Raw genomic sequence first — 72,089 nt, forward strand, 5'->3', positions numbered from 1 at the left:
CACACAAGTGGCTCAGGTAGTGCAGCTCATCCAGGATGGCACATCAATACGAGCTGTGGCAAGAAGGTTTGCTGTGCCTGTCAGAGTAGTGTCCAGAGCATGGAGGCGCTACCAGGAGACAGGCCAGTACATCAGGAGACGTGGAGGAGGCCGTAGGAGGGCAACAACCCAGCAGCAGGACCGCTACCTCCGCCTTTGTGCAAGGAGGAGCAGGAGGAGCACTGCCAGAGCCCAGCAAAATGAACTCCAGCAGGCCACAAATGTGCATGTGTCTGCTCAAACGGTCAGAAACAGACTCCATGAGGGTGGTATGAGGACCCGACGTCCACAGGTGGGGGTTGTGCTTACAGCCCAACACCGTGCAGGACGTTTGGCATTTGACAGAGAACACCAAGATTGGCAAATATGCCACTGGCGCCCTGTGCTCTTCACAGATGAAAGCAGGTTCACACTGAGCACGTGACAGATGTGACAGAGTCTGGAGACGCCGTGGAGAACGTTTTGCTGCCTGCAACATCTTCCAGCATGACCGGTTTGGCGGTGGGTCAGTCATGGTGTGGGGTGGCATTTCTTTGGGGGGCCGCACAGCCCTCCATGTGCTTGCCAGAGGTAGCCTGACTGCCATTAGGTACCGAGATGAGATCCTCAGACCCCTTGTGAGACCATATGCTGGCGCGGTTGGCCCTGGGTTCCTCCTAATGCAAGACAATGCTAGACCTCATGTGGCTGGAGTGTGTCAGCAGTTCCTTCAAGAGGAAGGCATTGATGCTATGGACTGGCCCGCCCATTCCCCAGACCTGAATCCAATTGAGCACATCTGGGACATCATGTCTCGCTCCATCCACCAACGCCAAATTGCACCACAGACTGTCCAGGAGTTGGCAGATGCTTTAGTCCAGGTCAGGGAGGAGATCCCTCAGGAGACCATCCGCCACCTCATCAGGAGCATGCCCAGGCATTGTAGGGAGGTCATACAAGCACGTGGAGGCCACACACACTACTGAGCCTCATTTTGACTTGTTTTAAGGACATTACATCAAAGTTGGATCAGCATGTAGTGTGGTTTTCCACTTTAATTTTGAGTGTGACTCCAAATCCAGACCTCCATGGATTAATACATTATTTTCCATTGATAATTTTTGTGTGATTTTGTTGTCAGCACATTCAACTATGTAAAGAAAAAACTATTTAACAAGAATATTTCATTCATTCAGATCTAGGATGTGTTATTTTAGTGTTCCCTTAATTTTTTTGAGCAGTGTAGTTTAAAAGATGGTGGTGGCTGCATCATGTTATGGGTATGCTTGTCATTGGCAAGGGACTTTTCTTCTTAGGATAAAAAGAAACGGAATTAAGCTAAGCACAGGAAAATCCTAGAGGAAGACCTGGTTCAGTCTGCATTCCAACACACTGGGAGACAAAGTCACCTTTCAGCAGGACAATAACCTAAAACACAAGGCCAAATACACACTGGAGTTGCTTACCAAGATGACATTGAATGTTCCTGAGTGGCCTAGTTACAGTTGTGACTTAAATCAGCTCGAAAATATCTAGCAAGACTTCAAAATGGCTGTCTAGCTATGATCAACAACCAACTTGAATAAAAACAAAATGTTAACAATGTGCAAATATTGTACAATTCAGGTGTGCAAAAGTCTTAAAGACTTATCCAGAAAGACTCACAGCTGTAATCGCTGCCAAAGGTGATTTTAACATATATTGACTTGTGGGTGTGAATATTTATGTAAATTATATATTTATATATTATATATTTTCAATACATTTTCATTTTCATTCAATACATAAAAACACTGCATTAATTCAAGAGATATTAATATTTTATGAAGGCACCCATTCTTCAAATAATCAATAAATCAATATTATCCTCAGTAGAATTCATACCATTATCCTCAGGAAAATTCAGAGGCAGATCATATGGTTGAATTCAAATATACTGATGAATTTAAAAAAATTGGGAAATGTGTTTCTGGAAAGAAGATATATATTTTTTAATTATATCATTGATAGTAATGGGAATTTTACACTGTGCACAATTGTATTGGAAATGATTTACTATCAGGTACAGCAATTCCAACAGAATGGAAGAAAAAGTTAAGGGAAAGGAAAGAGAAACTGTTTGTAGATCTCATATTAAATCTCACAGATGGTTAACTAGAGATACAATCAATAAAGACAAGTACCATTTTCATTTGAAAAAAACAACAAATTAGATGCCTTCCCACACATTTAAACTCTTACTGGGGGAAGCATTTATAGAACATTAGACCCCACAATCTGAATGTTTCAGTTGAAGATATTGTAAATATTTTTGGCTACTAATAAGATGTTACAAATATTGGGCATCGAAGAACCCCCCTTTCTGCCGTTTTTGTCGTGTGGAAGTGGAGGATTTCTTACATATTTTCTGGTATTGCCACATAGGTGTTAACTTTTGGACAAAAGTACAAGAGTGGTTACTCCCTGTTTTACACGGTTTTGTTATTTTTCCACAAACAGTCAAATTGGCTGCTGCTGGGGTAGGTTTCCATTTTTAAAACTCAGAAAACAAATATGTTAGTATTGGAATCTTTCAACCTAATTGTCAAACACTATTATTCACTAGATTGCAAAAGAAAGTGTGAGGTCTCCAGATTTGACTGATAAGTGGGACCAAATAACACATCAAGAAGGATGGGCCTTGATTTCATATACAAAAGAAAGGTGCTCCTGATTGCCAGTAATATGACAATTCTATTTGTTTAGTTTTTGTTTGTTTGTTGAGTTGTATTTATTGTGGTTGTTTTGTATTTTTGTATGTGATTCCTGTGCATGTCCTTTTCTAGTTTAAGGTAATTACTTCTTTGTTTTTGTGTGTCCACCACACTGAGGTAGTGGACTGAAGAGGGTTGGGTGGTCTGGGGGAGATGTGGCTGGTAGTCTGGGTGACCATGAACATTTAGCTCCCATTTCCCTATTGTGGGATGGTTATTTGTAATATCTGTAAATGATATTACATGCCTACGATTGAAACAAATACAAGGAAAGAAAAACCCCCAAAAGAGAAAGGACGGCTCCTTGAAAAAAATAATATATATTTAGAATAATAAATAGTTGCATAATAAAAAATGGTTTAGTTCCCCAAATTGTGGGAATGTGGAGGTGGGTAAAACATTTTTTTTTTAAAATTAAGTCTAGTCCATCTCTAACACTGTGATTCAAGTACCTAATAATATGGAGCCATTGGAGTAAAAAAAGGTTTTCCATATGTGTTGATTCATGAATGAAGTATAATGTTTTGGTCAGAGTGAGATAAAGGAAACTCAGTCCTTAAAATGATACAAAAATAACCAAGTCAGTCAGCACAGAGTCAATTTTGAATTTAATTTCAACAAAATGGTCATACACTCACATAACATGAAGTACAGTACTTATATTGCACAAAATGATACGTGACAAGTAGAATAACTTGTCTCACTCTGGTACACTTTTCTGTGAATCTAGTACCCTCGCTTTGATACAATTCATTTGAAAAAACTTTGGAAAAGGTTCAACATTACCTTTCACATATTTTCAACACTTTATACCAGTGAAGAGTTTTTACAGACACCTTCACACCAACCATCACCATATCATCTACCCTGCCTCATCATACTCATTATTTCCTTGGTTCACTTCATCCAGTTCATTACTACATCCAAAACCAACAGAATTAACTACAAACTAACTAGTACTACATATTCATATACAAACTAACTAGTATTACATTTTCTGCTGGAATGACCTTACTGAAGAGCTCAGTGACTTTCAATGTGGCACCGTCACAGGATGCCACCTTTCCAACAAGTCAGTTTGTCAAAATTCTGCCCTGCTATAGCTGCCCCGGTCAACTGTAAATGCTGTTATTTTGAAGTGGAAACGTCTAGTAGGAACAATGCCTCAGCCACAAAGTGGTAGGCTGCACAACATCACAGAACTGGACCGCTGAAGCGCGTAAAAATCGTTGGTGGCAACACTCACTACCCAGTTCCAAGCTGCCTCTGGAAGCAACATCAGCACAAGAACTGTTCATCGGGAGCTTCATGAAATGGGTTTCTATGGCCATGCAGCCGCACACAAGCCTAAGAGCACCATGCGCAATGGCAAAGGTTGGCTGGAATGGTGTAAAGCTGCCCCCCATTGGACTCTGGAGCAGCGGAAACGCATTCTCTGGTGTGATGAATCACGCTTCACAATCTGGCAGTCTTAACGCTACAGCATGCAATGATATTCTAGACGATTCTGTGCATCCAAGTTTGTGACAACAGTTTGGGGAAGGCCCTTTCCTGTTTCAGCATGACAACGCCCCTGTGCACAAAGTGAGGTCCATACACAAATGGTTTGTTGAGATCGGTGTGGAAGAACTTGACTGGCCTGCACAGAGCCCTGACCTCAACTCCATCTTACACCTTTGGGATGAATTGGAATGCCGATTGCGAGCCAGGCCTAATTGCCCAACATCAGTGCCTGATCTCACGAATTATTTTGTGGTTGAATGGAAGGAAGTCCCAGCAGCAATGTTCCAACATGTGGTGGAAAGCCTTCCCAGAAGAGTGGAGGCTGTTATAGCAGCAAAGGGGATACCAATATTAACGCCCATGATTTTGGAATGAGATGTTCGATGAGTAGGTGTCCACATACTTTTGGTCATGTCAGTTCCCAGATATCCCCTGTGTAAAACTCAAGCCACACTGCTACAATTTCTCTCCTTTGTGGACACTCCTATGTCTGGTAAGGTTAGTCAGGAAGGAGAAGCTCTTGTGACATAGTTTGCACTTGAAGGGCCTCTCCTTGGTGTGAACGGTCTGGTGCTTCTTCACGTAGGTCGCCTCAGTAAAGCGCTTCCCACACGTGGGGCAGGCGTACGGCTTGTCTGCGTCTGTCCTAATGCTCAGCCTCCCATGTTGTGACCCAATGACACCAGAGGAGGTAGAAGCAGGAGCCACCGCCCTCAGGTGGTTAGTCTTTGAACTCCCTCCTTGACCTCTTGTCATTGTTTGGGTGTTGTTTGGATTGTGTGCTGTGTTATAAGCAAGGTAAATCTTGTGGTGAACGCCCATCCTTACCCTGTCTGTATTGGTGGGGTAACCATGAGGTAACTGAGGAAGGCTAGACCCAGGGTGACCTGCATTGTTCATCATGGATACTGTGGTGTTTGTATCATAGGAACAGGAGGGTCTGTCTCTATCATCCCCAGGTCCTGCTCCTTCCCTGCACTGAGACTGTGAAGAGAAGGGTCTGGGCTGCAGACTGGATCCCTGATTGGAGCCTCTGTCTCTCTGATGACCACCAGGACTGAGATTGTTCAGTCCCCCTGTCCACTGGTTGTGTTCTGTGTGGTGGTGGAGTCTCTGTCCCTCACGGTTGGGTGCTGGTTCTGACTTGGGAAGGAAGCATGACAGCTCCTGATCCATTGTCCTGATCTGAGGCCAGGGTTTGTGTCCATCCGCCTCAGAGGTCCAGTCTCTCCCGCCAGCAACACCTGATATCTGCAGGTCTTCATGGACTGCAGACTGTAAACACAAATTGTACAGAAGAGCATATAAAGGTTTATATGAGAAACAATTTGCTGTACACACATGTGCTCAGCTCAAATGTCATGTTTAGCAACAGAGGCCAGAACAAATGGATGCGTTTCACCGGCAGCCTTCATCAGCGGCACCCGCAGAACTTTTGTCACAATGAACATTTGAGCTGCGCACAACCATTTCTCTTTCTATGATTATAAAACATTAACCATTAGAACAAGCTCCCCAAGGAGCGAAAAGATGCAGAAACAAATCTATGGACATTTGATTTGGAATGTACTACAGTCTGTCGACAAGAAATGATCCATGCTAGAAGTTGTGTGCAAATGGACAGTGTTTCCTCCGACACATTGGTGCGGCTGGCTTCCGGGATAAGTGAGCAGTGTGTCAAGAAGCAGTTCAGCTTGGCAGGGTCGTGTTTCGGTAGACACATGTGTTACGGATGTGAAATGGCTAGCTAGTTAGCGGTGGTGCGCGCTAATAGCATTTCAATCGGTGACGTCACTCGCTTTGAGACCTGGAAGTAGTGGTTCCCCTTGCTCTGCAAGGGCCGCGGCTTTGGTGGAGCGATCGATAACGATGCTTCGGGGGTGACTGTGGATGTGTGCAGAGGGTCCCCGGTTCGCGTACGGGTAGGGGCGAGGGGACGGACGGAAGCTATACTGTTAAATATGGCTCTCGACCTTCGCCTCTCCCGAGTCTGTAGGAGAGTTGCAACGATGGGACAAGACTAACTACCAATTGGATATCACAAAATTGGGGAGAATAAGCGGTAAATGTGCAACAACAAAAATGTGTGCACAAATATCTCAGTGACCTAGCAGCCAGTCTGGAATTCAGCCAGCTCCAATTAAAATACCTGATCAAAGACAACCTACAGCTCAAAGGTAATGTCAAAACATTCACAACTACTGTTAATTCATTATCAAGTGACAAAATGCTCAAATAAATGTTATTTCTCTAGAGTTTAAGACTGGGGGGTTATTATTGTTCTAAGATGGTCATACCGTGGATTATTTAGCTATTTGATTTTGAATTTGTAGGTCTAAAATTAGATATACAGTACCAGTCAAGTTTGGACACACCTACTCATTCAAATATATATATATATATTTTGCTATTTTCTACATTGTAAAATAATAATGAAGACATCAAAACTATGAAATAACACATATGGAATCATGCAGTAACCAAAAAAGTGTTAAACAAATCAAAATATATTTTAGCTTCTTCAATGTAGCCAACCTTTGCCTTGATGACAGCTTTGCACACTCTTGGCATTCTCTCAACCAGCTTCACCTGGAATGCTTTTCATATACTGAGTACTTGTTGGCTGCTTTTTTTTCACTCTGAGGTTCAACTCATCCAATACCATCTCAATTGGGTTGAGGTTGGGTGATTATGGAGGCTAGGTAATCTGATGTAGCACTCCATCATTCTACTTCTTGGTCAAATAGCCCTTACACAGCCTAGAGGTGTGTTGGATCATTGTCCTGTTGAAAAACAAAAGATAGTCCCACGAAGCGCAAACCAGATGGAGTGGTGTATTGTTGCAGAATGCTGTGGTAGCCATGCTGTTTAAGTCTGCTTTGAATTCTAAATCACAGACACCTCCACCACTTCACGGTGGGAACCACACATGCGGAGATCATCCATTCACCTACTCTGTGTCTCACAAAGACACGGTGGTTGGAACCAAAAATATCTAATTTTGACTTATCAGATCAACTGACAGATTTCCACCAGTCTAATTTCCATTGATCATGTTTCTTGGCCCAAGCAAGTCTCTTCTTCTTATTGGTGTCCTTTAGTAGTGGTTTCTTTGCAGTAATTTGACCATGAAGGCCTGATTTCATGCAGTCTCCTCTGAACAGTTGATGTTGAGATGTGACTCTTACTTGAACTCTGTGAAGCATTTATTTGGGCTGCAATTTCTGAGACTCGTATCTCTAATGAACTTATCCTCTGCAGCAGAGAACTCTGGGTCTTCCATTCCTGTGGCGGTCCTCATGAACCAGTTTCATTATAGAGCTTGATGGTTTTTGCGACTGCACTTGAAGAAACTTTCAAAGTTCTTAATTCTCCAGATTGACGGACCTTCATGTCCTAAACTAATGATGGACTGTCATTTCTCTTTGCTTATTTGAGCTGTTCTTGCCATAATATGGACTTGGACTTTAACCAAATAGGGCTATCTTCTGTATACCACCCATAACTTGTCACAACACAACTGATTGGCTCAAATGCATTAAGAAGGAAATTAATTCCACAAATTAACTTCTTGGACTTTAACCAAATAGGGTTATCTTCTGTATACCACCCATAACTTGTCACAACACAACTGATTGGCTCAAATGCATTAAGAAGGAAATTAATTCCACAAATTAACTTTTAACAAGGCACAGCTGTTAATTGAAATGCATGACTACCTCATGAAGCTGGTTGAGAGAATGCCAAGTGTGCAAAGCTGTCATCAAGTAAAAGGGTGGCTACTTTGAAGAATCTCAAATATAAAATATATTTTGATTTGTTTAACACTTTTTTTGTTACTACATGATTCCATGTGTGTTATTTCATAGTTTTGATATCTTCACTATTATTCTACAATGTAGAAAATAGTAAAAATAAAGAAAAACCCTTGAATGAGTAGGTGTGTCAACTTTTGACTGGTACTGTATATATTTGATCAAATATAGACTTTGGCCTTTAGTACCAGATCCCATGAAAATGCATTGAATAACACATTCATAAATGGAAATAATAAATCAAAAGGAATCAAAAGGTTTTCAAGTGTACTTTGTTTTATTTGTGCTTTTCTTGTACACATATTTAACCCCTTTTTTGTGGTAGACACAAAACTATCTCCATACTTCCGTTAATTAAAAAAAAACTGGTACCAGTTACATTCAGACGGGTCCCGTGACACTTGTGGGGATCGTAGAGCAAAACGGATAGTTTTCGTGATAGTCTCATCTTTCCATATTCGCTTTGTAGGCCAAACCGTTCAGACACTACAGACGTTTTCATGAGAAGACCAATTTTCTGGATGTCTCATGGTCTGACAAACACCACTGTAGCTTGGCCACCTTCCACCGCAGATGCGGATGTGATGGATTGAGACTCAGCCTATGCCACAAAACAGATTTCTCTAGCTTAAACTGAAAGATTTTGATGGGAATTTTTAAGTGTTACTTATATTGACGCACTGGTGTATCAATAGACTCTAGGGGGATTTATTAGACCTACAGTCCCATTCGATGAGAGAGAACCTGGTTTTCACAGGTCTTTCTGAGGATAATGATGGAAATATACAAACAAAACCATATATCCTAGCAGATGAGGTATTGAAAATTGCCCAATCATGGCCAAATTCGGTCATTGGAGAAAAATAAAAAGTATAGACCATGGCTTTCTATGTGAATTTGGTCGGGTCACCCAAAAAGTTACATATTGCAGCTTAACAGAAATACAAATAGCATCCTGTGAGGGGTTGATCGCTGACGATGAACTAGTAATGGCAATTAACTCATTCCAAACTGGTAAATATCCTGGCTTTGACGGTATACCAATTGAGGTGTACAGGGTATTTTTACAGAAAACTAAGAACCTTTGCTCACCTGCTTACATTTTTCATTTGAACATGGGGAATGATCAACATCCCAAAGAGAGGGACTGATTACATTACTATTGAAGCAGAAAGCAAATGCCCATTATATAAACCCTGGGCACCTCAAACTGAAGACCCCTCAATTTGTGCTGTGATACCAATATTCTATCAAGATGTTTAGCACTTAGAATGAAGAAAGTAATAAGCAAAGTGAGCAATCTGGCTTTATTTAGGGTTGCTACATAGGTAGGTTGCTACATACATCTAAAGTTCATTTCTCTACCATAAGCCACCTCCAACGTTTGTTTAGAGAATTTGACAGTACAGGATCTCCAAATCTGTCTTCTTTACCTGCGGGATCACCGGAGACCAGCCGATGAAACTGAGGAGTATTTCTGTCTGTAATAAAGCCCTTTTGTGGGGGAAAAACTCATTCTGATTGGCTGCACCTGGGTCCCCAGTAGGTGGGCCTATGCCCTCCCAGGCCCACCCATGGCTGTGCCCCTGCCCAGTCATGTGAAATCCATAGCTTCGGCCATAATGAATTTATTTCAATTGACTGATGTTCTTATATGAACTGTAACTAAGTAAAATCATGAAGTTCTTGCGTTTATTTTTGTTTAGTATAGTAGGTCTGTGTATCAGTGGTATTACAACCAAAATGTCCTTATATGCAGATGAAAGGCATTTGCCTTTCAGCCTCAACAATCATCACCTGATGCTCTTTTTGAAGATTTGAATGACTTTTCTAATTTATCGGGTCTGAAACCAAATTATGAGAAATATACCTTTTTGAGAGTGGGTTCCTTAAGAAAGTCCAACTATCTTTTGCCCTGTTGTGTACCAATGAAGTGGAGCAATGGCCCAGTGGACATGCTTGGCATCCACATTCCAAAATAATGAAGGATCTTGTAAAGGAGAACTTAGATGTGAAACTAGCCAAAATTGACAACATACTATTGCTGTGGAAAGGTAAAGCTTTGTCTTTATATGGCAGAGTGACCTTGAAAAACACATTCATTACCTCTGTTTATCTACAGTGCCTTCAGAAAGTATTCACACCCCTTTACAGCCTGAATTTGTCGTCACTGGACTACACACATTAACCTATAATGTCAAAGTGGAATTATGTTTTTAGAAATGTTTACAAATAAATACAAAATAAAAACCTGAAATGTCTTGAGTCAATACAGTGGCAAGAAAAAGTATGTGAACCCTTTGGAATTACCTGGATTTATGCATAAATTGGTTATCAAATTTAATCTGATCTTCATCTAAGTCACAACATCAGACAAATATAGTGTGCTTAAACTAATAACACACAAATTATTGTATTTGTCTTGTCTATATTGAATACATAATTTAAACAATCACAGTGTAGGTTGGAAAAGTATGTGAATAGGCTAATGACTTCTCTAAAAGCTCATATAAGTCAGGAGTCAGCTAACCTGGAGTCCAATCAGTGAGACGATATTGGAGATGTTGGTTAGAGCTGCCTTGCCCTATAAAATAATAATCTATACACCCAGTCACTACAAAGATACAGATGTTCTTCCTAACTAGTTGCCGGAGAAGAAGGAAACTGCTCAGGATTTATCAGGATAAAAAAAATTAATGGAACGGAGCTAAGCACAGGCAAAGTCCTAGAGGAAAACCTGGTTCAGTCTGCTTTTCACCAGACACTGGGAGATGATTTCACCTTTCAGCAGGACAATAGCCTAAAACACAAGGCCAAATCTACACTGGAGTTGCTTATCAAAGAAGATAATGAATGTTCAGTGTGCAATAATAGTGTTTAGCATACTTTTTGAATGACTACCTCATCTCTGTACCCCACACATACAATTATATGTAAGGTCCCTCAGTTGAGCTGTGAATTTCAAACAAACACTGATTCAACCACAAAGACCACGGAGGTTTTACAATGCCTTGCAAATAAGGGCACCTATTGATAGATGGGTAAAAATGTAAAAAAACAGACATTGAATATCCCTTTGGACATGGTAAAGTTATTAATTAAACTTTGGAGGGTGTCTCAATACACCATCACTACAAAGACACAGGCATCCTTTCTAACTCAGTTGCCGGAGAGGAAGGAAACTGCTCCATGAGGCCAATGGTTGCCAATTTCACCATGAGGCCAATGGTGACTTTAAAACAATTACAAAGTTTAATGGCTGTGATAGGATAAAACGGAGGATGGATCAACAACATTGTAGTTTCTCCACAACACTAACCTAAATGACAGAGTGAAAATAATGAAGCCTGTACATAATAAATATATTCCAAAACATGTTTGCAATAAGGCACTAAAGTAAAACAGCAAAACATGTGGCAAAGAAATTAACTTTATTTACTGAATAGTAAGTGTTAGGTTTGAGGCAAATCCAACACAACACATCACTGAGTACCAGTCTTCATATTTTAAAACATGGTGGTGGCTGCATCATGTTATGGGTATGCTTGTCATCGGCAAGGGACTTTTTTTCTTAGGATAAAAAGAAACGGAATAAAGCTAAGCACAGGAAAATCCTAGAGGAAGACCTGGTTCAGTCTGCATTCCAACACACTGGGAGACAAATTCAGCTTTCAGCAGGACAATAACCTAAAACACAAGGCCAAATACACACTGGAGTTGCTTACCAAGATGATATTGAATGTTCCTGAGTGGCCTAGTTACAGTTGTGACTTAAATCAGCTTGAAAATATCTAGCAAGACTTCAAAATGGCTGTCTAGCTATGACCAACAACAAACTTGAATAAAAATTTTTTTAAACAATGTGCAAATATTGTACAATTCAGGTGTGCAAAAGTCTTAAAGACTTATCCAGAAAGACTCACAGCTGTAATCACTGCCAAAGGTGATTTGAACATATATTGACTTGTGGGTGTGAATATATATGTAAATTATATATTTCTGTATTTCATTTTTAATACATTTTCTAACATTTCTAAAAAACACTGCATTAAGTCAAGAGATATGAATATTTTATGAAGGCACCCATTCTTCAAATAATCAATAAAAGCTTTCTTGCATTTTCAATATTATCCTCAGGAGAATTCAGAGCCATTATCCTCAGGAAAATTCAGAGGCAGATCATATGGTTGAATTCAAATATACTGATAAACTATCAGGTACTGGGAGCAATTCCAACAGAATGGAAGACAAAAAGGGAAAGGAAATAGAAACTGTTTGTAGATCTCATATTAAATCTCACAGATGGTTAACTAGCGATACAATCAATAAAGACAAGTACCATTTTCATTTGAAAAACACAACAAATTAGATGCCTTCCCACACAATTTCAACTCTTACTGGGGGAAGCATTTATAGAACATTAGACTCCACAATCTGAATGTTTCAGTTGAAGATATTGTAAATATTTTTGGCTACTAATAAGATGTTACAAATATTGGGCATCGAAGAACCCCGTTTCTGCCGTTTTTGTCGTGTGGAAGTGGAGGAATTCTTACATATTTTCTGGTATTGCCACATAGGTGTTAACTTTTGGACAAAAGTACAAGAGTGGTTACTCCCTGTTTTACACGGTTTTGTTATTTTTCCACAAACAGTAAAATTGGCTGCTGCTGGGGTAGGTTTCCATTTTTAAAACTCAGAAAACAAATATGTTAGTATTGGAATCTTTCAACCTAATTGTCAAACACTATTATTCACTAGATTGCAAAAGAAAATGTGAGGTCTCCAGATTTTACTGATAAGTGGGACCAAATAACACATCAAGAAGGATGGGCCTTGATTTCATATACAAAAGAAAGGTGCTCCTGATTGCCAGTAATATGACAATTCTATTTGTTTCGTTTTTTTGTTTGTTGAGTTGTATTTATTGTGGTTGTTTTGTATTTTTGTATGTGATTCCTGTTTATGTCCTTTTCTAGTTTAAGGTAATTGCTTCTTTGTTTTTGTGTGTCCACCACACTGAGGTAGTGGACTGAAGAGGGTTGGGTGGTCTGGGGGAGATGTGGCTGGTAGTTTGAAACACGATTGAAACAAATACAAGGAAAGAAAAACCCCCAAAAGAAAAAGGACGGCTCCTTGAAAAAAAAAAATATTTAAAATATATATATTTAGAATAATAAATAGTTGTATAATAAAAAATAGTTTAGTTCCCCTAAATGTGGGAATGTGGAGGTGGGTAAAACTTTTTTTTTAAATTAAGTCTAGTCCATCTCTAACACTGTGATTCAAGTACCTAATAATATGGAGCCATTGGAGTAAAAAAAGGTTTTCCATATGTGTTGATTCATGAATGAAGTATAATGTTTTGGTCAGACTGAGATAAAGGAAACTCAGTCCCTAAAATGATACAAAAATAACCAAGTCAGTCAGCACAGAGTCAATATTGAATTTAATTTCAACAAAATGGTCATATACTCACATAACGTGAAGTACAGTACTTATATTGCACTAAACGATACGTGACAAGTTGAATAACTTGTCTCACTCTGGTACACTTTTCTGTAAATCTAGTACCCTCGCTTTGATAAAATTCAGTTGAGAAAACTTTGGAAAAGGTTCAACATTACCTTTCACATATTTTCAATACTTTATACCAGTGAAGAGTTTTTACAGACACCTTCACACCAACCATCACCATATCATCTTCTCTGCCTCATCATACTCATTCTTTCCTCGGTTTACTTCATCCGGTTCACTGCATCCAGTTCACTACTACATCCAAAACCAACAGATTTAACTACAAACTAACTAATACTACATTACATGTCACTATACATGGGCCGTGTGCATTTTCTGCTGGTGTATCCTGAGGTAGCTCCTCTCTGAGAACCTCTTCCCACAATGCGTACAGGCGAACGGCCTCTCTCCCGTGTGGACTTTCAGGTGCATCTTCAGCTGGTGCTGGTGGGAGAACCTCTTCTCACACTGGGGGCAGCTGTAGGGTTTCTCCCCTGTGTGGACCCTCTGGTGTCTCTTTAGGTGACCAGCCTGAGCGAAGCACATTTGACAATGGGTACAGCTGTAGGGTTTCTCCCCTGTGTGCATCCTCTGATGGATCTCCACCTGTTTGGGGAAACTGAAGGCTTTCCCACAGAACAAACACGGGAAGCGCTTCTCTTTGCCACCGGATATGCAGATAGAGTTACTGCTACTGTAATTTGTCAATGGGCTTGTGTAGCCATTTGGTGTTGAGGCACTGGCATTGTCGGAAGTCTGGTTTAACATTAGGAAAGTGTGAGGAGGATGAAGGCCAGGGAATGTCTGTGTTGTTTGAGGGTCCATGTTCCAGTTTATAGATCCTATAGAAGGCAGGCTGAAGGAAGCACCTATTAGGGGGTTAACCTGAGGCGCCACCAATGTCTCTGAATCACAATTATAGGAGCAGGACGGAGCATTGCTAGCCCAGTCTGTGTCTGTTGTTCTCTCCCCTCGCATACGGACACCTCCCTGTCCCCGCAGACCAAATCTACACCTTGCTCTGGTCTCAGACAGTCTATTGTCATGGAGACTAAGTTTGGTTATTGTTTTGGGTTCAACAGTCTGTTTCTGGTTGTGGTTAACAGTGTTGTTCCCCAGCCCAGAGTTGAGCACGCTGTCCCATCCACTGACCTCCACTATGTCGCCTCTGGTCCTGGCCTTCTCAGTGATGTCCCCTGGGCCCTTGGTTACACCCGTCTGGTTCTGGGAATCCAAGATGGCCACCCAGTCTCCCCTGTTAGCCTCCAGCCAACTACCTGAAGAAGAGGTTAGAATATAGACTTATATTTAGTTATTTTTTGTCAGTTACCAGGTCAAGTTCATACATTTATAACTTGAGTTTTTGTATGTAAAAAGTTGTATTGATTTAATTGTTTGAATGAAAAAAAATAATAGCCAGGTGCATCACTATTTCTATGGAAGATCTATCACTATATGTAGGCTGTATGTACACTGAGTATACAAAACATGCTCTTTCCTTGACATTGAGATGACAGACTGAAAGGGAGGGGACAGGAAAAAATAAGGATTGAGACAATTGAGACATGGTTTGTGTATGTACAGTGGGGCAAAAAAGTATTTAGTCAGCCACCAATTGTGCAAGTTCTCCCGCTTAAAAAGATGAGAGGCCTGTAATAGGTACACTTCAACTATGATAGACAAAATATTTTTTAAATCCAGAAAATCACATTGTAGGATTTTTTATGAATTTATTTGCAAATTTTGGTGGAAAATAAGTATTTGGTCAATAACAAAAGTTTATCGCAATACTTTGTTATATACCCTTTGTTGGCAATGACAGGGGTCAAATGTTTTCTGTAAGTCTTCACAAGGTTTTCACACACTGTTGCTGGTATTTTGGCCCATTCCTCCATGCAGATCTCCTCTAGAGCAGTGATGTTTTAGGGCTGTTGCTGGGCAACACGGACTTTCAACTCCCTCCAAAGATTTTCTTTGGGATTGAGATCTGGAGACTGGCTAGGTCACTCCAGGACCTTGAAATGCTTCTTACGAAGCCACTCCTTCCTTGCCCGGGCGGTGTGTTTGGGATCATTGTCATGCTGAAAGACCCAGCCACGTTTCATCTTCAATGCCCTTGCTGATGGAAGGAGGTTTTCACTCAAAATCTCACGATACATGGCCCCATTCCTTCTTTCCTTTACAGGGATCAGTCATCCTGGTCCCTTTGCAGAAAAACAGCCCCAAAGCATGATGTTTCCACCCTCGTGCTTCACAGTAGGTATGGTGTTCTTTGGATGCAACTCAGCATTCTTTGTCCTCCAAACACGACGAGTTGAGTTTTTACCAAAAAGTTATATTTTGGTTTCATCTGACCATATGACATTCTCCCAATCTTCTTCTGGATCATCCAAATGCTCTCTTGCAAACTTCAGACGGGCCTGGACGTGTGCTGGCTTAAGCAGGGGGACACGTCTGGAACTGCAGGATTTGAGTCCCTGGCGGCGTAGTGTGTTACTGATGGTAGACTTTGTTACTTTGGTCCCAGCTCTCTGCAGGTCATTCACTAGGTCCCCCCATGTGGTTCTGGGATTTTTGCTCACCATTCTTGTGATAATTTTGACCCCACGGGGTGAGATCTTGCGTGGAGCCCCAGATCAAGGGAGATTATCAGTGGTCTTGTATGTCTTCCATTTCCTAATAATTGCTCCCACAGTCGATTTCTTCAAACCAAGCTGCTTACCTATTGCAGATTCAGTCTTCCCAACCTGGTGCAGGTCTACAATTTTGTTTCTGGTGTCCTTTGACAGCTCTTTGGTCTTGGCCATAGTGGAGTTTGGAGTGTGACTGTTTGAGGTTGTGAACAGGTGTCTTTTATACTGATAACAAGTTCAAACAGGTGCCATTAATACAGGTAACGAGTGGAGGACAGAGGAGCCTCTTAAAGAAGAAGTTACAGGTCTGTGAGAGCCAGAAATCTTGCTTGTTTGTAGGTGACCAAATACTTATTTTCCACCATAATTTGCAAATAAATTCATTAAAAATCCTACAATGTGATTTTTCTGGATTTTTTTCTCAATTTGTCTGTCATAGTTGAAATGTACCTATGATGAAAATTGCAGGCCTCTCTCATATTTTTAAGTGGAAGAACTTGCACAATTGGTGGCTGACTAAATACTTTTTTGCCCCACTGTATGTGTGCCATTTAGATGGTGAATGGGCAAGACAAAAGATTTAAGTGCCTTTGAACGGGGTATGGGAGTAGGTGCCAGGCATAGTGCTGTTGAGGTGACTGTATTACCGCCACACCGGCGGTCACAAGTCATGAAGGCAGTCAAATTCGGCGTGACCGTTTAGTCATAGTAATTAGGCTTCTCCAAGCTGCTGGTCATTAGTGGCCTACCAAACTTGCTAACTGCCTTGTAAATCAGCACTCTATTGTCCTTCTAATCACTCTGACAATGCAAATGTATTCGAAAATATAATCAAACAATTAATGAGAGCCCATGAGCTCATGTTGAGCAACATTTCAATAGGCTATGCAATTGCGTGATGGCCTCTTAAAAAGAGGAGGAACCCATCAGCTTTCTATAGGCTAGGCCACTATATTTATTTCTCAACTTTCCTAATATTAAGAACATTTTTATATTTACAACAGGAGTATAGCCTACCTGGCTGGAATGAAAATAAATCACGGGGAAAAACATCCTCCATTTGCTACTTACAATAAGTGCATAGATGACATGTATTTTTTCCCGCTGCCCCTGTTTCGAAACAGGTGCATGATAATGGTCCATTCTAAATCAACACAAATTTCACACATATATTATTTAGTATATGTACAGACAAGATTAAATCAGGAATAGTCTGATGTGTGACAATATTAGCCTATCACTTGTGAATGATGCCCAGCATAAGAACAATGACTTTTTCTAATCATAGTAGTACACCTCATGTGGTCTAGCCCATGGGCCTATATGTTTTAATAAGGTTTGTATCACAACTAAAGTGGCCAAATAACTTTACAAGGGGTGTATAGCCTAACTGGCATACATAAGCGGCGCATGAGTTTTAAGTTTGTGCTAGATCATTTTCACCATAAAAAATAAAATGTATAATAAAAGCATGCATAATTGCATTTGTGGTCACTCTTGACAGAGGTGTTTTCCGCTAATGGAACATTTGCGCTTATAACCTACTACCATGTGCGCAATGCTGCGCATATAATGTTTTAAAAAATTCCCTTACATTTTAAGCTAAACATTCTGATTTGTTGCGTCAGCCACATTGCGTAAAAAATATTTTTTGGTGCAAGTGGTTGTATTCATTTGGGATCTATCGCATCCCACAACTGTCCCAGACTATGTTTGGAATATTTATTTATTGCACAGAATAGGTCGGCTTTTGTACTATGGAGGATAGTAGATTAACAAAGGCTAGTGCTTTTGCTGTTCGTTAGGCCTACTCATCTTGTTGGCTGACGAAAAGTAAATGTGGACAGTTCTTCAAATATGTTAAATATGCACCTCGGAATTGGATAAGGACATGCGCAGTTGCGTCCCCGATGCGTCTATCTTCACTTGTAGCCTGTGAGAAAGACCCGATCACTTGAAGGAGCACGCAGCACTCAGGGAGAAGGGCACAATGGCCACTGGCCGCAAAAGGCATGGATTTCTTTAGGGTGCATTACGGCCACACAAAGGGGTTGCCACAGTAAAATTCTAGGCATTATCAAGTGCTTGTCAAATTGTGAATGAGTGACTGATGTAGTGTGTACAGTCTGCGCAAAAAACTAAGCAGAGCTCATGCCTTTCAAGCTATTTTTTTCAAATAATCATTAGAGTCGCATCATGCAGCCTTACAATGTATTACAAATCAAAACATATAGCCCAACGTTTGTATCACAACTAAAGTTACATTAATAACTATAAATTAAGCATATAGGAGTACCTATTTCTTTGTTAACCACTCAACACAGAATAACCGCATGTGCGCACTCCCTCAAAAATATCCTTTCAATTTTATTCAGCTTTGTTCAATTGTATTCTTTATACTATAAAATAATGCCACGGAATTCTAAGCAAATCTTGTCTGCTAAATGAACTAGTGTAGCCCACAGTCATTTGACATAGCCAGATCAGGACCTAACATAAGGATAACTCAGAGTAAGCTATTCTGTTCTTCTGTCACGTTCTGGCCTTTATTTCCGTTGTTTTGTCATTATTTAGTATGGTCAGGGCGTGAGTTGGGGTGGGCAGTCTATGTTTGTTTTCTATGATTTTGGGATTTCTATGTTTCGGCCTAGTATGGTTCTCAATCAGAGGCAGGTGTCATTAGTTGTCTCTGATTGAGAATCATACTTAGGTAGCCTGGGTTTCACTGTTTGTTCGTGGGTGTTTGTTTCCGTGTCTGTGTTTTTCACCACACGGTACTGTTTTGGTTTTCGTTCGTTCCACGTTTATTTTTTTTGTATTCAGTTGTTCATGTTGAGTATTTCTTATTAAAAGAACCATGGACACTTACCACGCCGCATATTGGTCCTCCGATCCTTCTCGCCTCTCCTCTTCAGAAGAAGAGGAGGAAAACCTTTACATTCTGAAATAGACTACATTTTCTTCATATCATGCTTCTTTAGACCTGTCTAAAATAAATAATGGATTTATTGTGATGGTGTAGGCTATATTAAATGGATTTATTATACTTTTTAAAATGTAGATGTAGGCAATATGTTGTAGCCAGGAGATGCTAAATATGTTTATGTTAATTAACGGTCAATTACCGTGAGACAGACAGTTATTTGCTTGGCAATCACCAGCTGACAAAATTTCGCGACCACCACAGCCATAGCCAGGCACACCGGTTTGTGTCAAGAACTGCAACGCTGCTAGGTTTTTCATGCTCAACAGTTTCCCGTGTGTATCAAGAATGGCCCCCCACACAAAGGACATCCAACCAACTTGACACAACTGTGGGAAGCATTGGAGTCAACATGGGCCAGCATCCCTGTGGAACGCTTTCAATACTTTGTAGAGTCCATGCCCTGACGAATTGAGGCTGTTCTGAGTGGGGAGGGTGCAACTCAATATTAGGAAGATGTTCTTAATGTTTGGTACTCTCAGTGTATTTCTCCCTTACCTTGCTCCCCCATCTTTAGTCCACTCAAAAGGTCAATGCTCTCTGGTCCATCTTCTATTGTCTCCTCTTTGACTAGCAACAGATCAAGATTCCCATCCTCCATGTCTACTGACTGTAAGATACAGAGCGAGAGGATGTTGGATCAAGAAATCTGATATGGAGCATCTTCTGATTGGGCAATGAGGTACTGCTATTAATACTATGCAAGTGTGTTAGTTGATTTGATTACTTGACACTCTTTAATGTTTTGATCATTCAAAGGCATGGTCCCACACTTAAGACACAATTAATTAATCAAGACCTGGGCCCGTATCCACAAAGAGTCTGAGTAAGAGTGCTGATCTAGGATCTTTCCATATAATCTTATTCATTATGATCTAAAAGGCTAAACTTATCCTAAATCAGCACTCCAACTCTGAGAGGCTTTGTGGATACAGACCCTGACCTAATAACATTCAGACAGTAGTTCACAGTGGGTTTACCTCAGTGAGACTGTGTTTGGTCCTGTGCTGCTCAGCTGGTTCCTCTGTGGATTCAGGAGGTGTAGTCTGGTTGTCCTCCATGACCATGGGACCCTCAGGGTTCCCCAGACCCTCCTCACACCCCTCCTCCTTCACCAGCAGTACCTCTGGACCCTCCTCCTCCTGGAAGAGAGAGGTGATACAGACATTCACTCCCTCAGGTACATACACACACAAGATAATAAACACACTCAACATGGAGGGGCCAAACTTGCAAACATAAGCAAGCTTTTAAAGTTAAACAGGTTATCACACACAAAATGCACATAAGCCAACTAAAATGTGTGTTTTACTTGCAAGTGACAGAAAGCTAAATTGTAACTGGTCCCATCAGATAACACAGATAACACACATTAGCCCTTTGCTAACCTCACCAGGTGGCAGTGATTACTTCTTGGCACAACTTCTGCAGCCAATTAAAGTCGTAGATGTAGTTGGACGTGTTCATGGAAGCATCCTTAAAGCACGTCAGTCCAAATGCACATTCTGATCAGCAAAGCAACAAGGCTATCGTGTGTATTTCATTGACTGGTGGAATTGCTCTCTGTCTAAAGTGCCTAGTCCATGTAATTGTCGCAAGGGTTTGAATCTCACATGAGTCGCCACCCCCCGCACACAAACAAACTGCTATTGCCAAATAATCACATTGCATATGATTACATGGATGTGTACACATAAATGTAGGCCGAGGTTTTAAATGCATTTTTATAATCTGCTTTGTCATACGTATTTTTTCCCTCGAGGAAGATGATCCAAAGTGTACAGTAGAAATAGTTTGCACTCTCATTCTCGTCCTACAGGTGGCAGTGTTGCAGCTTGAATCAACAGTCTTAATGGGGCATTTCAAAATGTTTTTTTTGTTATTTAACCAGGCAAGCCAGTTATTTAACCAGGCAAGTCAGTCAAATTCTTATTTACAATGACAGCCTAGGAACAGTGGGTTAGCTGCCTTGTTCAGGGGCAGAACTACAGATGTTAACCTTGTCAGCTCGGGGATTCGATCGAGCAACCTTTCGGTTACTGGCCCAACAGTAACCTGCCGCCAGCTTCTACTTCATATTCATCTCAAGCAGCACCCCAACATCAACAAATGTGAAAATGGTGCTTTCTATGTTTTGTAGTAAAAATAGAGGAAGATAAGTGTTTCTATTGACATCAACCAATTAGTTGACAATTAGTAGGCAATGCCTACTTATAATTGGTTAATAATCACGCGATGCACACCAATGATGTCATTGGAAACACTTATCTTCCTCTATCTTTTTTTACTGCAAAACACAGAAATGCGCCATTTTCACATTATGTTGATGTTGGGGTGGTGAATATGAAGTTGAACATTTTATATATGTCCCTTTAATGTAGGAAGAGTATATTTGTATGTAGGCTACACTTACAGTACCAGTCAAAAGTTTGGACACGCCTACTCATTCCAGGGTTTTTCTTTATTTTTACTGTTTTCTACATTGTAGAATAATAGTGAAGACATCAAAACTATGAAATAACACATATGGAATCATGAGGTAACCAAACAAGTGTTAAAAAAATCAAAATATATTTGATATTCTTCAAAGTAGCCACCCTTCGCCTTGATGACAGCTTTGCACATTTTTGGCACTCTCTCAACTGAAAATGTTAGAAATGTCCCTTTAATGTAGGAAGATACTTGGCTGCCATCAGTATATTTTATGTAGTCTACACTACAATGTTTTATAGTTTATGCATTATTATAATATTCGACTTCGTCACATGTGCTTTGAATCAAGTATCAAGGACTGACATTGAACAGTTTATTCCTCAACAAAAAAGCTTGATGTGAGGTTACAAGTCAACCTCTTTAGCAGCCACCTAGAAGTGATGAGGATGGCAATAAGCCTTCATGACCGCTATTTGACAAATCCATAAGGCTCTTGATTTTTTTTAACAATAAACTTTCTTTCATACAAGCACATGGATGTGTGTGAAACAGATAAACCAAAAATGTTGATTTTGTCATAATGTGGAAAATGTGAAAATGTTGTCTAACGTTAACAAGTCTAAAAAGCAGCAGCTCTGTTCCATTTGAGCTATTTCTATGCTTCAGTTCTTTATTAAGTTTAGTTTTTGTGTGTCGTACACCAGCTTCAAACAGCTGAAAATGCAATCTTTTTTGGTTCTGAAAAATATATTTCACAGTGGTTTAGATGGTACAATGACTCTCTACACTATACTTGCTTGTTTTGTCACATAAACTGAAATTAGGTAAACTATTAGAATTTTAACAACCAGGAAATGGCAGAGCGATTTCTGCATAGAGCATATTTAAGAAATGCCATTGGATGGTGGGTAGAAAATCTAAGACCTTTGATAGGCTGAAGCAGAAGTTCCTACATTGTAGGATTTTTAATGAATTTAATGGCAAATTATGGTGGAAAGTAAGTATTTAGTCACCTACAAACAAGCAAGATTTCTGGCTCTCACAGACCTGTAACTTGTAGCTCTGTAGCTGTAGCTCCTCTGTCCTCCACTTGTTACCTGTATTAATGGCACCTGTTTGAACTTGTTATCAGTATAAAAGTCACCTGTCCACAACCTCACAGTCACACTCCAAACTCCACTATGGCCAAGACCAAAGAGCTGTCAAAGGACACCAGAAACAAAATTGTAGACCTGCACCAGGCTGGGAAGACTGAATCTGCAATAGGTAAGCAGCTTGGTTTGAAGATATCAACTGTGGGAGCAATTATTAGGAAATGGAAGATATACAAGACCACTGATAATCTCCCTCGATCTGGGGCTCCACGCAAGATCTCACCCCGTGGGGTCAAAATGATCACTAGAACGGTGAGCAAAAATCCCACAACCACACGGGGGGACCTAGTGAATGACCTGCAGAGAGCTGGGACCAAAGTAACAAAGCCTACCATCAGTAACACACTACGCCGCCAGGGACTCAAATCCTGCAGTGCCAGACGTGTCCCCCTGCTTAAGCCAGTACACGTCCAGGCCCGTCTGAAGTTTGCTAGAGAGCATTTGGATGATCCTGAAGAAGATTCTCCCAATGTCATATGGTCAGATGAAACCAAAATATAACTTTTTGGTGAAAACTCAACTCGTCGTGTTTGGAGGACAAAGAATGCCAAGTTGCATCCAAAGAACACCATACCTACTGTGAAGCACGGGGGTGGAAACATCATGCTTTGGGGCTGTTTTTCTGCAAAGGGACCAGGATGACTGATCCGTGTAAAGGAAAGAATGAATGGGGCCATGTATCGTGAGATTTTGAGTGAAAACCTCCTTCCATCAGCAAGGGCATTGAAGATGAAACGTGGCTGGGTCTTTCAGCATGGCAATGATCACACCGCCCGGGCAACGAAGGAGTGGCTTCGTAAGAAGCATTTCAAGGTCCTGGAGTGGCCTAGCCAGTCTCCAGATCTCAACCCCAAAGAAAATCTTTGGAGGGAGTTGAAAGTCCATGTTGCCCAGCAACAGCCCCAAAACATCACTGCTCTAGAGGAGATCTGCATGGAGGAATGGGCCAAAATACCAGCAACAGTGTGTGAAAACCTTGTGAAGACTTACAGAAAACGTTTGACCTCTGTCATTGCCAACAAAGGGTATATAATAAAGTATTGAGAAAAACTTTTGTTATTGACCAAATACTTATTTTCCACCATCATTTGCAAATAAATTCATTAAAAATCCTACAATGTGATTTTCTGGATTTTTCTTTTTCATTTGGTCTGTCATAGTTGAAGTGTACCTATGATGAAAAATACAGGGATAACTTGCACAATTGATGACTGACTAAATACTTTTTTGCCCCACTGTATATATATATATACACACACTGCTCAAAAAAATAAAGGGAACACTTAAACAACACAATGTAACTCCAAGTCAATCACACTTCTGTGAAATTGTCCACTTAGGAAGCAACACTGATTGACAATACATTTCACATGCTGTTGTGCAAATGGAATAGACAACAGGTGGAAATTATAGGCAATTAGCAAGACACCCCCAATAAAGGAGTGATTCTGCAGGTGGGGACCACAGACCACTTCTCAGTTCCTATGCTTCCTGACTGATGTTTTGGTCACTTTTGAATGCTGGCGGTGCTTTCACTCTAGTGATAGCATGAGATGGAGTCTACAACCCACACAAGTGGCTCAGTACATCAGGAGACGTGGAGGAGGCCGTAGGAGGGCAACAACCCAGCAGCAGGACCTCTACCTCCGCCTTTGTGCAAGGAGGAGCACTGCAAGAGCCCTGCAAAATGACCTCCAGCAGGCCACAAATGTGCATGTGTCTGCTCAAACGGTCAGAAACAGACTCCATGAGGGTGGTATGAGGGTCCGACGTCCACAGGTGGGGGTTGTGCTTACAGCCCAACACCGTGCAGGACGTTTGGCATTTGCCAGAGAACACCAAGATTGGCAAATTCGCCACTGGCGCCCTGTGCTCTTCACAGATGAAAGCAGGTTCACACTGAGCACATGTGACAGATGTGACAGTCTGGAGACGCCGTGGAGAACGTACTGCTGCCTGCAACATCCTCCAGCATGACTGGTTTGGCGGTGGGTCAGTCATGGTGTGGGGTGGCATTTCTTTGGGGGGGCCGCACAGCCCTCCATGTGCCCTCCAGAGGTAGCCTGACTGCCATTAAGTACCGAGATGAGATCCTTCAGACCCCTTGTGAGACCATATGCTGGTGTGGTTGGCCCTGGGTTCCTCCTACTGCAAGACAATGCTAGACCTCAGGTGGCTGGAGTGTGTCAGCAGTTCCTGCAAGAGGAAGGCATTGATGCTATGGACTGGCCCGCCCATTCCCCAGACCTGAATCCAATTGAGCACATCTGGGACATCATGTCTCACTCCATCCACTAACGCTACGTTGCACCACAGACTGTCCAGGAGTTGGCGGATGCTTTAGTCTAGGTCTGGGAGGAGATCCCTCAGGAGACCATCCGCCACCTCACCAGGAGCATGCCCAGGCGTTGTAGGGAGGTCATACAGGCACGTGGAGGCCACACACACTACTGATCCTCATTTTGACTTGTTTTAAGGACATTACATCAAAGTTGGATCAGCCTGTAGTGTGGTTTTCCACTTTGATTTTGAGTGTGACTCCAAATCCAGACCTCCATAAGTTGATCAATTTGATTTCCATTGATAAATTTGTGTGATTTTGTTGTCAGCACATTCAACTATGTAAAGAAAAAAGTATTTAAGAATATATCATTCATTCAGATCTAGGATGTGTTATTTTAGTGTTCCCTTTATTTTTTTGAGCTTGTGTATATATAGTGGATGGAGTGAGACATGATGTCCCAGATGTATATATATATATATATATATATAGAAATGACTGGGAGTTATATATATATATATATATATATATTAATCGGAATGGCCGATTAATTAGGGCTGATTTCAAGTTTTCATAACAATCGGAAATCGGTATTTTTCAACGCCGATTTTGCCAATAATTTAAAAAAAATTACAACTTTATTTAACAAGGCAAGTCAGTTAAGAACACATTCTTATTTTCAATGACGGCCTAGGAACGGTGGGTTAACTGCCTTGTTCAGGGGCAGAATGAGGGGATTCAATCTTGCAACCTTACGGTTAACTAGTCCAACGCTCTAACCACCTGCCTCACGAGGAGCCTGCCTGTTACGCGAATGCAGCAAGAAGCCAAGGTAAGTTGCTCGATAGCATTAAACTTATCTTGTAAAAAAAATCTATCAATCAATCATAATCACTAGTTATAACTACACATGGTTGATGATATTACTGGTTTATCTAGCGTGTCCTGCGTTGCATATAATCGATGCTGTGCGCATTCGCGGAAAAGGACTGTCGTTGCTCCAACGTGTACCTAACCATAAACATCAATGCCTTTCTTAAAATCAATACACAAGTATATATTTTTAAACCTGCATATTTAGCTAAAAGAAAGGTTAGCAGGCAATATTAACCAGGTGAAATTGTGTCACTTCTCCTGCGTTCATTGCACAGTTTGAAACAGTTTGGGCCGCCTGGCTCATTGCGAACTAATTTGCCAGAATTTTACGTAATTATGACATAACATTGAAGGTTGTGCAATGTAACAGCAATATTTAGACTTAGGGATGCCATCCGTTAGACAAAATACGGAACGGTTCCTTATTTCACTGAAAGAATAAACGTTTTGTTTTCGAAATGATAATTTCCGGATTCGACCATATTAATGACCTAAGGCTCGTAATACTGTGTGTTATTATGTTATAATTAAGTCTATGATTTGATAGAGCAGTCTGACAGAGCGGTGGTAGGCAGCAGCAGGCTCGTAAGCATTCATTCAAACAGCACTTTCGTGCATTTTGCCAGCAGCTCTTCGCAATGCTTCAAGCATTGAGCTATTTATAACTTCAAGCCTATCAACTCCCGAGATTAGGCTGGTGAAACCGATGTGAAATGGGGTGGCTGTTGTCGATGTGTTCCTGGTTCGCACCCAGCTGGGAACGAGGAGAGGGATGGAAGCTATACCGTTACACTGGCAATACTAAATTGCCTATAAGAACATCTAATAGTCAAAGGTATATGAAATACAAATTCCTATAACAACTACAACCTAAAACTTCTTACCTGGGAATACTCATGTTAAAAAGAACCACCAGCTTTCATATGTTCTCATGTACTGAGAAAGGAACTTAAACGTTAGCTTTCTTACATGGCACATATTGCACTTTTACTTTCTTCTCCAACACTTTGTTTTTGCATTATTTAAACCAAATTGAACATGTTTTATTTTTTGAGGCTAAATTGATTATATTGATGTATTATATTAAGCTAAAATAAGTGTTCATTCAGTGTTGTTGTAATTGTTATTATTACAAATAAATAAAAAAAATTGGATGATTAATCGGTATCGGCTTTATTTGGTCCTCCAATAATCGGTATCGGCGTTGAAAAATCATAATCGGTCGACCTCTAATATATTTTTTTAATGTAATTTTTTAAAACCTTTATTTAACTAGGCAAGTCAGTTAAGAACAAATTCTTATTTTCAATGACGGCCTAGGAACAGTGGGTTAACTACCTTGTTCAGGGGCAGAACGACAGATTTGACATCAGCTTGGGGATTCGATCTTGCAACCTTTCGGTTACTAGTCCAACGCTCTAACCACTAGGCTACCTGCCGAGTGTGCAACTATTTATTTTTAAACCCATCATGGTGGACATAAATATATCAGCTATGATAAGTCAAAAGTAATCAGCAGACAAATGTGACTAAACTATGATGTGTACAGTAGGTGTTTGTTAGTGTGTAGGTATGTGTAGGTATATTTAGCAAGTGTATATTGGTTATAAAGTGCTGTCGGGTGTATGCAGAATAGGGTGAGATCAGATGTGATGTACACAGAGTATACCAAACATTAGGAACACCTTCCTAATATTTAGTTACACCCCCCCCCCCTATTTTGTGCCATCAGAACAACTTCAATATGTCGGGGCATAGACTTTACCAGGTGTTGAAAGCATTCCACAGGGATGCTGGCCCATGTTGACTCCAATGCTTCCCACAGTTGTGTCTAGTTAACTGGATGTCCTTTGGGTGTTGGACCATTCTTGATACACACAGGAAACTGTTGAGCGTGGAAAAACCCAGCACCGTTGCAGTTCTTGACACAAACTGGTGCGCTACTACCATACCCTGTTCAAAGTCACTTAAATCTTGTCTTGCCCCTTCACCCTCTGAATGGCACACATACACAATCCATGTCTCAATTGTCTTAAGGCGTAAAAGTCCATCGTTACCCTGTCTCCTCCTCTTCAGCTACACTGATTGAAGTAGATTTAACAAGTGACATCAATAACGGATCACAGCTTTCACCTGGTCAGTCTATGTCATGGAAAGAGCAGATGTTATTAATGTTATGTATACTCAGTGTATATTAAAGGGAGTCTCAATGAAAGTCAGAATAAAAAGTCCCATTTTGTGTTTATTAAAAGATAAACAAGGGTTAAATACACCATATGAAAACCACACATACACATATCTAAACTAAAACTGCATTCACTTTCTTACTAAAAAAGTGTCTTGGGAAAAAATTTATTGTTGGATGGAAGTAGTGAAATAGACATTTGTAAACATTACAGTACAAACACTATGTAAAATACTTTTCAGGCTTATATATGCCTTACATATCGCACGTCTGGATGCAATATTCTACCCAGGAATATTCAACACTGAAATCTGTGACTCTCGTTATTCCAAATGCATCTGTGGATCTTTTCGGCTGACATTTTTCTTTATGCAGGGTTTGATATAAACGTCAGAAGCTATCGAGTGGAATGGTTACTTTCTATGTTATAGAGTGGAATGTTTTTTCTGCTGGTGTAGCCTGAGGTAGCTCCTCTCTGAGAACCTCTTCCCGCAGTGTATACAGGCAAATGGCCTTTCTCCCGTGTGGACCTTCAAGTGCATCTTCAGTTGACCAGGCTGTGCGAAGCGCATGTGACACTGTGAACAGCTGTAAGGTTTCTCCCCTGTGTGGATCCTCTGGTGCCTCTTCAGGGTGTCCTGGCGAGAGAACCTCTTCTCACACTGGGTACAGCTGAATGGTTTCTCTCCTGTGTGTACCCTCTGGTGCCTCTCCACCTTCTGGGAGCTGCTGAAGCCTTTGTTACAGAACATGCAGAGGAACCGTTTCTCTTTATTATTGCCTGATGTGGCTCCCCCTCCCTGAGCCTGGGCTCTAGCCCTGTCGTTTGAGTTCAATACCTGATCGAAAAGGACACGGCCGCGTGAATCGGAAGGTGCCATCAACGTGGACACTGGGTCGCGATCCTTGAACACGTGTAAAGGGGAGTGGGTGGTGACATTTGGATTTGTCTCCAAGCTTCCCCTGTAATCTAAGAAATCTCTGCCCTGTGAGTGTCCGTCTCCAAGGTGACTATCTGCATTCCACGTGGGAGGAACGTTGCCCTCCACTTTTACAGTCCCCTCATCTGCCAATATAACCTCCTCTTTCTTATCTAGGAACCCTTCAGAGTATACACTACTACTGCGCAGGTTCCAGTCCCCTCTAGACAGATCAGTCTGTGTGTCTAAACCCAAGGGTATGTTGCCAGGGTCCATCTCTGTAGTGTAAGAACAAGACGGATCATCCCCGTCAGTGTCTAACGCGTCACCATCACCATCCCCACGGGAATTAACCGTCCTCTGGCTCTGGTGAAATACTGGTAAATACTCTGAGCTGGGAGCAAGAGGACTGCCCAGACTACCCAGCCCCAATCTCTCTGGGTCTGATCTGTGGTCAGATCCTGTGTGTAAGAGCCTGTGTGTTACAGTTAAAGTCTTGGTGTCTGTCTCTGACTTGAGGACAGCGTTCGGTGTTCCACTGACCTCCGTGATGCTGCGTCGGGTCCTGGGCTGCGCTGGGGTGGTGGGGTCCTCCGTAGCTACAGAGGGCGCTCCAGACTGAATGTCTCTGATGTTCCGTGGGTCCTCCTCTCCTTCAGACCTCTCCAGTTTGACCCCAGGACCTGCAGCCTCTGGATCTGTAGACTGGAACAAGAAGATAACAATGTCGTAAGGAAGTCGCACATGCTCCCCTATGGCAGATAACTTATTTTTTTCTCTTTCCTTTATTTAACTGACGATAAATGAGGACGTTACATGTAAGCAAGTGAATAGCTGAGGGGAGATTTTCTGAAATAAACGGGACACATTTGATTTACAAAGTAACTCATTGTTTTTAATGCAACACTATTACACTAACCTCTATCATGATAATGTGCTGGGTTGAGGTTCCACTCCCCTCATCAACAGTGATTGTTTGGTCATCTCTCCATGTATTGTGTTCTGCTGACTTCACAAAGCTTCTGTGGCCTCCAGTGAGATGTCCTTCACCTGAGAGAGTGATTGTGGGAAATGAGCTGGTTAAGTTAGCTACTGTCAATGCTATATTGTACACTTTTTACACTGTCTTACAATTGGTAAGGATGTATGGTAAAACTTCTCATAACTTCTTGAAAAACGATTTATTGAGTATGGATTATGTTCCATGCATCTAATTGTTTAATTTAATAAATAATAGAAATGCAGTAAATCAAGAATCTGGTTAGAATAGGATTGTGTCTCTCACAAGATAGCTAAGTAATCAGTGGATTTATTGTATACTGATCCAAAAACTGACCAAGACCCAATCCTGGGTAATATCTGAACACATGTGCAGAGGGGAACGGTTCGACAGGCACTGAACTATATATGAACGGCAACAGGTAGCACAGCCTCTGCCTTCTGCAAAATGTACCTCTTGTCATTCCTCTGTATCGGTCAAGGATCTTGACACTACTGGGGCGACTGGCGAGGACGCGCTCTCGCATTGTTCTCTCTGCGCGCTCCCGTGCAACCTTCAGTTCTAGTAGTTTCCTCCGCAATGCCCTGTTTTCTTTCTGGCTTTGATTTATTTCCAAACGAAACACTGCATAGTCGTCGTCTACCAGTTTACAGATCTCTGCCACGGCTGCATTCGCAAGCACCTCCATGATGGAGGCTATTTGAGTGTGAAAAACCATACAGTTAGCCATTTTTGCTAACGTTAGCAGCTAGCTAGCTAGCGTCTCCTAGATAACAGCTATCAACCAAGTCCTGTCTCCAACGTGAATTAAACACGACATGGGGTTTGATGCAATACAGTTAAAGGAGTCATATTTTGAGTTCCAGTGTGTCAATACACGTCTAAATAAAAACGATAACGTGGAAATGAACTTGTAATAACTGTTCACTTCCGTTTACTTCTTCTTGTGAGTTTCCGGCAGACTCGACGTTGTTTTGCGTATTTCCGCCTTTCACAGGGGTTCCACTAGTTACCACAGCCACAACGTCAAAATTGTCTATATAGAAAAAGTTCATGTGAATAAAAATATTTTTTAAATATAAAATACTTTTACTTTAACAGGGAAGAAATATTGTGCAATGTATAATATAATATACACATTATACACACACACAATTATTATATATATATATATTAAAATACAAAACCACAGGCATGGGAAGCACAAATAAAACATCATAAATGACCCTGAAAAACAGTTACATTCCTCCACAAAATCCCCAATCAATACTTTAAATGGCCCGAATGGCACCAGAACATCAGATGAAATGTGTTTTGAATTTTGTTCCAGCATTACGGTGCATTTAAACTAAAAGCAGATTTACTTAGCTCTGTGGAGAACCTAGGAACCTCAAGAGTTGTAACCTGTAACAAAATGAAGGGCGCTATGGTAGATTATATCCAAAGGTATAAGAGTCGTAACAGCTGCACTTCATTAAGTTCATTCATTCAGTGGTTACTGCATTAATCAGGAACAGATTCAAAGGTTGACTGAATAACCTGAAAGGCACGATTTGTTTCTGGACATTTTCCACATTTTGTTACATTACAGCCTTATTCTAAAATTGTTTTCCCCCCTTCATCAATCTACACACAATACCCCATAATGCAAAGCAAAAACAGGTTATTAGAAATGTAGGAAAATGTATAAAAACTGAAATATCAAATTTACATTCAGTATTCAGACCCTTTACTCAGTACTTTGTTGAAGCACCATTGGCAGTGATTACAGACTCGAGTCTTCTTAGGTATGACTCTACAAGCTTGGCATTCTTCTCTGCAGATCCTCTCAAGCTCTATCGGGTTGGATGGGGAGCATTGCTGCCCCGCTAATTTCAGGTCTCTCCAGAGATGTTCGATCAGGTTCAAGTCTGGGCTCTGGCTGGGCCACTCAAGGATATTCAGGGACTTGTCCCAAAGCCACTCCTGCGTTGTCTTGGCTGTGTGCTTCGGGTCATTGTCCTGTTGGAAGGTGAATCTTCGCCCTAGTCTGAGGTTCTGAGCGCTTTGGAGCAGGGTTTGATCAATGATCTCTCTGTACTTTGCTCCATTCATCTTTCCCTCAATCCTGACTAGTCTCCCAGGCCAGGACCCTGAAAAAGATCCCCACAGCATGATGCTGCCACCACCATGCTTCACCGTAAGGATGGTGGCAGATTTCCTCCAGATGTGACTCTTGGTATTCAGGCCAAAGAGTTCAATCTTGGTATCATCAGACCAAAGAATCTTGTTTCTAATGGTCTGAGAGTCCTTTCAAGTGCCATTTGGCAAACTCCAAACGGGCTGTCATGTGCCTTTTACTGAGGAGTGACTTCCATCTGGCCACTCTACCATAAAGGCCTGATTGGTGGAGTGCTGCAGAGATGGTTGTCCTTCTGGAAGGTTCTCCCATCTCCACGGTTGAACTCTGGAGCTCTGTTGGCGTGACCATTGGGTTCTTGGTCACCTCCCTGACCAAAGCCCTTTCCCGCCGATTGCTCAGTTTGGCCAGGTGGCCAGCTCTAGGAAAAGTCTTGGTGGTTCCAAACTTCTTCCATTTAATAATGATGGAGGCCATTGTGTTCTTCGGGATCTCCAATGCTGGAGAAATGTTTTGGTACCCTTCCGCAGAACTGTGCCTCGACACAATCCTGTCTCGGAGCTCTATGAACAATTCCTTCGACCTCATGGCTTGGTTTTTGCCCTGACATGCACTGTCAACTGTGGGACCTTATGTTACCCCTTATCTGTTACCCCGCTATCATCCAGAAGGCGAGGTCAGTACAGGTGCATCAAAGCTGGGACCGAGAGACTAAAAAGCAGCTTCTATCTCAAGGCCATCAGATTGTTAAATAGCCATCACTAGCACAGATAGGCTCCTGCCTATATACACAGACTTGAAATCATTGGCCACTTCAATAATGTCACTTTAATAATGTTTACATATCTTGCATTACTCATCTCATATGTATATACTGTATTCTATATTATTCTACTGTATCTTAGTCTTTTGCCGCTCTGACATTGCTTTGTCCATATATTCATATATTCTTAATTCCATTCCTTAGATTTGTGTGTATTGGATATATGTTGTGAAATTGTTAGATATTACTTGTTATATATTGCTGCACTGTCAGAACTAGAAGCACAAGTACTTCACCACACATGCAATAACATCTGCTAAGCATGTGTATGTGACCAATAACATTTGATTTGATTTGATTTCATGTGCCTTTCCAAATCATATCCAATCAATTGAATTTACAACAGGTGGATTCCATTCATGTTGTAGAAACATCTCAAGGATGATCAATGGAACAGGATGCACATTACCTCAATTTCGAGTCTCATAGCAATGGGTCTGAATACTTATGTAAATAAGTCTTTAAAAAAAACTTTGTCATTATGGGGTATTGTGTATAGATTGAAGAAGTAAAAAATATGGCTGTAATGTAACAAAATGTGGAAAAAGTCAAGGGGTCTGAATACATTCTGAATGCACTGGAAATTAAGTTTACAATTTTTATCAGATTGGCCCCTGTGGTACACCTTTATGAACTTCAATAAATTCAGACTTAATAATCCAATCAATCACAATGGCCTGAGTTCTGAAACCATGAACAGTCGTCAGAGCTCAAGCCTATCGATGACAACTTATTCAATAAAATGGCATGATCAACAGTATCAAAGGCTTTTGACAGGTCCACAAACAAAGAAGTACATTTATTTTAGTGTCTAAAGCATTGACAAGATCATTAACAACTAAAGTGGTTGCTGAAGAGGTGCTCTGCCCAGGCCTAAACCCTGATTGGTTTACATTCAAAATACATTTCTCAGATAGAAAAAGCAAGTTGTACATTTACCAAAGATTCCAGAATCTTAGCTTTTTAAAAATATATTTATATTTATTATTTCACCTTTATTTAACCAGGTTGTAACGGTTTTCTACTATCTCCTCCTCTGACGAAGAGGTGTAGCGAGGATCGGACCAAAATGCGGCGTGTAGATTGCGATCCATGTTTAATGAACAAACGTAAAACACGAATCAATTACAAACACTACAAAACAAAGAACGTAATGAACGTAACGAAAACAGCCTATACTTGTGTAAACTAACACAGAGACAGGAACAAGGACACTAAGGACAATCACCCACAAAACACTCAAAGAATATGGCTGCCTAAATATGGTTCCCAATCAGAGACAACGATAAACACCTGCCTCTGATTGAGAACCACTTCAGACAGCCATAGACTTAACTAGAACACCCCACTAAGCTACAATCCCAATACATACACACCACATACAAAAGCCCATGCCACACCCTGGCCTGACCAAATAAATGAAGATAAACACAAAATACTTCGACCAGGGCGTGACAGAACCCCCCCCCCCCCCTAAGGTGCGGACTCCCGAACGCACCTCAAAACAATAGGGAGGGTCCGGGTGGGCGTCTGTCCATGGTGGCGGCTCCGGCGCGGGACGTGGACCCCAATCAATCAATGTCTTAGTCCCCTCTCCTCGCGTCCTTGGATAGTCCACCCTCGCCGCCGACCATGGCCTAGTAGTCCTCACCCAGAACCCCACTGGACTGAGGAGCAGATCGGGACTGAGGGGCAGCTCGGGACTGAGGGGAAGCTCGGGAGTGAGAGGAAGCTCGGGAGTGAGAGGAAGCTCGGGAGTGAGAGGAAGCTCGGGAGTGAGAGGAAGCTCAGGCAGGTTGATGGATCTACCAGATCCTGGCTGGCTGGTGGTTTTGGCAGATCCTGGCTGACTGGCAGATCCTGGCTGACTGGCGGATCCTGGCTGACTGGCGGATCCTGGCGGATCCTGGCTGACTGGCGGATCTGGCAGATCCTGGCTGACTGGCGGATCCTGGCTGACTGGCGGATCCTGGCTGACTGGCGGATCCTGGCCGACTGGCAGTTCTGGCAGATCCCGGCTGACTGGCGGATCTGGAAGAGTCTGGTTGACTGGCGGATCTGGAAGAGTCTGGTTGACTGGCGGATCTGGAAGAGTCTGGTTGACTGGCGGATCTGGAAGAGTCTGGTTGACTGGCGGATCTGGAAGAGTCTGGTTGACTGGCAGATCTGAAAGAGTCTGGCTGACTGGCAGATCTGGAAGAATCTGGCTGACTGGCGGATCCTGGCAGACTGACGGATCTGGCCGCTCCATGCTGACTGGCGGCTCTGGCTGCTCCACGCTGACTGACGGCTCTGGCTGCTCCATATAGGCTGACAGCTCTGGCGGCTTCTTACAGACTGGCAGCTCTGGCGGTTCCGTGCAGACTGGCAGCTCCTTGCAGACTGGCAGCTCCTTACAGACTGACAGCTCCTTGCAGACTGGCAGCTCCGTGCAGACTGGCAGCTCCTTGCAGACTGGCAGCTCCTTGCAGACTGGCAGCTCCTTGCAGACTGACAGCTCCTTGCAGACTGACAGCTCCTTGCAGACTGACAGCTCTGGCTGCTCCATGCAGACTGACAGCTCTGGCTGCTCCATGCAGACTGGCATCTCTGGCTGCTTCATGCAGACTGACATCTCTGGCTGCTCCATGCAGACTGACATCTCTGGCTGCTCCATGCAGACTGACATCTCTGGCTGCTCCATGCAGACTGACATCTCTGGCTGCTCCATGCAGGCTGACAACTCTGGCTGCCCCATGCAGGCTGGCAACTCTGGCTGCCCCATGCAGGCTGGCAACTCTGGCTGCTCCATGCAGGCTGGCAACTCTGGCTGCTCCATGCAGGCTGGCAACTCTGGCTGCTCCATGCAGGCTGGCAACTCTGGCTGCTCCATGCAGGCTGGCAACTCTGGCTGCTCCATGCAGGCTGGCAACTCTGGCTGCTCCATGCAGGCTGGCAACTCTGGCTGCGCTGAACAGGCAGGAGACTCCGACAGCGCTGGAGAGGAGAAAGGCTCCGGCAGCGCTGAACAGGCGGAAGACTCCGGCTGCGCTGGAGATGAGGAAAGCTCTGACAGCGCTAGATAGGCGGGAGACTCCGGCAGCGCTGGAGAGGCGAGGCGCACTGTAGGCCTGATGCGTGGTGCTGGCACTGGTGGTACTGGACAGAGAACACGCACAGGAAGCCTGGTGCGGGGAGCTGCCACCGGAGGGCTGGTGTGTGAAGGTGGTACTGGATAGACCGGACCGTGCAGGCGCACTGGAGCTCTTGAGCACCGAGCCTGCCCAACCTTACCTGGCTCGATGCCCACTCTAGCCCGGCCAATACGCGGAGCTGGAATGTACCGCACCGGGCTATGCACCCGCACTGGGGACACCGTGCGCACCACTGCATAACACGGTGCCTGCCCGGTCTCTCTAGCCCCCCGGTAACCACAGGAAGTTGGCGTAGGTCTCCTACCTAGCGTCGCCATGCTCCCTGTGAGCCTCCCCCCCCCCCCCCCCCCCCCCCCCCCAAGACATTTTTGGGGCTGACTCTCGGGCTTCCATCCGCTTCGCCGTGCTGCCTCCTCATACCTGCGCCTCTCAGCTTTCACCGCCTCCAGTTCTTCTTTGGGGCGGCGATATTCTCCAGGCTGAGCCCAGGGTCCTTTACCGTCCAGTTCGTCCTCCCATGTCCATTTCTCCAAGTAGTGCAGCCTCTCCCACTGCAGCTGCTGCTGCTCCTGCTGCTGCTGCCTCTGTTGCCTCTCCTGCGGCTCCTGCCTGTTGACACGCTGCTTGGTCCAGTTGTGGTGGGTGATTCTGTAACGGTTTTCTACTATCTCCTCCTCTGACGAAGAGGTGTAGCAAGGATCGGACCAAAATGCGGCGTGTAGATTGCAATCCATGTTTAATGAACAAACGTAAAACACGAATCAATTACAAACACTACAAAACAAAGAACGTAACGAAAACCGAAACAGCCTATACTTGTGTAAACTAACACAGAGACAGGAACAAGGACACTAAGGACAATCACCCACAAAACACTCAAAGAATATGGCTGCCTAAATATGGTTCCCAATCAGAGACAACGATAAACACCTGCCTCTGATTGAGAACCACTTCAGACAGCCATAGACTTAACTAGAACACCCCACTAAGCTACAATCCCAATACATACACACCACATACAAAAACCCATGCCACACCCTGGCCTGACCAAATAAATTAAGATAAACACCAAATACTTCGACCAGGGCGTGACAGAACCCCCCCCCCCCCCCTAAGGTGCGGACTCCCGAACGCACCTCAAAACAATAGGGAGGGTCCGGGTGGGCGTCTGTCCATGGTGGCGGCTCCGGCGCGGGACGTGGACCCCAATCAATCAATGTCTTAGTCCCCTCTCCTCGCGTCCTTGGATAGTCCACCCTCGCCGCCGACCATGGCCTAGTAGTCCTCACCCAGAACCCCACTGGACTGAGGAGCAGATCGGGACTGAGGGGCAGCTCGGGACTGAGGGGAAGCTCGGGAGTGAGAGGAAGCTCGGGAGTGAGAGGAAGCTCGGGAGTGAGAGGAAGCTCGGGAGTGAGAGGAAGCTCAGGCAGGTTGATGGATCTACCAGATCCTGGCTGGCTGGTGGTTTCGGCAGATCCTGGCTGACTGGCAGATCCTGGCTGACTGGCGGATCCTGGCTGACTGGCGGATCCTGGCGGATCCTGGCTGACTGGCGGATCTGGCAGATCCTGGCTGACTGGCGGATCCTGGCTGACTGGCGGATCCTGGCTGACTGGCGGATCCTGGCCGACTGGCAGTTCTGGCAGATCCCGGCTGACTGGCGGATCTGGAAGAGTCTGGTTGACTGGCGGATCTGGAAGAGTCTGGTTGACTGGCGGATCTGGAAGAGTCTGGTTGACTGGCGGATCTGGAAGAGTCTGGTTGACTGGCGGATCTGGAAGAGTCTGGTTGACTGGCAGATCTGAAAGAGTCTGGCTGACTGGCAGATCTGGAAGAATCTGGCTGACTGGCGGATCCTGGCAGACTGACGGATCTGGCCGCTCCATGCTGACTGGCGGCTCTGGCTGCTCCACGCTGACTGACGGCTCTGGCTGCTCCATATAGGCTGACAGCTCTGGCGGCTTCTTACAGACTGGCAGCTCTGGCGGTTCCGTGCAGACTGGCAGCTCCTTGCAGACTGGCAGCTCCTTACAGACTGACAGCTCCTTGCAGACTGGCAGCTCCGTGCAGACTGGCAGCTCCTTACAGACTGGCAGCTCCTTGCAGACTGGCAGCTCCTTGCAGACTGGCAGCTCCTTGCAGACTGACAGCTCCTTGCAGACTGACAGCTCTGGCTGCTCCATGCAGACTGACAGCTCTGGCTGCTCCATGCAGACTGGCATCTCTGGCTGCTTCATGCAGACTGACATCTCTGGCTGCTCCATGCAGACTGACATCTCTGGCTGCTCCATGCAGACTGACATCTCTGGCTGCTCCATGCAGACTGACATCTCTGGCTGCTCCATGCAGGCTGACAACTCTGGCTGCCCCATGCAGGCTGGCAACTCTGGCTGCCCCATGCAGGCTGGCAACTCTGGCTGCTCCATGCAGGCTGGCAACTCTGGCTGCTCCATGCAGGCTGGCAACTCTGGCTGCTCCATGCAGGCTGGCAACTCTGGCTGCTCCATGCAGGCTGGCAACTCTGGCTGCTCCATGCAGGCTGGCAACTCTGGCTGCTCCATGCAGGCTGGCAACTCTGGCTGCGCTGAACAGGCAGGAGACTCCGACAGCGCTGGAGAGGAGAAAGGCTCCGGCAGCGCTGAACAGGCGGAAGACTCCGGCTGCGCTGGAGATGAGGAAAGCTCTGACAGCGCTAGATAGGCGGGAGACTCCGGCAGCGCTGGAGAGGCGAGGCGCACTGTAGGCCTGATGCGTGGTGCTGGCACTGGTGGTACTGGACAGAGAACACGCACAGGAAGCCTGGTGCGGGGAGCTGCCACCGGAGGGCTGGTGTGTGAAGGTGGTACTGGATAGACCGGACCGTGCAGGCGCACTGGAGCTCTTGAGCACCGAGCCTGCCCAACCTTACCTGGCTCGATGCCCACTCTAGCCCGGCCAATACGCGGAGCTGGAATGTACCGCACCGGGCTATGCACCCGCACTGGGGACACCGTGCGCACCACTGCATAACACGGTGCCTGCCCGGTCTCTCTAGCCCCCCGGTAACCACAGGAAGTTGGCGTAGGTCTCCTACCTAGCGTCGCCATGCTCCCTGTGAGCCTCCCCCCCCCCCCCCCCCCAAGACATTTTTGGGGCTGACTCTCGGGCTTCCATCCGCTTCGCCGTGCTGCCTCCTCATACCTGCGCCTCTCAGCTTTCACCGCCTCCAGTTCTTCTTTGGGGCGGCGATATTCTCCAGGCTGAGCCCAGGGTCCTTTACCGTCCAGTTCGTCCTCCCATGTCCATTTCTCCAAGTAGTGCAGCCTCTCCCACTGCAGCTGCTGCTGCTCCTGCTGCTGCTGCCTCTGTTGCCTCTCCTGCGGCTCCTGCCTGTTGACACGCTGCTTGGTCCAGTTGTGGTGGGTGATTCTGTAACGGTTTTCTACTATCTCCTCCTCTGACGAAGAGGTGTAGCAAGGATCGGACCAAAATGCGGCGTGTAGATTGCAATCCATGTTTAATGAACAAACGTAAAACACGAATCAATTACAAACACTACAAAACAAAGAACGTAACGAAAACCGAAACAGCCTATACTTGTGTAAACTAACACAGAGACAGGAACAAGGACACTAAGGACAATCACCCACAAAACACTCAAAGAATATGGCTGCCTAAATATGGTTCCCAATCAGAGACAACGATAAACACCTGCCTCTGATTGAGAACCACTTCAGACAGCCATAGACTTAACTAGAACACCCCACTAAGCTACAATCCCAATACATACACACCACATACAAAAACCCATGCCACACCCTGGCCTGACCAAATAAATGAAGATAAACACCAAATACTTCGACCAGGGCGTGACACAGGTAGGCCAGTTGAGAACAAGTTCTCATTTACAACTGTGACCTGGTCAAGATAAAGCAAAGCAGTGCAACACAAACAACACCGAGTTACACATGGGATAAACAAACGTACAGTCAAAAACACAATAGAAAAATCTGTATACAGTGTGTGCAAATGTAGTAAGATTAGGGAGGTAGGGCAATAAATAAATAGGCCATAGTGGCAAAAGAATTACAATTTAGCATTAACACTGGAGTGATAGATGTGCAGAAGATGAACGTGCAAGTAGAGATAATGGGGTGCAAAGGAGAAGAAGAAAAAAATATTAGGATGAGGTAGTTGGGTGGGTTATTTACAGATCGGCTGTGTACAGGTGCAATGATCGGTCAGCTGCTCTGACAGCTGATGCTTAAAGTTAGTGAGGGAGATGTAAGACTCCAGCTTCAGTGATTTTTGCAATTTGTTCCAGTCATTGGCAGCAGAGAACTGGAAGGAAAGGGGGCCAAAGAGGAGTTGGCTTTGTGGATGACCAGTGAGAAATACCTGCTGGAGCGCGTGCTACGGGTGGGTTTTGCTAAGGTGACCAGTGAGCTGAGATAAGGTGGGGCTTTACCTAGCAAAGACTTATAGATGACCTGGAGCCAGTGGGTTTGGCGATGAATATGTAGCGAGGACCAGCCAACAAGAGCATACAGGATGCAATGGTAGGTAGTATATGGGGTTTTGGTGATGTGATGCTAGACAAACTTTTATTCCATCATGCAACCTTGCAAGGTTTTCACTGTTGAGTAATATTCTCACTTTTGGATGGGATGCATTGCTGCAATGATTTAAACCCAGGAATAAGGCATCATGTCAAGATCTGCCCATCTGCACAAGACACTTGAAATAACGCCAACATCGAACTTGCCCACATGTGTTGACACTGACATCATGTAACAATGCACAAAGAATGGGGTTGAAAAGAAGGTAAGTGTGCAAAATCCAGACATGAAAAATTGCTGCGAAAGAAACAAAAGTGTTGTAGATCAAAAATGTCAACACAGGAGATAGAAAGTACGTTTTCTATGCATTTTTTTTTTTTGATACATGAATTCAGCTGGATGATTTAGCATAGGTAGTTAGCTAGAATTTGCTCGCCAGCTAGCCTAGTGCTGCTAGCTAGGTAACTCTAGCTAACTAGATAGAAAACGTTAGCTGGAGTTTTTGTTGGGCCTACCAACTAGGCTAGCTAGTTAGCATCTACATCTAGACTTTCCGTTCAATATCTTGAGTTTTTGGGGATTAGCTAGCATGCTAGCTAGCTAGTTTTCTAACCTTGACTTAAGATTCCAAGAACACAGGATGAGATGTTACTATCCTTTGTGCAAGCACTTCCAAGAGTTAATGAACAGTGAGCCTGGTGAAATTTGGGGAGCGCATCGTCAGTAGTGTACCTTTGGTTCCTAGGGTGTTTCGGCCTTTCACACTATACACCCTCCCCAAAGGCGGCCAGCGACAGGGTGATCAATCCTACGCTTGCGTCCCATTCCCAATTAGTCATAGGAGTTGCCTTGTTGATGATAGCCAACATCCCATGGGACTATGCATGGCAAGGGCGTCCTCCTCCCTGAGTCAAGCATTGTTGACCGCATACCTCCTGGCCCTCTCACTTCGGGGCCCAGCTGGGGTCTTTCCTCTTCATCCAGAGCCACTGACTGCTGCCTTCTGCCGCCTCCGATACAGCTTTGATTGCCGAACGCTGGCTCTGGCCCTTAATTCCAAGGTCTCTAAGCAGTCTGGTTGTAGATGTTGCCACAAAACCTCTGCAGCCCACCTCCACTGGTCGGACTTCTGTGTTCCAGCCATGATGCCGTGCTTCGGCAGCTAGATCGGCATAGCGCAGATGCTTTCGCTCATAAGCCTCATCTACTGAGTCCTCCCAGGGTACTGTGAGCTCAATGATGAAGACCTTCTTGAGCGAACGGGACCAGAGCACCATGTCAGGTCTTAGGGTGGTGGTTGCGATCTCCGGAGGAAACACAAGTTGCCGGCCAATGTCAGCTAGCATTTTCCAGTCGCGGGCCAAGCGCAGCTGGTCTCGCTCTAATGGTGTCGAGCCGCGCTTCGGTGGTTTAGCCCCTTCGCGGACAAAGTTTGTCCGTAAGGGGTGTGATGCTGCTGGGGGTGGTAGGGAGTTGGTGGCAGCTCGCTTGTCCTCCAGGGCGGACGCAAGATTTTTAAGGACTTGGTTGTGACGCCAAGTGTAGCGTCCTTGGGTGAGGCTTGTTTTACACCCCGTGAGAATGTGCCTGAGGTTGGCTGGCATGGAACAGAGGGCACAGTCCGGATCTTCACCATACCATTGGTGAAGATTAACTGGAGTTGGAAGGACGTCATATGTTGCTCTGATGGAAAAGCTCAACCGCCTCGCTTCCATGGCCCACAGATCCTTCCAGCTGATCTTCCTCTTCTCCACACTGTCCCATCGAGTCCACTGTCCCTGTTTGGCAAGAGAGACTGCCTTGGCCCACCTTGCAGCCTCCTCCTGATGGCGTACTTCCTGCACTACCATCTTCCGCCGCTCTGGTGCAGTGGCCTTACTCCAAGCAGCACGGCTAGTTAGCCCAAGGCCTCCTCTCCCTTGCTGAACATGACCCACAATGTCAGCATGTCTGAGGGCTGCTGTTGCCTCCTGGACTGCTTTTCCTGGCCTCCATTTGCGCCCAGTTGCCAAGGTCGGCGCGTTGTTGCTCACCACTGGGTCTCGAGATTCATTCAGTGTCATCTGGAGCCTGGTTTTTGAACACTTGAATTCCTCTGTTAGACTGGTGAGGGGCAGCTTGAGGACACCATCTCCATAGAGGCCGATGGTGGTAAGGCATCGTGGAACTCCGAGCCACTTCTTTAAGTAGCCTGTGACTCCTCTTTCCATCTTCTCCACTGTTGAGATTGGAACCTCATACACTGCTAAGGGCCACAACACCCGGGGTAGGAGACCAAACTGCAGACACCAGGCCTTTAATTTCCAGGTAGCTGGGTGTTGTCGATGGACTGTAGGCTACTACTGATGTCTTTGCGCAGATGTTGCACCTGGTCTTTGTCCTTCAGGCTTGCATCATACCACCTTCCAAGGCTTTTTACCGGCTGCTCAGACACTGTTGGGATTTGGTCATCTCCGATGAAGAATTTCAGGTCAGAGAGTACTCCCTTCACAATCGAGATGCTGCGTGACTTGGATGGTTTAATCTTCATACGGGCCCAGCTGATGTTCTCCTCGAGTTTTCTGAGCAGTCTCCTGGTGCATGGGACAGTGGTGGTCAATGTTGTAATGTCGTCCATGTAGGTTCTGAGTGGAGGGAGGCGGAAACCAGAGTCGACTCGCTGTCCACCAGCAACCCATTTTGAGGATCTGATGATAACCTCCATTGCCATTATGAATGCCAACGGAGAAATACATCCTGCCATTATACCTACATTATACCTACATACCTATACCTACATTCAGGCACTGCCATGAGGTGGTGAACTCTGAGGTGGTGAAGCAGAACTGCAGATCCTGGAAGTACGACTTCACCAGGGTTGTGATGGTGTCCGGTATGTGGAAAAATCTGAAGGCAGACCACAGGAGTTCATGGGGCACAGAGCCAAATGCATTGGCGAGGTCGAGAAAGACTACATGGAGGTCCCTTTTCTCCACCTTGGCCATTTGGATCTGGTGCCAGATCATGCTGGAATGTTCCAAGCAGCCAGAGAACCCTGATATTCCTGCCTTCTGTACAGATTTATCGACGTACGCATTCCTTTGCAGGTACTCGGCCATCCTCTGGGCAATGACCCTAAAGAAGATTTTACCCTCGACATTCAGTAAGGAGATTGGGCGGAATTGGCTGATGTTCACTGCATCCTTCTCCTTAGGGATCAGGACCCCGCCTGCCCTACGCCACACTTTGGGTATTATCTTATTTTTCCAAGCTGTTCTCATAAGCCTCCAGAGGAACCTCAGGACGTCTGGTGCGTTCTTATACACTTTGTACGGGACTCCATTTGGCCCCGGGGCTGATGCTGTTCTTGCCCCTCGAACTGTGTTTTCCACCTCTTTCCATGTCGGAGGGCTGGTCTCAATATGATGTTCCGGGGGTTCAATGGGTGGGATATCTGATGGGATGGCCAGATGTTCATGTCGCTTTGAGTCAAAGTTTGATGTTCTCAGGTGCTCCTCTAGGTCTTTCTTTGTTGTTTTTAGAGCTCCACTTTTTTCCTTCGTGAAGAGACTTTTAAGGAACTTGAAGGGATCTTTATAGAGTCGAGTTCTAGTTTGTTCTTTCTTCGTTCTGCGTTTCCGTAGGTTCTCTGCTCTACGGAGGGATGCCAACCGGGTTTTGATATCAGCCTGAAGTGCCTCTATGCCCTCCTTCTCCACTTCCGAGGCCTTCTTCCACTGTTTCTTAAGCTGTCGCCTTTCTTGAATGAGGCGCTTGATTTCTTGTTGCCTCCTGGAAACTGGTGGGGTTGGAACCTTTCTCCCGCCTTTTGCCTCTTCCACTCCAAATCTTTCTGTCCCGTACTCATAGATAATGTCCCCCATCCTCTCCAACTTCTTCTCCACTGTGCCTCGAAGTTTCTCGAGGGTCAAGGTAAGGTCAGTATTCACTGTTTCCCACAACTTCTTGTCACTGGCGCCGGGCCACTTCACATATGGTCTGTGCCCTGGTAGTCTCCTCTCGACTGCAGGTCTGGGAGGCTCGGTGAGTTCCACTCCTGTTGTTGGTTCCACCTCAGTTGTTACTTCGGTGCTTGTGTTTACGTCCTCCATGACAGTGGTACTGATGCACTGCAAACTATGGTTTGCGTCCAGTTGCTGTGCTTCATTCGACTGATTTGATCGCTTTCGCAGAAAGTAATCAATGCGAGGCCTCTGTCTCTCTTTACCCAAACACCCCTTCTTCCCCTGGTGGATCCTCAACCCATGGTGTGATGTAACTTTCCTCCAACCACAGACACATACCTGCATCTGTTTGTGGCCCGCTGTTGCAGCAGAACTTGTGACAGTTGCTGTGGTGTTCTCTTGTGCTGTGCTCTCATTACTCGTAGTCGTTTCCGGTCCAGTCGTTACCATGTTGTCAGCCGATGAGTCATCTTCCGCCCCCGCTCTCGCAGACTCTAGGGGTATTCTCGTATGTTGACGTTCTGTAGCTAAAGCGGGTGTTTCCAACATACTGCGACGCATGGGAAACTACAGAAATGGGAAGCTACCCCATGACTGTCCCAGACTGTCCAAGCTAAAGCTGGCAAATATGCTATGATCGCTGCTAGCTAACGTTACCTGGGCTCAATAGTCTTCCCTGAACCTTTATCTCACAGGATCTGTTACCCAAGAGTGTTATGTGAGTAGGCCTATATATTTGTTTAATCTAATAATGAATTATTAATCTAACAATAAAAATCCTTATTTTGTGAGAAATGTAATGTCTTTTTACATATTGCAAAAAAGTTTACGAAAGTAGAAACTCATCTTTTGTTTGTAGGTATTTTCACTTGGAAATGAGTAATAAGTAATTAATTAATAAGGCACTAAAGTAATACTGCAAGAAATGTGGCAAAGAAAATAACTTTTTGGCCTGAATACAAAACATAATGTTTGGGGCAAATCCAACATTAACACATCACGGGCTGCATCATGTTATGGGTATACTTGTCATCGGCAAGGACTAGGGAGTTTTTTTAGGATAAAAAGAAAGGTAATAGAGCTAGGCACAGGCAAAATCCTAGAAGAAAACATGGTTTGGTCTGCTTTCCAACAGACACTGGGATTTCACCTTTCAGCAGGACAACTACCTAAATCACAAGGCCACATATACACTGGAGTTGCTTGCCAAGATGACATTGAATGTTCCTGAGTGGCCTAGTTACAGTTTTAACTTAAAAATCGGTTTGAAAATCTATGGCAAGACTTAAAAATGATCAATGATCAATGACAACAAACTTGAGCTTGAAGAGTAAAAAAAATAATTATGGACAAATATTGTACAATCCAGGTGTGCAAAGCTCTTAAAAGCCAAGCAAGTTCTTGTTGAGAAGCTAAATGTAATTATGTATGTGCAATAAGTGTGACATACTAACTCTTCCACCTTTCCTGTCACAGGATGAGATTATAGTTGTGTATAGTAAGGTCAGTGTTTGTAAGGGTTTTCTTCTGGTGAAAGAGAGGCGGACCAAAATGCAGCGTGGTGGTTATTCATGTTTTTAATAAAGACGACTATACATGAACAGACTAAAAAAAACAAGAAAAGTGAAAACCTAAACAGTCCTATCTGGTGCAAACACAGAGACAGGAACAATCACCCACAAAACCCAACACAAAACAGACTACCTAAATATGGTTCCTACCTAAATAATGACTAACACCTGCCTCTGATTGAGAACCATATCAGGCCAAACATAGAAATAGACAAACCAGACACACAACATAGAATGCCCACCCAGCTCACGTCCTGACCAACACTAAAACAAGGAAAACACATACGAACGATGGTCAGAACGTGACAGTGTTGGAGAAAGCTGGTGATAACAATGTAAATAAAACCACTAGTTTTTTGTACTTTATACCAGCTGCTGTTGCTGCTCTATACCTGCTGTCTGATTATCTTTAGCTAACACCCTGTTACTTTCACCATAATCTGTTTACCTCGCACAAGAACACATTACAGGCTTCAAATCAAATCAAACCAAATTGTAGTTGTCACATGCGCCAAATACAACACCTTACCGTGAAATGCTTACTTACAAGCCCTTAATTAACCAACAATGCAGTTCAAGAAATAGAGTTAATAAAATATTTACTAAATAAACTAAAGTGAAAATAAATAAATAAGATCAAAAGGTAACAAAAAATGTGTGTGGGGGGGGGGGGGGGGAGTCAATGTAAATAGTCTGGGTGTCACGACTTCTGCCGAAGTTAGTCCCTCTCCTTGTTCGGGCGACGTTCGGCAGTCGACGTCACCGGCTTTCTAGTCACCACCGATCCATGTTTCATTTTCGTTTTGTTTTGTCTTTATCATACACACCTGGTTTCCATTCCATTAATTATGTTCCTTATTTAACCCTCTGGCTTCCCTCTCTGTTTGGTGCGTTATTGTTTGTCATGTGGGTTCGTGGTTTTTGTGCTCTGAATTATTGTGTTTTTCCTTGTTGGAACATTACTTATATTTTGAGTACATTTCGGACTATTTCCCCTATCTGTGTCCTGCGCCTGACTCCACATTTTTCCATTCACCAACACCCTCACACTGGGTGGATTAATTGTCCAGCAGAATTATGGCTTATGGATAGAAGCTGTTAATGAGCCTTTGGGTCCTAGACTTGATGCTCAGGTACCGCTTGCCGTGCGGTAGCAGAGAGTACAGTCTATGACTTGGGTGACTGGAGTCTTTGACCATTTTTGGGCCTTCCTCTGACACCACTTAGAATATAGGTCCTGGATGTCAGGAAGCTTGGCCCCAGTGATGTACTGGGCCGTACGCACTACCCTCTGTAGTGCTTTACGGTCAGATGCCGAGCAGTTGCCTTATCGGTGATGCAACCGGTCAGGGTGCTCTCGATGGTGCAGCTGTAGAACTTTTTGAAGATCTGGGGACCCATGCAAAATCTTTTCAGTTTCCTGAGGGGGAAAAGGTGTTGTCATGCCCTCTTCACAACAGTCTTGGTGTGTTTGGACCATGATAATTTGTTGGTGAAGTGGACACCAAGGAACTTGAAACCCTCGACCCACTCTACTACAAACCCATCAATGTTAATGGGGGCCTGTACGGCCCTCCTTTTCCTATAGTCCACGATCAACTCCTTTGTCTTGCTCACATTGCACCACACTGCCAGGTCTCTGACCTCCTCCCTATAGGCTGTCTCATCGTTGTCGGTAATCAGGCCTACCAGTGTAGTGTCAACAGCAAACTTAGTGAGGGTGTTGGAGTCGTGCTTGACTACACAGTCGTGGGTGAACAGGGAGTACAGGAGGGGACTAAGCACGCACCTCTGAGGGACCTCACTGTTGAGGATTAGCATGACAGATGTGTTGTTGACTACCCTTACCACCTGGGGGCGGTCTGTCAGGAAGTCCAAGATCCAGTTGCAGAGGGAGGTGTTTAGTCCCAGGGTCCTTAGCTTAGTGATGAGCTTCGTGGGAACTATGTTGTTGAACGCTGAGCTGTAGTCAATGAACAGCATTCTCACATAGCTATTCCTTTTGTCCAGGTGGGAAAGGGTAGTGTGGAGTGCGATTGAGTCATCTGTGGATCTGTTGGGGTGGTATGCAAATTGGAGTGGGTCTAGGGTTTCCAGCATGATGGTGTTGGTGTGAGCCATGACCAGCCTTTCAAAGCACTTCATGGCTCACCGACATGAGTGCTACGGGGCGATAATCATTTAGGCAGGTGACCTTCGCTTTCTTGGGCACAGGGACTATGGTGGTCTGTTTGAAACATGTAGGTATTACAGACTCGGTCAGGGAGAGATTGGAAATGTCAATGAAGACACTTGTCAGTTGGTCCGCACATGCTTTTGAGTACACGTCCTGGTAATCCGTCTGGCTTGAGCACATAACTTGAAAAGACACTTACATGCCATGATTTACACTTTCATTATAACCCTTTTTACGATCTGTTTATTATGTTATGTCAATAACTGAAAGGATAATTTATGAAGGATAATTTATGAAGAATGACAATCTTTCATTGCAGTCTGGTTTCTTTATTTACTTTCAACAGCAAAACATTCCAAACTGTGTATTCATTTGAAAAATGTAAATCAGTTATCATCTCCAGTATCATCACAAAGTCTATTTCGTAAAATGTTGTCAACATTCACATAGCAGTTATTTTGGTGGTGTCTGAGGTGGAACTGTGTTAGAGCTGTCAAATCCACAAGGGGCTCCTAGCAATATAACTAAAGCGGACATTGCCATTGGCTGCACGCAGTCGCATTAACAGAAATAATATACAGCCTTGTTTACAAGTTTGAACACTGGAATGTAAAATGTAATCTACACCTCGATTAGGATGATAGAGATCCTCATTATTTAGTTGAATGATTTTTCAAGTTGAATGTAATTTTTCTACATAGTCTACCCTTTCTTGTTTTGAACTAAATCGAGGGGGTGGGTGTGGCTTCGTGACCATAATCACAAGAGCAGCTGCTCACCGATTTGACAGCTGCAACGCAGTTCCACCTCCGACACCACAAAAACATCCGGTATCGCCAGTTAATGCTTGATCTGATTGATTCTATGCTTTATTGATGATACTGAAGATTATACCATATAGACTGCCCTGTAGATAATCATTGCATTCTGCAATGAATTGTTTTATTTATTATGGATCCCCATTAGCTGCTGCCTGGGGTTCATCAAAATTAAGGCAGTTTATACAATAAAAACATTACAACACATTCACAGATTTCACAACACACTGTGTGCCCTCAGGCCCCTACTCCACCACTAACCACATATGTACAGTACACAGCAGACAGGGTATAGGCCAGGATGGTCCACCATGCAAAAAGTCTGTTCTGGCCCTGCATCTTCTGGTGACCTATTGGAAAACGTACAACAATGATATTAAGATTACTTTTGTTTTGATGACAAGACAAAGTAACCTACACACCTGTGGAAGTTATCTACACCCCTCCTATCAGCCAATCAGGACTGTGCATGTAAATATATAATTTCATATTCAAATTTGATTCCTAACTTCCACACGATCAGACTGAGCATTTCAGTGGAGTCTCAGGGAAATAAATGATAAAAAAATATCTTTTGGCATTCTATTAAAAAAAATTAACAAACAGTGAATTATTAGACAAAGTGACGATTAAAAAAATGTAATTAAAAAGACTGCTTTAAAATGAGTAATTAAAAAGAGTTGAACAAGTTGATCACAATTGATCTGTAAATCTGGTACCCCCACTTTGATCAAATTAATTTTAGAATACTTTGGAAAAGGTTTAACATTACATTACACACAGCTTCATGTCAAGTAAACATTTCCTCATTATAAAACACCAAAATTCAAACAATAGGACAAGGTTGTCCCTTTTCATCAGTGAAGCATTTTTACAGACACCATCACACCAACCATCATCACCATATCATCTACTAATTCTTTCCTCAGTTCACTTCATCCAGTTCCTTCTACATCCACACCAACAGAATTAACAAATGTACTATTACTACGTTACATGTCCCTATACTCTATACATGGGCCATGTGCATTTTCTGCTGGTGTATTCTGAGGTAGCTCCTCTCTGAGAACCTCTTCCCACAGTGCGTACAGCCGAACGGCCTCTCTCCCGTGTGGACCTTCAGGTGCATCTTCAGCTGGTCCTGGCGGGAGAACCTCTTCTCACACTGGGGGCAGCTGTGGGGTTTCTCCCCTGTGTGGACCCTCTGGTGCCTCTTCAGGTTGGACGAGTCGGAGAAACTGGCCCGGCACAGTTGGCAGCCGAATGGTTTTTCCCCCGTGTGCATCCTCTGGTGGATCTCCACCTGTTTGGGGAAACTGAAGGCTTTCCCACAGAATGAACACGGGAAGCGCTTCTCTTTGGCGTTGCCACCTTTACTGACTCCATCTCTATTACTTTCATTTGTCAATGGGCTTGTGAAGCCATTTGGTGTTGAGGCACTGGCATTGTCTGAGGTCTGGTTTAACATTAGGAGAGTGTCAGGAGGACAAAGACCAGGGAGTGTCTGTGTTGTCGCAGGGTCCATGTTCCAGTTGATAGATCCTATAGAAGGCAGGATGAAGGCACCACCTGTTAGGGGGTCAACCTGAAGTGCCATCAGTCTTTCTGAATCACAACTATAGGAGCAGGACGGAGCATCGCTAGCCGAGTCTGTGTCTGTTCTCCCCAGCCGAATAGGGACACCTCCAAATCTACGCCTCGCCCTGGTCTCAGCCAGTCTGTTGTCATGCAGACTAAGTTCGGACGTTGTTTTGTGTCCGACTGTCTGTTTCTGGTTGTGGTTAACAGCGTTGTTCCCCAGCCCAGAGTTGAGGACGCTGTCCCATCCTCTGACTTCCACTATGTCGCCTCTGGTCCTCGCCTGCTCAGTGATGTTGTCCCCAGGCCCCTTGGCTGCACCTTCCTGGTAGGGGGAATCCAAGATGGCTACCCAGTCTCCTCTGTTAGCCTCCAGCCAACCACCTGCAGGAAGAGGTTAGAAAATAGACCTTACAAACATGGCAGAGAAAACTCTACATATGGAGTTAAAAAAAAATCAATTATCTGGTGAAGTTCATACATTGTGTGTTTTTGTATGTAAACACAAGTTGAATTGATTTAATTTGATGAATGAAGAAAATGAAAAAAATTATAACCAGGCGGTATTCCCATTGAAGATCTATTACTGTATGTAGGCTATATGTATTTCTCCCCTACCTTGCTCCCCCATCTTTAGTTGACTCAGCAGGTCAATGCTCTCTGGTTCGTCTTCTATTGTCTCCTCTTTGACTATCAGCAGATCAGGCTTCCCATCCCCCATGTCTACTGACTGTAAGAGATACAGAGTGAGAGGATGTTGGATCAAGAAATCTGATACGAGCACCCTGCTATGAAGCAGCTTCTGATTGGGCAATGAGGGATTTCTATGAGTACTATGCAAACATGTTAGTTGATTTTATTACTTGATACTCTTTAATGGTTTGATAATTCAAAGACATGGTCCCACACTTCATACAAAACGAATCAAGACCAGGACCCGTATCCACAAAGAGTCTCAGAGTAGAAATACTGATCGAGGATCATGTCCCCACCTGTCTACATAGTCTTATTCATTATGATCTAAAAGGCTAAACTGATCCTAGACCAGCACTCATGCTTTGTGGATCCGAGCTCTGACCTAATACCATGCAGACAGTAGTTTACAGTGGGCTCACCTCAGTGATACTGTATGTGGTCTTGTGCTGCTCAGCTGGTTCCTCTGTGGGTTCAGGAGGAGGTGTAGTCTGGTTGTCCTCTATGACCATGTTCCCCAGACCCTCCTCACACCCCTCATCCTTCACCAAAAGCACCTCTAGACCCTCCTCCTCCTGGAATAGACAAGTGATACAGATTACACAGACATACACTCCCTCAGGTACATACAGACAGATAATAAACACACATTCAACATGGAGTGTTTACCCATCCCCACTACGTTTGAGTCCTATACTGTAGTTACAGAATGACTTCATTGTCCCCCACGATGAAATCGGAGAGGGGACTATGGAACTGTCTCTGTACGCACGTTAGTCACACGCAATATCTCAGACACCACTGGCCCGAATTTGACTAAAGTTGGATTAATAAAACATCTTGCCATAGAGCTCTGGGTCCCAGTTTCCCCAAAGCATCTTAAGGCTAAGTTCATCATTAGCACCATTTTGGGAAACCGGGCCCTAGCATTTACAAAATGACACTGATTGGCCCAAGAGGGCGCTATAGCAATTAACTGAAATTCCAAACTTTGAACAAGCAGATCTCCTGTCTCGACATGTTTACTGTTGCTTTGTTGTTGTTAAAACCATCAAGGTGGACATAAACTGAGTGTACAATACATTAGGAACACCTGCTCTCTCCATGACATAGCTTTCACCTGGTCAGTCTATGATCCCTTCTTGATGTCACTTGTTAAATCCACTTCAATCAGTGTAGCGGAGGAGAAATTTAAAAAAACATTTCCGGTTAAATAAATTATTTTCAAGCCTTGAGATAATTGAGACATGGAATGTGTATGTGTACCAATCAGAGGGTGAAGGGGCAAGACAAAATATGTAAGTGCCTTTGAAAGGGGTATGGTAGTAGGTGCCAGGCGCACCAGTTTGAGTGTGTCAAGAATGTGTAAGGTATATTTAGTAAGTGTATATTGATTATAAAGGAAAAACTACTGTCATGTGTATGCAGAATAGGGTGAGATCAGATGTAATGTATACTAAAGAGACTGTCAATGGATGTCTTAGAATGAAAAGTCAAATTTTGTGTTTATTAAACAAACAAGTTTTGAATACACCATCTGAAAACCACATACATGTCTCAACTACAATTCTGCATGAACTTGATAAACTACTTTCATTTTCTTATTAAAAGCATCTTGGGAAAAACATTAAGTAGTGAAATGTAATAATAGGCATTTAAATAGGCATTTGTGAACATCATATAACTTACACAGTACAAACACGATATGTTAAGACTTTTTAGGCGTATGCCTTATATCACACAACGCTCTTAGTTGTTGCAGAAAAGGACACACTACTGCTGTTTACTTTTTTATTTCATATTTTATTAGGATCCACAATGAGCTGCTGTTAAGGCAGCGGTGACTATTCCTGGGGTCCAAGCAGAAAACACAACAAATAAAATACATGATATACATAAATATATACTGAACAAAATTATAAATGCAACAATTGTATAGATTTTACTGAGTTACAGTTCATATATGGAAATCAATTAATTGAAATACATTCATTAGGCCCTAATCTATGGATTTCACAACTGGTCACAGATACCTTCATAAAATGGACCTCAAGAGCTCATTATGGTATTTTTGTGCATTCCAATTGCCATTGATAAAATGCAGTTGTGTTCGTTGTCCGTAGTTTATGCCTGCTCATACCATAAGCCCACCGCCACCATGGGGAACTCTATTCACAACAGCAAACCACTTGCCCACACGATGTGATCTGCAGTTATGAGGCCGGTTGGACGTACAGCCAAATTATCTAAAAACAACGTTGGAGGTGGCTTATGGTAGAGAAATGAACATTAAATTATATGGCAACAGCTCTGGTGGACACTCCTGCCGTCAACATGCAAATTGCACGCTCCCTTGAGACATCTGTGGCATTGTGTTGTGTGGCAAAACTGCACATTTTAGAGTGGCCTTTTATTGTCCCTCGCACAAGGGGCACCTGTGTAATGATCATAAACTTAATCCGATTCTTGATATGCCACACCTGTCAGATGGATGTATTATCTTGGCAAAGGAGAAATGCTCACGATCAGGGATGTAAACAAATTTGTGCAGAAAATTTTAGAGAAATAAGCTTTTTGTGCTTATGGAAAATGTTATTTTATTTCAGCTCATGAAACATGGGACCAACACTTTACATGTTGCGTTTATATTTTTCTTCAGTGTACATACATACCACTACATTTACATTACAATTGAGTCATTCAGCAGATGCACCCATCCACAGTGACCCACAGCTAGTGCATTCATCTTAATAAGATAGTCAGGCGAGACCACATATCACAGTCGTATCCCAACCACGTATCACATGCATAATACAATACGTAATACAATACAAAATGAATATAATTGTCTGTGTGTCTCTTTACAATCACTGTTGTACTTTTATCTGTTTTTTTATTATCTTGAGTTACCTGGGGTGGCAGAGAGTTCAATTTAGTCATGGCTCTATTTAATACTGTGTGTTTCCCAGCCTCTGTTCTGGACCTGGAGACTGACGAGACCTCCGGTTGCATGTCTTGGGTGATACAGATAAGTTACTGTGTGCCAACTGCTTTAACAGATAGTTCGGTACCTTCAACGCATCAACACCTCGCACAAAGACCAACACTGACGCAGTCAATCTCTCCTCAACTTTGACATTCGCGGGCTCCCGGGTGGCGCAGTGGTTAAGGGCGCTGTACTGCAGCGCCAGCTGTACCATCAGAGACTCTGGGTTCGCGCCCAGGCTCTGTCATAACCGGCCGAGACCGGGAGGTCCATGGGGCGAAGCACAATTGGCCTAGCTTCAGGGTTAGGGAGGGCTTGGTCGGTAGGGATGTCCTTGTCTCATCACGCACCAGCTTTGACATTCGCCATCTGTGTACATCTAAGTGCAAAACCTGCTGCTCTGTTTTGGACCAACTGCAATTTGCCTATGTTCTTCTTGGCCGCACCTGACCACACAACAGGAAAGTAGTCTAGGTGCGACAAAACTTGGACCTGTAGGACCTGCCTGGTTGACTGAGGTACCAAGAAAGCTGAGTAACGCCTTCCCATTTTAGTAACTATTGAGTTTATATGTTTTGACCATGATATCTTGCTATCTAGAGTGACACGCAGCAGTTTAGTCTCTTCAACTTGCTCAATTGCCACATTTTTCAATAATAGATCCAAATGAGGTTTAAGGTTGAGCCAGTGATTTTTACCAGAAATTATGATTTTAGTTTTTGACATATTTAGCACCAGACCACTGCTAGTTACCAAATTCTAAAACTGACTGGAGCTCTATGTTAAGGGTGTCAGTTATTTATTTTGCACCAGCAGTGTATACTGTTGAGTCGTCATTGTACATGGACAAACAGGCTTTATTCAAAGTCAGTGGAAGGTCATAAGTAAACACAGAAAACAATAATGGTCCAAGCCGGCTGCCCTGCGGTACACCACACAAAATCAAATTTGCATTAGAGAGGCTTCCATTAAAGAAAATCCAATAGAACACAGAGGGTTGATAACTGTCCATCCATAAGGCAGAGGATATTAATCCATAACACCTATGTTTTTTCAGCAATATGTTATGATCAATGATATCAAAGTCTAACAAAACAACTCCCACAATCTTCTTAACAATTTCTTGTCGTGTCATCAGTCGTGTCAGTGCCGAGTATGTTGAGTGCCCTTCCCTATAAGCATGCTGAAAGTCTGTTGTGAATTTGTTTTCTGTAAAATAACATTGAATTTGGTCGAAGGTGCTTTGCTATTTTTGGGCAGCGGAATGACCTTTGCCTCCTTCCAGGCCTGAGGGCACACTGTCTTCTAGGCTTAGATTGAATATCTGGAAAATAGGAGTCGCAATATATTCCGCAACAAACCTCAGTAATTTACCATCCAGGTAGTCAGTTCCAGGTGGTTTGTCCTTATTTATAGATCACACTTAAAAATAAAAAAAATCTCTTCCACACTAACTTTGCAGGATTCAAAGCTACAGCGCTTGTCTTTCATAATTTGGTGTGTTATGCATGAATATGAAGGCTCAGCATTTCTTGTTTGCATGTCATGCTAATCTTGTAAACAAAAACGTTATTAACTTCTTGGATATAGGGGGCGCTCTTTTAATTTATGGATAAAAAAACGTGCCCGTTTTAAGCGCAATATTTTGTCACGAAAAGATGCTCGACTACAGCTTTGGAAAGAAAACACTCTGACGTTTCCAAAACTGCAAAGATATTATCTGTGAGTGCCACAGAACTCATGCTACAGGTGAAACCAAGATGAAACTTCAAACAGGAAATTAGCAGAATTTTTGAGGCTCTGTTTTCCATTGTCTCCTTATATGGCTGTGAATGCACCAGGAATGAGCCTGCCCTTTCTGTCGTTTCTCCAAGGTGTCTGCAGCATTGTGACGTATTTGTAGGCATATCATTGGAAGATTGGCCATAAGAGACTACATTTACCAGGGGTCCGCCCGGTGTCCTTTGTCTAAATTGGTGCGTAATCTACAAGCTGCACGCAGTCATCCAGTGATTGAGAGGAGAGAGGAGGCTTCCACGAACGATATATCATGAAGAGATATGTGAAAAACACCTTGAGGATTGATTCTAAACAACGTTTACCATGTTTCAGTCGATATTATGGAGTTCATTTGGAAAAAAGTTCGGCGTTTTGATGACTGAATTTTCGTTTTTTTTGGTAGCCAAACGTGACGCACCAAACGGAGCGATTTCTCCTAAACAAATAATCTTTCAGGAAAAACTGAGCATTTGCTATCTAACAGAGTCTCCTCATTGAAAACATCCGAAGTTCTTCAAAGGTAAATTATTTATTTGAATGCTTTTCTGGTTTTTGTGAAAATGTTGCCTGCTGATGCTAACGCTAAATGCTACGCTAGCTACGCTAGCTGTTACACAAATGCTTGTTTTGCTATGGTTGAGAAGCATATTTTGAAAATCTGAGATGACAGTGTTGTTAACAAAAGGCTAAGCTTGAGAGCTAGCATATTCATTTCATTTCATTTGCGATTTTCATGAATAGTTAACGTTGTGTTATGCTAATGAGCTGCGGGGATAATTACACTCCTGGATACAGGTTTTTTTCGTAGCTAAACGTGATGAACAAAACAGAGCGATTTGTCCTAAACAAATAATATTTTTGGAAAAACTGAACATTTGCTATCTAACTGAGAGTCTCCTCATTGAAAACATCTGAAGTTCTTCAAAGGTAAATGATTTTATTTGAATGCTTTTCTTGTTTTTGTGAAAATGTTGCCTGCTGATGCTAACGCTAAATGCTACGCTAGCTGTTACACAAATGCTTGTTTTGCTATGGTTGAGAAGCATATTTAGAAAATCTGAGATGACAGTGTTGTTAACAAAAGGCTAAGCTTGAGAGCTAGCATATTAATTTCATTTCATTTGCGATTTTCATGAATAGTTAACGTTGCGTTATGGTAATGAGCTTGAGGCTGTATTCACGATCCCGGATCCGGGACGGCTAGAATCAAGAGGTTGTTTAAAGTAGTTGGCAATATCAAAGGGTTTTGTTATGAATGAGCCATCAGCCTTAATGAAGAATGGAGCCGAGTTAGCTTTAATACCTAGAATTTCATTTAAGAAATCCAAAGCTTTTTATTATAATTCTTTATATAATTTATCTTTGTTCGATTGTATAGTTTCTTCTTCTTTTTGTTTAGTTTAGTTACATGATTTCTCAATTTGCTGAATGTTTCCAGACTTATTTTCCATTCCCTTAGCGTACAGGCGAACGACCTCTCTCCCGTGTGGACCTTCAGGTGCCTCTTCAGATGGTGCTGGTGGCAGGACCGCTTCTCACAGTGGGGGCAGCTGTAGCGTTTCATCCCTGTGTGGACCCTCTGATACTTCTTCAGGGTGCCAGCTTCGACAAAGCGCATGTGACACTGTGTACAGCTGCAGGGTTTCTCCCGTATGGACCCTCTTGTGGATCTACATCTTCTGGGGGCAGCTGAAGCCTTTGTTACAGAACATGCAGAAGACCAGTTTTCTTTACGATTGCGTGATGTGGCTCCGACTCCCTGAGCCTGAGCTCTAGGCATGTCGTTTGAGTTAAATACCTGATCGAAAAGGACATGGCCGCGTGAATCGGAAGGCCCCATCGCCGTGGACACTGGGTCGCGATCCCTCAACGCGTTTCGTGACATTTATCGAAGATTTCCCTGTAATCTAAGAAATCTCTGCCCTGTGAGTGTCTGTCACCTAGGTGATTATCTGCATTCCACGTTGTAGGAACTTCACAGTCACTTCATCTACGACCAGACCCTCCCCTTTCTTATCTTGGCACCCTTCAGAGTATACACTACTACTGTACCGGTTCCAGTCCCCTCTAAATCAGTCTGTGTCTCTAAACCCAAGGGCATGTTGCCAGGGTCCTTCTCTGTAGTGTAAGAACAAGCAGGATCACCACCACCAGTTTCTAACGTATCACCATCCCCATGGGAATGAACCGTCCTCTGGCTCTGGTGAAATACCAAGAGGACAGCCCAGTCTCCCCAGACCCAGTCTCTCTGAGTTTGATCTGTGGTCAGATCCTGTGTGTAAGGGCCTGTGTGTTACAGTTAAAGCCTTGGGTGTCTGTTTCTGATTTGAGGACGGCGATCTGCGTTCCACTGACCTCCGTCATGCTGCGTCGGGTCCTGGGCTGCACTGGGGCGGTGGTGGGGTCCTCTGTGGCTACTGGGGTCGCTCCAGTCACTCCAGTTTTGATGTTTCTACTGTGCAGTGGAGCTTGCTCTCCTTTAGACCTTTCCAGCTTGACCCCAGGACCTGCAGTCTCTGCATCTGCATACTAACACAAGAAGAGAGGAGGTTATTACTGGTACATGAGTACAATTGGATAACAATGTCCTAGGGAAGTCTCACAAGCTCCCCTATGGCAGATGTACATGTAAGCAAGTAAATAGCTGAGTGGAGACTTTCTGAAATAAATCAGCCACATTTGATTTACAAAGTACTTGTAATTATTAATGCAACAATGTTACCCTAACCTCTATCACGTGCTGGCTTAATGTTCCACTCCCCTCATCAACAGTGATTGGTTGGTCATCTCTCCATGTATCGTGTCCCGCTGGCTTCTCAAAGCGCCTGTGGCCTCCAGTGAGATGTCCTTCACCTGAGAAAGTGATTGGGGGAAAATAGGTTGTTAGGTTAGCTATTGTCTACTCAAAGGTATATAGACCCCTTTCTGTGTTTGCAAACATTGCTGCACGAGGGCGACATGCACAATTTGGTTGCAGAACACGGCGGAGTTGTCATAGAACGTCGCCCCCCCCCCCAAAAAAAAATACATCTATTTACATATTTCTTATGAATGCATTGCAAACTACTTTTGGATTATAAGGCTCATATGAATGTCCTGCTTAATATAATGTTTATGTCATCTCAAATCAACTGCATTATACTTTAAAAAAAACACTTCAACTTGGCCCAGTAAAATGGCTCTTTGGCTAACTTTGCTACAGCCTATGTGAACGAGCGTCAGCATTCTAGTTAACAACTGCTGCATCCAAAGTAGATATTGTACAAAGATCACAACCAAATATAATGTTGGTGACTGTTCAAGCAATAATCAAAACAACACTAAGTGTACGACAACCCAAAAATATATTGCTGTGGTTACAACAACCAATGAATGTTTCTTTGTGGCGCTGACTGAGGACTGGTTGACCTGCTTATATTCTGCAATCTGCATCCAAAAGATGCGCGCATCTGGTTAGAATATTCAGAGTTGGGTAGGTTACTTTCTAAATGTAAATCGGGAATGAGTTACCTGTCCAAAATTGTAATCAGTAACGTAACTTTTGGATTACCCAAACTCAGTAACGTAATCTGATTACTTTCAATTACTTTTAGATGACTTTCCACTTAAGAGGGATTAGAAGAAGACAAAAATGAATATTACCAATTGAACGACATCTATTTAAAAAAAACGTCAGTATATTCTAGGAAATACTTTCTTAACACTTATTTTTCTTAAAACTGCATTGTTGGTTAAGGGCTTGTAAGTAAGCATTTCACTGTAAGGTCGGTGCATGTGACAAAAAAACATTTTAATTGATTTAACAATGACATTCTAGACGATTATGTACTTCCAACTTTGTGGCAACAGTTTGGAATAGGCCCTTTCAAGTTTCAGCATGACAATGCCACTGTGCACAAAGCGGTCCATATAGAAATGTTTTGTCGAGATCGGTGTGGAAGAACTTGACTGGTCTGCACAGAGCCCTGACCTCAACCCCATCAAACACCTTTGGGATGAATTGGAACGCCGACTGTGAACCAGGCCTACTCGCCCAACATCAGTACCCTATCTCACTAATGCTCTTGTGGCTGAATGGAAGCAAGTCCCAGCAGCAATGTTTGAACATCTAGTGGAAAGCTTTCACAGAAAAGTGGAGGCTGTTATTTATTATTTATTTATTAAACCCTTATTTTACCAGGTAAATTGACTGAGAACACATTCTCATTTACAGCAACGACCTGGGGTATAGCTACACCCCTACTCTTACGATAAGTGCCATGAGATCTTTAGTGACCACAGATAATCAGGACACCTGTTTAACGGCACCCTACATAGGGCAATGTCAAGCTGAGGGAAGGGATTGGAAAAATGTAACCGCTTTTGCTATGGATGCAAGGACTGACCATCCATTATATCACAATTCTAGTTTTTACCATGTTTTGAGTCTATATAGTGTTTGTTTACATTTACTTTGTTTACAAATATTGGAATAATTTTGGGTTCTGATTGGGTTAGACAGTTGAACTAAGCTCATGAGGCAAAGGGGGACCAACTCCATATTAGAGGTCGACCGACGTAATGGCCGATTAATTAATCGTAATGGACGATTTCAAGTTTTCATAACAATCGGAAATCTGTATTTTTCGACACCGATTTTGCCGATTTTTTTATTTAATCTTTATTTAACTAGGCAAGTCAGTTAAGAACACATTCTTATTTTCAATGATGGCCTAGGAACGGTGGGTTAACTTCCTCATTCAGGGGCAGAACGACAGATTTTCACCTTGTCAGCTCGGGGGATCCAATCTTGCAACTTTACAGTTAACTAGTCCAACGCAATAACGACCTGCCTCCTTGCACTCCACAATGAGACTGCCTGTTACGCGAATGCAGTAAACCAAGGTAAGTTGCTAGCTAGCACTAACTTGTTATGGCTGCAATCCCGCTAACGGGATTGATATGACAACTACCAGTGAAAATAGAGGGCGCCAAATTCAAACCACAGAAATCTCATAATTACAATTCCTAAAACATACGCGTTTTATATCATTTTAAAGTTAATCTTGTTGTTAATCCCACCAAAGTGTCCGATTTCAAATATGCTTTTCAGCAAAAGCACTCCAAACGATTATGTTAGGTCTCCACCAAACCACAATAAGCACAGCCATTTTCCAGCGAAATATAGCATTCGCAAAAATCAGAAATAGAGATAAAAATTCATCACTAACCTTGAATTATCTTCATCAGAAGACACTCATAGGACTTCATATTACACAATACATGCATGTTTTGTTTGATAAAGTTCATATTTATATAAAAAAATCTGAGTTTACATTGGCGTATTAAATTCACTAGTTCCAAAAACATCAAGTGATTTTGCATAGCCACATCGTTTCAACAGAAATGCTCATAAATGTAGATGATCATAATACATGATAATACATATAAACATGGAATTATAGATATACCTCTCCTTAATGCAACCGCTGTGTCAGATTTCAAAAAAAGTTTACGGAAAAAGCAACCCATGCAATAATCTGAGACGGAGCACAGAACAGTTGCCAAATTAGCCGCCATGTTGGAGTCAACAGAAACCAGAAAATACATGATAAATGTTTCCTTACCTTTGAACTTCATCAGAATGCAGTCCTAGGAATCCCAGGTCCACAATAAATGCTTGATTTGTTCGAAAATGTCTGTTATTTATGTCCAATTAGCTACTTTGGTTAGCGCGTATGGTAAACAATTCCAAAGTCACAAAGCGTGTCCACTATAACGTGACGAAATGTCCAAAAGTTCTGTAACAGTCAGTAGAAACATGTCAAACGATGTACTGAATCAATGTTTAGAATGTTGTTTACATATATCTTGAATAACGTTCCAAGCGGAGAATTAGAATGACCGGTGGAACGCAGGTCCTTCCCCTGTGAACGTGCATGGTGAAAGCATGGTCAACTCGTGGCAGTGGTGACTATTTCCTGTCTCATTCAAACCCCCCTTTTATTTATTTATTTATTTTACCTTTATTTAACCAGGTAGGCAAGTTGAGAACAAGTTCTCATTTACAATTGCGACCTTCACATTAGAGTCATCAGACAAAGTTCTATTGACTGTTGACATCTAGTGAAAAGCGTAGGAAGTGAAAACTCATCCATATCTCGCTGTAATTTCAATGAGAGCTTGGTTGAAAATCTGCCACCCCCAGAAAAAAATACAAATATGAGTTCTGTTATACTCACAGACATAATTCAAACAGTTTTAGAAACTTCAGTGTTTTCTATCCAATACTACTAATAATATGCATATATTAGCAACTGAGACTGAGGAGCTGGCCGTTTACAATGGGCACCTTTTCATCCAAGCTACTCAATACTGCCCCTGCAGCCATAAAAAGTTAAACTTAAATTATAAAAAACAATCAATCATAATCACGAGTTAACTACACATGGTTGATGATATTACTAGATATTATCTAGCGTGTCAAGCATACTTAATGCTTGTATTCTCAGTCAGATTATACGCAACGTATAATCTGACTGAGAATACAAGCATTAAGTATCTGACTGAGCGATGGTAGGCAGAAGCAGGCGCGTAAACATTCATTCAAACAGCACTTTCGTGCGTTTGCCAGCAGCTCTTCGTTGTGCGTCAAGCAATTGCGCTGTTTATGACTTCAAGCATATCAACTCCCGAGATGAGGCTGGTGTAACCGAAGTGAAATGGCTGGCTAGTTAGCGCACGCTAATAGCGTTTCAAATGTCACTCGCTCGCTCTGAGCCTTGGAGTGGTTGTTTCCCTTGCTCTGCATGTGTAACGCTGCTTCGAGGGTGGCTGTTGTCGATGTGTTCCTGGTTCGAGCCCAGGGAGGAGCGAGGAGAGGGAAGGAAGCTATACTGTTACACTGGCAATACTAAAGTGCCTATAAGTACATCCAATAGTAAAAGGTTAATGAAATACAAATGGTATAGAGAGAAATAGTCCTATAATTACTACAACCTAAAACTTCTTACCTGGGAATATTGAAGACTCATGTTAAAAGGAACCACCAGCTTTCATATGTTCTCATGTTCTGAGCAAGGAACTTAAACTTTAGCTTTCTTACATGGCAGATATTGCACTTTTACTTTCTCCTTCTCCAACACTTTGTTTTTGCATTATTTAAACCAAATTGAACATGTTTCATTATTTATTTGAGGCTAAATTGATTTTATTGATGTATTATATTAAGTTAAAATAAGTGTTCATTCAGTATTGTTGTAATTGTCATTATTACAAATAAAATAAAATGGCCGATTAATCGGTATCGGCTTTTTTGGTCCTCCAATAATCGGTATCGGCATTGAAAAATCACAATCGGTCGACCTCTAATATTAATGCCCATGATTTTGGAATAAGATGTTCAACAAGCAGGAGTCCACATACTTTTGGTCATGTAGTGTAGTAATCTGTGGAATTATTGCATACTGTCCAAAAACTGACCCAAGACCAAATTCTGGTTAACACATCTGAACACATGTGCAGAGGAGAACCGGGCAACAGGCACTGAGCTATATGAAGACAAGAACGGGGCGACAGCCCCCGCCTTCTGCAAAATGTACCTCTTGCCATTCCTCTGTACCGATCAAGGATCTTGACACTACTGGTACGACTGGCGAGGGTGCGCTCTCGAATGGTCCTCTCTGCGCGTTCCCGTGCCACCTTCAGGTCCAGTAGCTGTAGTTTCCTCCGCAATGCCCTGTTTTCTTTCTGGCTTTGAGTTATTTCCAAACGAAACACTGCATAGTCGTTGTCTACGAGTGTACATATCTCTGCAACGGCTGCATTCGCTAGCATCTCCATAATGGAGGCTATTTGAGTGTGAAAGCCCAAACCGTTAAAGTTATCCATTGGCATTGTTAGCTGATGTTAGCAGCTAGCTAGCGTTACTTAGAAAACATCTATCAAGCAAGTCCTGTCTCCAACACGAATTAAACGGCTTTCAGTTAAAATATGAATATGTTTTGTTCCCGTGTGTTAATAAACGTCTAAGTAACAAAAATAAAACACTAACGTGGGAGTTGTTCTTGGTCAATGTTCACTTCCGTTTACACATACGAGAAAGGATCTTATTGGTTCGCGTCATTGCTCAAAGGGCGTGGTGAAATGAAAAACGTAGGCGAGCTGTTTGAAATCCAAATAAGGTACTGCTTATTAGGTTACACATTAAAGCGCCAATCAGTGTTTGAAACAATAAGGGAAGTCTCCTCTTCTGTTTCTGTAAAAAGCTTAGGGACAGGGTTGGAAAAATGTAGCCGCTCTCAAATTCATAGAGAAAGCTAAGGATGCAACGGCTGACCAGCCACTAGGGCGCAACGGTCTAAAGCATTACATCTCAGGGCAAGAGACATCGCTACAATTCCTTATTCGAATCCAGGCTGTATCACATCCGGTCATGATTGGGAGTCCCATAGGGCAGCGCATAATTGGCCCAGCGTCGTCTGGGTTTGGCCGGGGTAGGCCGTCATTGTAAGAATTTGTTCTTAACAGACGTATTTAAAATAAAATAAAAATCAATGATATCAAAATTCTAGTTTTAACCATGTTGAGGCTATATCGTTCTTGTTTACATTTACTTTGTCTACAAATATTGGAGTAAAACAATTGTATATTTTGGGTTCTGATGGGGTTAGACAGTTGAACTAAGCTCATGAGGCAATTCTAAGTTATATTATTCAAGAATCAATGGGTACATATTCATTTATGAGAACAAAAATGCATGTAAGAAACTGCAGATTGCCCCTTTAAAGAGAACATTTGCAGTTACTTTATACATTTTTGGACTTATATATTAATGGTATGTGCCCATTGATTCTTGGAAAACTCCGGTATCATCTTTCTACAGCGAGTAAGCAAGTCTGAAATTTCAGAGCTTCCGACATGCTTTATCTTGGCCAGGTCGTAAATGAGAACTTGTTCTCAACTTGCCTACCTGGTTAAATAAAGGTAAATAAATGACGTGAACGCGCCATTAGTTCCTTATAATCTAGTTTGTTAAAAAGCCTTCAGAAACAAAATAACAAAATGTAGGCCAATCCTATCTTTGCTAAATACATTGTTTTATTATTTTCTTTAGAGACGTTGAACAGGTAATTTGCATGTCTTCAATATGGAAATATATTGTTACAAATTGTGAAAAACAGGGTTAAGCTGAGGAATAGGAAACTAAGCTGCCTGACTAAACTAACCAGAAGGGAGTGCTAGAAAGCGGGCCATTTTTAACAGTCACCACCAAATGTGTTGTACGAATTTTAAATCAACAACAAAGGGCAGCAAGGGTAGACAGACATTCACTGAGAGAGATGACTTGAAGACTTGTGGTCATCCAGCGAGGCAGAGATGTAGATCAGATGGGCAGCTGGTCCAACAGATGTCCTGTCTCTTGGTGTACCGGGCCGCCCTGTCCCAAAGGTGCCTGAGGTCCCCAGACCAGGGTGTGACATGGTGGGGGTCAGTGCAGGCTGTGAGACGGTTCTGGAAGAGGGGAGCCATCAGGATGCGGCGATAGATCCGGTGGCGGCCGCCCCCTCTGCCCAGAAACAGGCAACAGGAGGATCTCGGCAGTGAGGGCTTATAAGGTCTCCAGGTGAGGAGCAGGAGTTATCTTCACACCCGGCATGGTGTCAGCTGAGTACACCAGGACTGGAGGTCGCAGCGGCAGAGCTGGACAAGGGTCTTAGGACTGGAGACCACAGGGCTGCAGCTGCAGAGCTTGACAATAACTCTGCGGCTGGATACTTAGGTGGCTGGAGCCACGAAGCAGCAACAGGCGGTGACTGCCAGACCCAGGCAAAGGGACAGGTGGGGGCCAGGCAGGACGAGCAGACGAAGGCCCCAGATAATGAGGTTGGGCCCATCAGCGACAGGAGTGGCCCCCAGGACAGGAGCTGAGGTAGGCTTGATCTCCACAGCAGCGACGGCTCAAGATCACATGACCAGAGACAGCTGCACACCTGAAAGAGAGGGAGATAAAGGGGGATACCTAGTCAGTTGTCCAACTGAAATGTGTCCTCCGCATTTAATCCAACCCCTCTGAATCAGAGAGGTGCGGGGGGCTGCCTTAAACTGACATCCACATCTTCGGCTCCTGGGGAACAGTGGGTTAATTGCCTTGCTCAGGGGCAGAACAACAGATTATTACCTTGTAATCTCAGGGATTTGATCCAGCAACCTTCCGGTTACTGGCCCACCACTCTAACCACTAGGCTACCTGCTAAATATTCAAAGATGGAAGAGAGCTAGACCCTGGGTCGTGAAGAAACTGAGTGCCCAGAGCTAGTGACTTGGGGCCTGACCGGGCTACAGACTTTGAGCTAGGGGGAGTTAGACCTATTGGGACCGAGAGCCGTGGGCCTACTGGGATAGGAGACTGGGGATCTAGCATAGCAGGAAACTGTGAAGCCACTAGGTGATCAGGGAACTGAGGGCTATTATGCTCTGGACCTACTGGGGCTATAGACTGAGGACCAAGTAGGACAGAGGGTGAGGTGTCCTACGACAGGACACTGAACACCTCGGTCAGGAGGGGCTAGCAAGAACACCAAGGCTGGGACCGGCAGGTCCCTACAGCCAGGGGCTGACAGGGCCTGGACAACAGACATGGACCAAACCACTGCAGCAGAGACTGGAGGTGGCCCCCAGGGAGAAGCAGGGAGATGTCTTTAGACAGCAGCAGGCTGGACATCGAAGGTGGGACTTAGCAGATCCCACCAGACAGGGACCGGAGAGATCTGAGTGGCACGGCCGGACTTGTTGCCTACAGCAGCTGCAGGCATGGCTCCCACAATCTGGACCAACGCTGATGGTGAGGGCGTCGTCGATGGCTCATGCTAATGGTGACGCTGATGAGCAGTTTTAAACATGGTGAGAGTGGAGTTGGGCTGCAGGGTGTAAATCTACAGCATCCCCTTGACGGTGAGCCACAGCAGCTGGCAGTGAATGAGCTGTACTGCGGCGGAGGACCTCGAACCTGTCCCTTATAGCATGCAACCGATCCTTCTGCAACAAGTTGGGGGGAAGTGTCTTGCTGTGTCTTCAAATGAAATGAAATGCATTTATATAGCCCTTCTTACATCAGCTGATATCTCAAAGTGCTGTGCAGAAACCCAGCCTAAAAGTGAGTCCAAAATGACAATACATTATTCACCATTTATTTCTCTTGGCTAAAAAAAACAGCCTTGTTTATTAATACAAGGGTTACCAGCACAAAAAGCACATATCTCTTGTTCGATTAGTAGAAGGGCAATTTGCGTCACAGCTGGATAGGTTGCACTTCCGTTCACAAAATCCATGCCAGTTACAACTATTACCTGCTTTTCCTTGGTTTTAAATGTCTCGATATGCGCTGCATGAAATTGTGACTTTTGCACTTGTTTTCAACGACACACCTTAAATATTACCACCCCTCCCACCTCAGAGCTAGTGAGCTGAGATTAGACAAAAATTGCTGAACCTGGCGCGTGGGGTGGAAAACGGCAGTGTCAGTTTTTAACATAGTAAAATTTGAACTAACGTGAGCTTGCCCTGCCATAACGCCAGGCGAAAATAGAGCCCAAAATCTCCTATGATCATTATCTTTCAAGCTGAGAGCAGACTTGTTTAGAAAGAACAGTGTTAGCAAGAATAAAATACAAAATAATGACTTTATTCCATCTACATCACCTCAGCAAGGTAAGTATTCAACTGTCCTTGTTCTAGCCTTGGTTTACTGTCTCTATAAAAACAGGTATTTACACAATCCTGTTTCAAATGACAAGTTAACAAAGGGCTAATGAGTGGTTAACTGTCCTCTTACCCAGTGGTGAAGTGGTGCAAAAAAAAAATCCCGAATGCGAATGCGCCCTGTGTAATTGTTTTAATGTGAAACAGTGACATACACTCAATGACCTAAAATGATAGAATCCATATTGGTCTTTCACAGTCAGGCCAAAACTTAGATATGGAAAGAGGCCTCATCATTGTATCCGTGCCATTATGGCGTCTGTGGCAGCATGGGCAGCGCCACTGAGTCGATCTCCATTTTGAAGTAGCCAAGTTTTTTCCCCCACAAATTGCATTTTGGATCATTTGCCCGTAGGCCTACCACCGTGTGCACATTGCGAAGATGTGAATAAATAATAAATGATCAACATTGTAAGATAAACATTCTAGATCTGCTCCATCAGCTTTATTGACACAGTCTATACCTCAACTGCACTACTTTGATAGGCATCGTGGGGATTAAGAAGGGACTATACTCATTGCCCACTGAAAAATAAGTGGGTATGCGGCCACCTGCGTACACCCTCCAGAACACCACTGCTCTTACTCCAGGACACTTCACATGATAACTATAATATGTCAGCTAAAGAATGGTTTCCAGACATCCCCTGCGTACATCTGAAGACACACTGCTATGATTTCTCCCCATTGTGGACACTCCTATGTCTGATAAGGCTACTCCGGAAAGAGAAGCTCTTGTAACATAGTTTGCACTTGAAGGGCCTCTCCTTGGTGTGAACGGTCTGGTGCTCCTTCACATAGCTTGCCTCAGCAAAGCGCTTCCCACACGTGGAGCAGGAGAACAGCTTGTCGGCGTCCGTCCTATTGCTTGGCCTCTTACGTTGTGACCCAATGACACCAGAGGAGGTAGAAGCAGGAGCCACCGCCCTCAGGTTGTTAGTCTTTGAGCTCCCTCCTTGACCTTTAGCCATTGTTTGGGTGTTGTTGGGATTGTGTGCTGTGTTATAGGCTAGGTACCTCTTGTGGTGAACACCCATCCTGACCCTGTCTGTATTGGTGGGGTAACCCTGAGGTAACTGAGGAAGGCTAGATCCAGGTCCAGTCCCAGGCCTTCTATGAACCCAGTCACAAGGCATTAGACGAGAACCTGAAGGAGAAGACAGACTTCCTGTTAGACTACCACCAGGGGGGTCTCCCATCACTCTCTGTGAAGGCTGAAGCCCAGGGTGACCTGCTCTGTTCATCATGGATACTGTGGTGTTTGTATCATAGGAACAGGAGGGTCTATCTCTATCAGCCTCAGGTCCTGCTTCATCCCTGCACTGAGACTGTGAAGAGAAGGGTCTGGGCTGCAGACTGGATCCCTGACTGGAGCCTCTGTCTCTCTGATGACCACCAGGACTGAGGTTGTTCAGTCCCTCTGTCCACTGGTTGTGTTCTGTGTGGTGGTGGAGTCTCTGCCCCTCTAGGTTGGGTCCTGGCTCCGACTCGGGAAGGAAGAGCGATGGCTCCTGATCCAGGGTTCTGATCCGGGGCCAGGGTTTGTGACCAGCCACCTCAGAGGTCCAGTATTTCCAGCCAGCAACACCGGATATCAGCAGGTCCTCATGGACCTCAGACTTTAAACACAAATTGAATAGAAAAGTATAAAGTTTTATATAAGAAACTTTCCTGTACACACGGAAACATGACATTATATTATAAAATGTTAACCACAGTTAAGCCCATCTCTAACAATGGATTCAAAGTACCTAACAATATGGAGCCATTGGAGTTTATTATAAAAAGTATCCATATGTGTTGATAAAAAAATTAAATGTAATGTTTTGGTTCCACTGAGATAAGGGAAACTCAGTCGCAGCAATTAAAAAATTGTCAGTAAATGTTTTAATTCAGTTCAACTAAATGGTCACACATTCATAACGTGAAGTTAGCTTCACTGATTGAATGCATTTTTAAATACTTTGAAGGATAAATGTAACAAGACACAATCATTATTTCACTATAAACCACAGTGTCAAACAGGACAAGGTTGTCACTCTTCATCAGTGAAGCATTTTTACAGACACCATCACACCAACCATCACCATATCATCTACTCTGCCTCATCATACTCATTCTTTCCTCAGTTCACCTCATCCAGTTCCCTACGACATCCTAAACCAACAGAATTAACTACAAACGTACTAATTAGTACTACATTACATTATACATGGGGTGTGTGCATTTTCTGCTGGTGTACCCTGAGGTAGCTCCTCTCTGAGAACCTCTTCCCACAGTGTGTACAGGCGAACAGCCTCTCTTCTGTGTGGACCTTCAGATTTTGCTGGTGGGAGAACCTCTTCTCACACCGGGAGCAGCTGTAGGATTTCTCCCCTGTCTGGACTCTCTGGTGCCTCTTCAGGTTGGATGTGTCTGAGAAACTGGCCCAGGACCGGTGGCACCCCAACAATGTCTCTCCCGTGTGCATCTTCTGGTGGATCTCTGCTTGTTTGGGGAAACCGGAGGCTTTCCCACAGAACGAACGCAGGAAACGCTTCTCCTTGCCAATTCATCTGCTGATAGCATCACTACTACTGTAATTTGTCAATGGGCTTGTGTAGCTTGTCTGAGGTCTGGTTTAACATTAGGAGAGTGTGAGGAGGACGAAGGCCAGGGAGTATCTGTGTTGTTGCAGGGTCCATGTTCCAGTTGATAGATCCTATAGAACGCAGGCTGAAGGCAGCACCTGTTAGGTTAACCTGAGGCGCCATCAGTCTCTCTGAATCACAACTATAGAAGCAGGAAAGAGCATCGCTAGCCGAGTCCGTCTGTTCTCTCCCGCCGCATATGCACACCTCCCTGTCCCTGCAGACCAAATCTATGTCTCGCCCTGGTCTCATCCAGTCTGTTGTTATGGAGTTCAGTTGTTGTTTTGTGTTTGACTGTCTGTTTCTGGTTGTGGTTAACAGTATTGTTCCTCAGCCCAGAGTTGAAAACGCTGTCCCATTCACTGACCTCAACTATGTCGCCTTTGGTCCTGGCCTGCTCTGTGATGTCGTCCCCTGGGCCCTTGGCTGCACCCGTCTGGTAATCCAAGATGGCCGCCCAGTCTCCACTATCAGTCTCCAGCCAACCACCTGCAGGAAGAGGTTAGAAAATAGACTTTAAAACATGGCAGAGAACTCTACATATGGAGGTTTTTTTTGTAAATTACCTGGTCAAGTTAATACATTATAATTTCTGTTTTTGTATGTAATCATAAGTTGTACTGATTTCAATTTAGGAATAAGGAAAATTAGGAAAAAAACTATAGCCAGGCGCATTACTATTCCCATTTTACTGTATGAAGGCTATATGTATTTCTATTCCCATTGAAGATCTATTACTGTATGTAGGCTATATGTATTTCTCCCTTACCTTGCTCCCCCATCTTTAGTCCACTCAGCAGGTCAATGCTCTCTGGTTCATCTTCTATTGTCTCCTCTTTGACCAGCAGCAGATCAGGCTTCCCATCCTCCATGTCTACTGGCTGTAAGAGATACAGAGTGAGAGGATGTTGGATCAAGACATCTGATATCAGCACCCTGCTATGGAGCATCTTCTGATTGGACAATGAGTGATTAATCGAGACCTGGCCTTTATCCGTACCTCAGTGAGACTGTGTGTGGTCCTGTGCTGCTCAGCTGGTTCCTCTGTGCGTTCAGGAGGTGTAGTCGGGTTGACCTCCATGATCATGGTCCCTTCAGGGTTCCCCAGACCCTCCTCACACCCCTCCTCCTTCACCAGCAGCACCTCTGGACCCTCCCCCTCCTGGAAGAGACAGGTGATACAGATTACACAGACATACACTCCCTCAGGTACGTACACACATAAAAACTTTCAACATGGAGTGTTTACCCATCCCCACTACATGAGTCCTATACTGTAGTTACAGAAGGACTTCATTATTGTTAAACTCATCATGGTGGACATGAATATGATGTGGGTAAATATGAGTCAGCTATAGAGTCAGACAAACCTGACTAAACTATTTTGATGTGTACAGTAAGTGTTTGTTAGTGTGTAGGTATATTTAGCAAGTGTATATTGGTTATAAAATGCTGTCGTTTTTATGTAGAATACAGTGAGATCAGAT

General features: G+C 43.6%; 3 protein-coding genes across 7 annotated transcripts in view; all 3 read right to left on the minus strand.

Moving 5' to 3' along the window:
- Positions 1-3,362: 3,362 nt before the first annotated feature.
- LOC109894072 (zinc finger protein 263-like) lies at positions 3,363-31,050 on the minus strand. Of its 2 annotated transcripts, XM_031828171.1 has the most exons (7): positions 30,525-31,050; positions 29,991-30,121; positions 29,615-29,776; positions 20,203-20,364; positions 19,721-19,832; positions 14,759-14,883; positions 3,363-5,549 (listed from the first exon to the last, which is right to left on the minus strand). In XM_031828171.1, the coding sequence occupies exons 1-7, from the start codon at positions 30,799-30,801 to the stop codon at positions 4,731-4,733; spliced, it is 1,788 nt and encodes a 595-aa protein (XP_031684031.1). In that variant the 5' UTR covers positions 30,802-31,050; the 3' UTR covers positions 3,363-4,730. The 2 variants fall into 2 exon arrangements, with proteins under 2 accessions (XP_031684031.1, XP_020342887.2); XM_020487298.2 differs by lacking the exon at positions 3,363-5,549 and having other exon boundaries at positions 13,522-14,883.
- Positions 31,051-49,287: 18,237 nt separating this feature from the next.
- On the minus strand, positions 49,288-64,317 carry LOC109894107 (zinc finger protein 528-like). 2 transcript variants are annotated; one of them, XM_020487337.2, is made up of 6 exons: positions 63,814-64,317; positions 58,962-59,086; positions 58,589-58,762; positions 51,891-52,043; positions 51,394-51,505; positions 49,288-51,159 (listed from the first exon to the last, which is right to left on the minus strand). In XM_020487337.2, the coding sequence occupies exons 1-6, from the start codon at positions 64,106-64,108 to the stop codon at positions 50,207-50,209; spliced, it is 1,812 nt and encodes a 603-aa protein (XP_020342926.1). In that variant the 5' UTR covers positions 64,109-64,317; the 3' UTR covers positions 49,288-50,206. The 2 variants fall into 2 exon arrangements, with proteins under 2 accessions (XP_020342926.1, XP_031684038.1); XM_031828178.1 differs by lacking the exon at positions 63,814-64,317 and adding an exon at positions 61,840-61,891.
- A 976-nt stretch (positions 64,318-65,293) lies between these two features.
- The window catches only part of LOC109894083 (uncharacterized), a 10,998-nt gene continuing 4,202 nt past the window's right edge, over positions 65,294-72,089 (minus strand). The window contains exons 4-7 of one of the 3 annotated variants that reach the window (XM_031828135.1): positions 71,603-71,764; positions 71,372-71,483; positions 70,970-71,091; positions 65,294-66,204 (exon numbers count right to left, since the gene is read on the minus strand). In XM_031828135.1, the coding sequence (XP_031683995.1) occupies positions 65,875-66,204; positions 70,970-71,091; positions 71,372-71,483; positions 71,603-71,764 (726 nt within the window). In that variant the 3' untranslated portion in view covers positions 65,294-65,874. Of the gene's footprint in view, positions 66,205-68,090; positions 69,592-70,969; positions 71,092-71,371; positions 71,484-71,602; positions 71,765-72,089 lie in introns of those variants that run through there. The other 2 variants (XM_031828134.1, XM_020487312.2) reach the window with 2 other exon arrangements.

The sequence above is a fragment of the Oncorhynchus kisutch genome, linkage group LG7 (genome assembly GCF_002021735.2).
Source record: "Oncorhynchus kisutch isolate 150728-3 linkage group LG7, Okis_V2, whole genome shotgun sequence".
Taxonomy (NCBI): Eukaryota; Metazoa; Chordata; class Actinopteri; order Salmoniformes; family Salmonidae; genus Oncorhynchus; species Oncorhynchus kisutch.

What these genes read in the sequence shown, in the direction of transcription:
- LOC109894072 (XM_020487298.2), bottom strand. Translation starts at nt 30,801, where the DNA reads ATGGCTAACTGTATGGTTTTTCACACTCAAATAGCCTCCATCATGGAG. An exon ending in ATACAGAGGAATGACAAGAG is followed by an intron (nt 30,122 to 30,524) that starts GTACATTTTGCA and finishes TCACTCTCTCAG; the next exon opens with GTGAAGGACATCTCACTGGA. An exon ending in AGCACATTATCATGATAGAG is followed by an intron (nt 29,777 to 29,990) that starts GTTAGTGTAATA and finishes TTCTTGTTCCAG; the next exon opens with TCTACAGATCCAGAGGCTGC.
- LOC109894107 (XM_020487337.2), bottom strand. Translation starts at nt 64,108, where the DNA reads ATGCCAATGGATAACTTTAACGGTTTGGGCTTTCACACTCAAATAGCC. An exon ending in TAAGCCAGCACGTGATAGAG is followed by an intron (nt 58,763 to 58,961) that starts GTTAGGGTAACA and finishes TTCTTGTGTTAG; the next exon opens with TATGCAGATGCAGAGACTGC. An exon ending in ACTAAAGATGGGGGAGCAAG is followed by an intron (nt 51,160 to 51,393) that starts GTAGGGGAGAAA and finishes CTCTTCCTGCAG; the next exon opens with GTGGTTGGCTGGAGGCTAAC.